Here is a 72,089-nt window from a genome sequence, read left to right on the forward strand (position 1 = left end):
ATAATTTATTCTTAATTTCATGCTCAAATTCGTGGTCAAAATCTAAAAATATCAATTTTCTAGGTTTGCTACCAAAACCCCAAATTTTCACTAATATTTATATTAAAATCTATATATAATCCAAGTATTTAACTCAAAATGAGAAGAAGTCACTTACCCCATAATAGAGTATGAAGATGGCACTCCAAACTTGCTCTAAAATTGGCTCCCATGGACGAAATGAAGTGGAATTGAGCCAAAACTCCACTTTAATAGACCACACTACCTAGCCATCCTTCGCACCTGCAGTCACTGGACCACTTCTGCGGTTCTGCAGGTGAGGCAAAAATTCTGCTTCTATAGAGATGCCCCAGCTGCCCAGCCCACTTCTGCGCTCAATCACTCACAGGTGCGCATCCGCTTCTGCGGCAAATCTTCCGCATATGCGGACTGCTAGTCCCTCACTCCCTTTCCACTTCTACGACCTCTGGGCTGCTTCTGCAGGGACGCACCTGCGGCCCTCTTCACGCAGGTGCAATCGCACTAGACTCCCAATTGTTTCATCTCTTCCTCCAAATCCAAATTTGATCCATTGACCATCCAGAATTCACCCGAGGCCTCCGGGACCATATCCAATCACACTAACAAGTCCCACAACATAACATAAACTTGCTCGATGTCTCAAATCACATCAAACAACGTCAAAACCATGAATTGCACCCTAATTCAAGCTTAATGAACTTTAGAACTTCAAACTTCTACATTAGATGTCGAAACCTATCAAATCACGTCCGATTTACCTCAAATTTTGCACACAAGTCACATTTGACATTATGGACCTTCTTGTGATGACCCGGCCCATCGTCAAGTGAGTTAATGCCCCGTTTCCCCCATTTTATGCTTCTTTATATTTCGTTATTGGTATTTGGTGTGTTAGAGTTGAATCGGATTGGTTTTGAGAGGAAATGAGACACTTAGTCTCTTTAAGGAAGGCTTGTTTTGGAAAAGTCAACTGGATGTTAACTATTGAGTTAGAGGGCTCGTATGTGATTTCCGGTGATTCAGTTAGCTTTGGGGGTTCATTTGTGGCTTCGAAGTGTGATCAGAATTAATTTTGGAGGTCCGGAGTGGAATTAGGCTCGAATTGGCGAAGTTAGTATTTTGGCGAATTCCGGTTGGAAGGTGAGATTTTGATACGGGGGTCGGAATGGAATTCTGAGAGTTGCAGTAGCTTTGCTAGATGATTTTGGATGTGTGTGCAAAAATTCAGATTATTCGGAAGTGTGTTGGTCGGGTTTTTGATCAAATGCATATTTCGGAAGTTTTTAAGAAATTTAGGCTTGAATCCGATGTAATTTGATGGTTTTAGGGTTGTTTGATGTGTTTTGATGATTGGAACGAGTTTGAGTGATGTTTTAGGATAGGTTGGCACTTTTGGTTGAGATCCCGGGGGCCTCGGGGTGATTTCGGATGGCTAACGGGAATTTTTGAAGTTGGAAAATGCTGCAGAAATGCAGCAGTCAGCGCAGAGCAATTTTGCTCTATGCGATCGCATAGCAAGGGCTGCGATCGCATAGAAGGATTTTCGGGGCTGTTTGGTTGTGCTATGAAATTGCATAGCAGGTGTTGCGATCGCACAGTGTAAAGCTAATTCGGGATTTTTGTGAAAATTTGTTCAATGCGATCGCAGAAGCAGGTGTGCGATCGCATAGGCTAAAGTCATTGTGCTATGCGATCGCAGAGGATAGGATGCGATCGCATAGGGTTAATTCTGGAGCTGCAGATTTTGGTCTATGCGATCGCAGGGGCTTGAATACGATCGCATAGAGTTAGCTACAGTAATCCAGGCAGAATGTTAAAAATATTTCATCCGCGAACCCAAACCCATTTTCCTCCATTTTTGAGTAACCTTGAGAGCTTTTGACGAGGATTAAAGAGGGTTTTGACTGGGAATCAATTGGAGGTGAGTCCTATGGCCTAGAAACATCATTTAATTGTGGATTCAATACTTAAATTCATGGAATTTTCGGGGTGAGATAAGGAATCCTGTGATGTGAATTTTCTGATTTTTCGAGAAGTGAGCCCGGGGCTCGGGTTTTGCCAACTTCGTGATTTTCGATATTTTTCGAGTCTTTTCGATTGGGTTGTATTCCCTTAGCCTATTGTAACATATTACTTGTGGTTTTGACCAGATTCGATGCTCGAGGAGGTTGATTTGCGAGGCAAGGGAGTAGCGAGCTAGGATTTCGGTCTGCTTGAGGTGAGTAATGGTTATAAATGATGTTCTGAGGGTTTGAAACCCCGAATTTGCACAACGTGGTGCTATGTTGAGATGAGACACACATTGTATAATGAGTGTGGGGTCTATTACTACTGGGGATTTGGACTCGGTCCATCCCGTTTGATGACTCTACGGTAGTTTTGACCGAGACTTAATTAATATCATTATATTATGGGCTAGTTGCCATGTTTGGGGCCTTGTGCCGATCTGTAGAACCCTTAGGATCATTTGTATTGGTTGACCTCACTTTTCTTGTCGAAATCATACCCTCAGTCATGTTCTTAACTGATAAACATAATATGAACCAGCTTTAGAAATTGTTAAATCCTAATGAGAGTAACGTGTAGGTTGAGAGCCCCGTCTTATCTTAGGGTGCCCGAGAGGCCAAGTCTATGTTGACTGAGAGGGGTCGAAAACCCCATTGTGAGGGTATTTGATATGCTATGGATCGGACTGCACGCCGCAGTAGTATATTATATGGATCGGACTGCACGCCGCAGTAGTATGTTATATGGGCCGGACTCCACGCCGCAGTAGTATATTATATGGATTGGACTGCACACCGCAGTAGTATATTATATGGATTGGACTGCACGCCGCAGTAGTATGTTATATGGGTCGGACTGCACGCCGCAGTAGTATAGCGCTTGGGCTGAAGGAGCCTATCCGGAGCATGCACATCCCCAGTGAGCGCAGTCGACTATTCTTCGATCGGGCTGCACGCCGCAGTAGTATATATGGATCGGGCTGCACGTCGCAGTAGTACAAATATAAATTCGGTTATCGTGAGGAGTAAATGAAATGAATACTGGCTTAAAGGATTTTTAAATGACTTCTTCATTCAGTTACTGTTTTTGATATTCTCACTGTTTTAATATAGAACTGCGTAGTGTTTTACGAGTTTTCTTTCCGTCAGTTATTATTTATTGCTATTACTTACTGAGTTGGAGTACTCACTTTACTCCCTGCACCATGTGTGCAGATACAGGTATCCCGAAGGCATAGTTTGAGCCTTCTGCTGCTGTTTAGCTTATTCCGGAGTCATCAAAGTAGCTGCATGGCGTCCACAGGACCCGATTTCTCCCCTTACCCCCTTTATTTTCCGCATTCTAGACAACTCTATGTATAGGTTGCTACACAGACTTGTATTAGAGGCTCTTGGCTCGTGACACCAGATCGGTGGGATTTATAGTGATATTTTATGGATTTTTCGTATTGTTTATCTATTGCTACAGAGTTATAATCACGTTAATTTGGCAATAAATCCTATTAATTGGTAATGAATTCTACATAAGGGATTGTGAGTGACGAATTGGTCGGGCTTACCTAGCATCGTGTTGGGCGCCATCACGACCAGAGATTGGGGTCGTGACAAGTTGGTATCAGAGCCTAGGTTACTAGGTCTCGCGAGTCTTGAGCCGGTTTAGTAGAGTCTCGCAGATCGGTACAGAGACGTCTGTACTTGTCCTCGGGAGGCTACAGAACCTGTTAGGAAAATTCCACGTTCTTGAAATTCTTGTCGTGCGAACTTGTCGATCCAAATACTAAATTTCCCTTTATTCCATTCTCTCACAGATGGTGAGGACTCGAGCTACCGGACGTGGAGGACGACCACCAGTACCACCTATTGAGGCTACTAGAGGCTGTGGACGCGGTCGTGGTCGTGGTAGAGGCAGAGCAGCAGGGGCAGCACCTGTGGATCCTTTAGTTGCCCCAGTTCAGGACCAGGCTCCAGCAGCACCAGTGCAGGCACCAGCTATGCCCATTGTGATACCGGGTCTCCCGGAGACATTGGCTCAAATATTGATAGTTTGTACGGGCCTAGCTCAGGTGGTTTCAGCCACCACAATAGCAGCAGCTACTTCGCAGGCCGGGGGAGGCAATCAGACCCCCGCTGCTCGCACACCTGAGCAGGTAGTGCAGGGATTACAGACTCCAGAGGCACCTCCAGCTCAGCCAGTGGTACTCGTTCAAGAGTACAGGGTTCCAGTTATGCCAGACGATGAGCAGCGTCGTCTCGAGAGGTTCAATAGACTTCAGCCTCCTTCTTTCAGTGGTGCTCAGGGCAAGGATGCCCAGGGTTTTCTCGACAAGTGTCAGCATATGCTTCGGACAGCAGGGATTCTTGAGTCCAGCGGTGTGGCTTTTACTACATTTCAGTTTACTGGAGTGGCCTTCACTTGGTGGGAGGCGTATGAGCGGCGTAGGCTGGCAAGTTCAACACCTTTGACTTGGTAGGTCTTCTCCACTCTCTTCTTGGAGAAGTGGATACTGCAGTCTCAGAGGGAGGAGCTGCATAGACAGTTTGAGTGGCTTCGCCAGGGAGATATGACTGTGTCTCAGTATGAGGCGAGATTTTCTGAGTTGGCTCGTTATGCCTCATGGATAGTTCCGACTGATCGGGAGATGATTAAGAGGTTTGTGGATGGTCTTAATTATGACCTTCGTATTCTGATGACTTGAGAGAGAGTTCTGGGTATTTCCTTCAAGGATGCAGTTGATATTGCTCATGATATTGAGACGACTCGCCGTCAGGAGAGGGAGGCCGAGAGGCCTCGAGGTTCTGGCAGTTTCAGTGGCGCTCCTTCGAGGGGCCAGTTACAGCAGGGTCAGGGTCGTTCTTTCAGGCCCGCTCAGTCAGCTCGACCCGAGTACCGAGGTAGATCTTCTGGTCGTGGTTATCAGGGTTCTCAGCAGAGTCAGCCATCTCTCAGCGCTCTTCCAGCACAGAGTTCGTCTCGTGCTCCATCTGCTCAGGGTTCTTCCAGGCCGAGTGCATCAGCTAGCCACTCTAGCACGAGGGGCTCCCTTCAGTCCCAGTTCCCAGCACCCAGGAGTTGCTATGAGTGTGGAGAGTTCGGGTATATGCGGAGGAAGTGTCCTCGCCGTACTGCTAGCTCATCTCAGCAGAGGGGTCAGCCCTCGACTTCTGCTCCAGTTACTTCACCACCCGCCCAGCCAGCTAGGGGTGGAGGTCAGGCAACCAGGGGTCGCCCTAGAGGGGGAGATCGATCAGGGGTCGGCCAGGCCCATTTCTATGCACTCCCAGGCAGACCCGATTCCATTGTTTCGGATGCTGTCATTACAGGTATTGTTTCAGTCTGCCACAGAGATGTCTTTGCATTATTTGATCCCGGTTCCACCTATTCCTATGTGTCTTCATATTTTGCTCAGCATTTGGGTACGATCCGAGGATGTCTTGCCTTACCTGTTCATGTATCTACCCCGGTGGGTGATACCATTGTTGTAGACCATGTATATCGGTCGTGTTTGGTGACTATTGGGGGTCTGGAGACCCGAGTTGATTTATTGCTGTTGAGCATGGTGGACTTTGATGTTATTTTGGACATGGATTGGCTATCTCCGTGTCATGCTATTCTTGACTGTCATGCTAAGACAGTCACTTTGGCTATACCGGGTGTTCCAAGGATCGAGTGGCGTGGCGTGACTGACTATGTGCCTAACAGGGTGATTTCTTTTCTAAAGGCCCATCGTATGGTTGGGAAAGGTTGTCTATCATATTTGGCTCTTGTGAGGGATGTTGGAGCTGAGACTCCTAGCATTGATTCGGTTCCAGTTGTGAGGGAGTTTCCCGATGTGTTTCCTGCAGACTTGTCGGGCATGCCACCGGACAGGGACATTGATTTTGGTATTGACCTGATGCCGGGCACTCAGCCCATTTCCATTCCTCCATATCATATGGCACCGGCAGAGTTGAAAGATCTAAAAGATTAGCTTCAGGAACTCCTGGATAAGGGGTTCATTCGGCCTAGTGTGTCCCCGTGGGGTGCACCGGTTCTATTTGTGAAAAAGAAGGATGGCACAATGAGAATGTGCATTAACTACAGGCAATTGAACAACGTAACAGTGAAGAACAAGTATCCCCAGCCCCGTATCGATGATTTATTTTACCAACTTCAGGGGGCAAGGGTATTCTCCAAGATTGATCTTCGTTCAGGCTATCACTAGTTGAAAATCAGGGATTCAGATATTATGAAGACTGCTTTCAGGACTAGATATGGGCACTATGGGTTTCTTGTTATGTCTTTTGGGCTGACTAATGCCCCAGCCGCGTTCATGCATTTGATGAACAGCGTATTTCGGCCATATCTGGATTCGTTCTTGATCGGGTTTATTGATGATATATTGGTGTACTTACGTAGCCAAGAGGAGCATGCACAACATTTGCGAGTGGTATTACAGAGATTGAGGGAGGAGAAACTTTATGCAAAGTTCTCCAAGTATGAGTTTTGGCTTGGGTCAGTGGCTTTCTTGGGGCACGTGGTGTCCAGCGAGGGTATTCAGGTTGATCCAAAGAAGATAGAGGCGGTTCAGAGTTGGCCTAGACCGTACTCAGCCACAGAGATTCGTAGCTTTCTTAGGTTAGTAGGCTATTATCACCGGTTTGTTCAGGGATTTTCATCCATTGCATCGCCCTTGACCAAGTTGACGTAGAAGGGTGCTCCGTTTTTATGGTTGGATGAGTGCGAGAAGAGCTTTCAGAAGCTCAAGACAGCTTTGACCACAACTCCGATATTGGTGTTACCATCAGCTTCAGGTTCTTATACCGTCTATTGTGATGCTTCGAGAGTTGGGATTGGCTGTGTGTTGATGCAGGAGGGTAGAGTGATTGCATATGTTTCTCGTCAATTGAAGCCCCACGAGAAGAACTACCCTGTTCATGACTTAGAGTTGGCTGCCATAGTTCATACTTTGAAGATTTGGAGGCACTATTTATATGGCGTATCTTGTGAGGTATTCACCGATCATCGCAGTCTTCAACATTTGTTCAAGCAAAAGGATCTTAATTTGAGACAGCAGAGGTGGCTTGAGTTGCTCACAAATTATGATATTACCATTTTGTATCACCCCGGGAAGGCCAATGTGGTGGCTGATGCGTTGAGCCGGAAGGCATTTAACATGGGGAGTTTGGCGTACATTCCAGTTGGGGAGAGGCCCTTTGCAGTTGATGTTCAGGCTTTGGCCAATCGGATGGTGAGATTAGACATTTCAGAGCCTAGTCGGGTATTGGCTTGTGTAGTTTCTCGGTCTTCCTTGTATGACCGCATCAGAGAGCACCAGTATGATGATCCACATTTGCTTGTCCTTAAGGACAAAGTTCAACATGATGATGCCAGGAATGTGACCATTGATGATGATGGCGTGTTGAGGATGCATGGCCGGATTTGCGTGCCCAATGTGGATGGGCTTCGGGAGTTGATATTGGAGAAGGCCCACATCACGCGGTATTCCATCCATCCAGGTTCCGCGAAGATGTATCAGGATTTGAGGCATCACTACTGGTGGAGAAGGATGAAAAAGGATATAGTAGGGTATGTGGCTCGGTGTCTCAACTGTCAGTAGGTAAAGTATGAGCATCAGAGACCGGGTGGCGTACTTCAGCGGATGATTATTCCTGAGTGGAAGTGGGAGAGAGTTACTATGGATTTTATGAGTGGTCTTCCTCGGACTTTGAAGAAGTTTGATTTGATTTGGGTGATTGTGGACAGGCTGACCAAGTCTGCGCACTTCATTCCTGTGTGTACTACCTATTCTTCAGAGCGGTTGGCAGGGATTTATATCCGGGAAATTGTTTGGTAGCACGGTGTTCCGGTTTCCATCATCTTAGATAGAGGTACTTAGTTTACTTCGCAGTTTTGGAGAGCCGTGCAGAGAGAGTTGGGTACTCAGGTAGAGTTGAGCACAGCATTTCATCATCAAACGGACGGACAATCCGAGCGCACTATTCAGATACTGGAGGACATGTTGCGCGCCTGTGTTATTGATTTCGGAGGTTCTTGGGATGAGTTTCTGCCGCTTGCAGAGTTTGCCTACAACAACAACTACCAGTCGAGTATTCAGATGGCTCCGTATGAGGCCTTGTATGGGAGACGATGTAGATCTCCAGTTGGTTGGTTCGAGCCTGGTGAGGCTAGGATGTTGGGAACAGACTTGATTCAGGATGCCTTAGAGAAAGTGAAGGTGATTTAGGAAAGACTTCATACAGCTCAGTCACGTCAGAAGAGTTATGCGGACCAGAAGGTTCGAGATGTGTCCTATATGGTTGGTGAGAAGGTCTTGCTGAAGGTTTCGCCCATAAAGGGTGTTATAAGGTTTGGGAAGAAAGGCAAGTTGATTCCGCGGTTCATTGGGCCTTTTGAGGTACTTAGGAGGATTGGGGAGGTGGCTTATGAGCTTGCTTTGCCACCCATCCTGTCGAGTGTGCATCCGGTATTCCATGTTTCTATGCTCCGGAAGTATGTTGGGGACCCGTATCATGTTTTAGACTTCATCATGGTCCAGTTGGATGATGATTTGACCTACGATGTGGAGCCAGTGGCTATTTTGGGTCGTCAGGTTCGGAGATTGAGATCAAAGGATATCGCTTCGGTGAAGGTGCAGTGGAGAGGTCGGCTCGTGGAGGAAGCTACTTAGGAGACCGAGCGGGAGATGCGGAGCAGATATCCTCACCTGTTTGAGGCTCCAGGTATGTTTGTTGACCCACTCGAGGTTGAGCGTTTGTTTTAGTTGGGAAGGATGTGACGACCCGGCCCGTCGTCACGTGAGTAAATGCCCCGTTTCCCCCATTTTATACTTCTTCATGTTTCGTTATCGGTATTCGGTGTGTTAGAGTTGAATCGGATTGGTTTTGAGAGGAAATGAGACACTTAGTCTCTTTAAGGAAGGCTTATTTTGGAAAAGTCAACTGGATGTTGACTATTGAGTTAGAGGGCTCGGGTGTGATTTCCGGTGATTCGGTTAGCTTTGGGGGTTGATATGTGGCTTAGGAGTGTGATCAGAATTGATTTTGGAGGTCCGGAGTGGAATTAGGCTCGAATTGGCGAAGTTAGTATTTTGGCGAATTCCGGTTGGAAGGTGAGATTTTGATACGGGGGTCGGAATGGAATTCCGAGAGTTGCAGTAGCTTCGCTAGATGATTTTGGATGTGTGTGCAAAAATTCAGCTCATTCGGAAGTGTGTTGGTCGAGTTTTTGATCAAATGCGTATTTCGGAAGTTTTTAAGAAATTTAGGCTTGAATCCGATGTAATTTGATGGTTTTAGGGTTGTTTGATGTGTTTTGATAATTGGAACGAGTTTGGGTGATGTTTTAGGATGGGTTGTCACTTTTGATTGAGGTCCCGGGGGCCTTGGGGTGATTTCGAATGGCTAACGGGAATTTTTGAAGTTGGAAAAGGCTGCAGAAATGCAGCAGTCAGTGTAGAGCAATTTTGCTCTATGCGATCGCATAGCAAGGGCTGTGATCACATAGAAGGATTTTCGGGGCTGTTTGGTTGTGCTATGCGATCGCATAGCAGGTGTTGCAATCGCACAGTGTAAAGCTAATCCGGGATTTTCGTGAAAATTTGTTCAATGCGATCGCAGGAGCAGGTGTGCGATCGCATAGGCCAAAGTCATTGTGCTATGCGATCGCATAGGGTTAATTCTAGAGCTGCATATTTTGGTCTATGCGATCGCAGGGGCTTGAATGCGATCGCATAGAGTTAGCTACAGTGATCCGGGCAGAATGTTAAAAATATTTCATCCGCGAACCCAAACCCATTTTCCTCCATTTTTGAGTAACCTTGAGAGCTTTTGACGAGGATTAAAGAGGGTTTTGACTAGGAATCAATTGGAGGTGAGTCCTATGGCCTAGAAACATTATTTAATTGTGGATTCAACACTTAAATTCATGGAAAATTTGATTAAAAAGGGATGAATTAGGGCTTGACTTTTTGAATATAAATTTGGGGTTTGAGGGAGCAATTGAGCTCGGATTTTGGTAAATTTGATATGTATAGACTCGGGGTGAGATAAGGAATCCTGTGATGTGAATTTTCTAATTTTTCGAGAAGTGGGCCCGGGGCTCGGGTTTTGCCAACTTCGTGATTTTCGATATTTTTCGAGTCTTTTCGATTGGGTTGTATTCCCTTAGCCTATTGTAACGTATTACTTGTGGTTTTGACCAGATTCGATGCTCGAGGAGGTTGATTTGCGAGGCAAGGGAGTAGCGAGCTAGGATTTCGGCCTGCTTGAGGTGAGTAATGGTTATAAATGATGTTCTAAGGGTTTGAAACCCCGGATTTGCACAACGTGGTGCTATGTTGAGATGAGACACACGATGTATGATGAGCGTGGGGTCTGTTACTACTGGGGATTTGGACTCCGTCCATCCCGTTTGATAACTTTACGACACTTTTGACTGAGACTTAATTAATATCATTATATTATGGGCTAGTTGCCATGTTTGGGGGCATTTGTATTGGTTGACCTCACTTTTCTTGTCGAAATCATACCCTCAGTCATGTTCTTAACAGATAAACATAATATGAACCAGCTTTAGAAATTGTTAAATCCTAATGAGAGTAACGTGTGGGTTGAGAACCTCATCTTATCTTAGGGTGCCCGAGAGGCCAAGTCTTTGTTGACTGAGAGGGGTCGAGAACCCCATTGTGAGGGTATTTGATATGCTATGGATCGGACTGCACGCCGCAGTAGTATATTATATGGATCGGACTGCACGCCGCAGTAGTATATTATATGGATCGGACTGCACGCCGCAGTAGTATGTTATATGGGTTAGACTGCACGCCGCAGTAGTTTATTATATGGATCGGACTGCACGCCGCAGTAGTATGTTATATGGGTCGGACTGCACGTCGCAGTAGTATAGTGCTTGGGCTGAAGGAGCCCCTCCGGAGTCTGCACACCCCTAGTGAGTGCAGTCGACTATTCTTGGATCGGGCTGCACGCCGCAGCAGTATATATATGGATCGAACTGCGTGCAGCAGCAGTATACTATATGGATCAGGCTACACGCCGCAGCAGTACAAATATGAATTCGGTTATCGTGAGGAGTAAATGAAATGAATACTGGCTTAAAAGATTTTTAACTGACTTCTTCATTCAGTTGCTGTTTTTGATATTCTCACTATTTTAATATAGAACTGCGTAGTGTTTTATGAGTTTTCTTTCCGTCAGTCATTATTTATTGCTATTACTCACTGAGTTGGAGTACTCACTTTACTCCCTGCACCATGTGTGCAGATACAGGTATCCCGGAGGCATAGTTTGAGCCTTCTGCTGCTGTTCAGCTTATTCCGGAGTCATCGAGGTAGCTGCATGGCGTCCGCAGGACCCGATTTCTCCCCTTATCCCCTTTATTTTCCGCATTCTAGACAACTCTATGTATAGGTTGCTACACAGACTTGTATTAGAGGCTCTTGGCTCGTGACACCAGATCGGTGGGATTTATAGTGATATTTTATGGATTTTCCGTACTGTTTATCTATTGCTACAGAGTTATAATCACGTTAATTTGGCAATAAATCCTATTAATTGGTAATGAATTCTACATAAGGGATTGTGAGTGAAGAATTGGTCGGGCTTGCCTAGCATCGTCACAAACGATGCGCTAGAGCTCAAAATTACCGGTCGGATCGTCACAATTATACTTGCGTCTAGAACTTGCCCGATATGTGAGTTGAAGCGAAATTTTAGGTGATGTTTGGTTTGAAAAGTGATTTTAAACTTTCTTTGATCTTTTAGAGCTGAATTGATTATCACAAATAAAATCTATCTCTAGTTAACCCTTTTGAGCCTATAGACCTTTTATTTGGCACCAACATTACGAGCATATATCTTTTTGTTTTTAATTGAAACTTTTGATCCTTTTACCTATGAAAGCAGTTTAATTTTGAAATGCGCGCTAAAAGAAGTAAGGAGAGGATTTGGGTGGCTTTTGAGTGGAACCAATGAAAAGGAGAAAGATACACTTATTTTGTAAAATAATACACCACTATTAAAAATTGAAAAAAAATAAGAGAAAAATCTGGAAAAAAAAAGAAGAAAAAATATAGATGAATAAAACTTTTTGTATTGTTCTGCTAGTGGGATGTAAATTAAGGTAGCGCTTAAAGAAAGAGGGAATATTTTGGGGTGTGATCTTGTTTGTGAAATTGAATTGGTATTGAAGAAAATGAGCTTAAAGTTTATCATGTGATTTGTTAAAATACTTAGGAGGGTTAACCACTATTCTTAAAATATATCCTATCCGTCCCTTAGCCCACATTACAACCATGAAGAAGCGATCCTACATTAGTAGAGATTTACATTAACGACAAGCCTATGGTACCAAATGCATGCATGTGACTTCTTTGTGAGAGTGTGAGATTTCTTTGATATATGTAAGATCCTTAAATTATATTTGATCATGAGATTCGAATGTGTGAATTCAACTTACTCTCCTTGATTTTGTTGTGAGGGTACATGGTTGCACGAGGGATAGGTTACGTTATTAGACTTCTCTATGATGGTTGGGTGCTCAAGCCATGAGTGCATTATGACATTGAATTGGGTTTTGAGGCTAGGATTGTTAAGAGCATGTTGCTTTTGTTTAGAATATTTTTGAAATATGGCATAAGTTAAAGGAAAGTGTGTGTTGAATACATATGCTAGAGCTTAATTGTTGCAATCAACCATGGTCATAGGTGTGGTATGCTTTGAATGATAGGAGCTTAATTTTGTTTCGTCTACTATACTGATGGTTTGTTGGAGGACAAACAAAAGTTTAAGTGTGGGGTGGTGATGTTGGGCATATTTTTATATGTTTTAATGTTAATTTACCCATGTTTTAACCGCTTTTAGTGCCATTTGATGTTAAAATTCCCAACTTGTGTTAATTATTTAATTTATGACTAATTAAGTTATTTGTGATGGTTTAGGATATTTGGAGTGCAAAAATATGAAAAAAAGATGCTCCAATTATAGAAGAAGAGGGTGGATGCATCACATCCAACCTTGGAAAAAAAGCTATTTAGAGCACCTTTAGCAGTGAAGTCGGGAGAAGGCATCCACCTTAGCATTTGCACCTGAGCACAACAAGGATGAGGGAGCAGAGGGTGGATGCTCCAGCATCCGATGCTAAATTGTTTAATATAGCCTATGTTTTAGCTCAACTTAAGGATGGTTTACTATTGTAAATGTTTAAATAATGCAAAAATTGGCTCTAATCATGACTTTAATGTCTCACAGGAGTTCAATAAACAAATGAGGATTTATGATGGTAATCAAGTGAAAAATGGAGTCAAATGACGAAAAGTTGAGCAGCAACATCTTAACAAGAGAAAACTCCACTAGCGTGGGTCATGCGCTCCCGCGCTAGTCCAGTCCGGAAAATCAATTATTTGGGGGCAAAATGGGAAATCTGGGAGGATCCACTCAACTTACATAAAGTAAAGCTTCATTATTGAGAGATAGATCAGATTTAAAAAAAAGCCATAGAAGAAGGAGGAGCTTCATCTTGGAGCTAAGAAAGGAGAAGAAGAACAACATCTTGGAGCAAGGATTCAAAGAGTTCTTCTAAACTTTCTTCTATTTGTTTGTTTATATTATGTTTAAAACTTTTATTGTTGATTTTTGTATGATTATGAGTAGCTAAAAACTCTAGTATTCTTGGGTCATGGATGTTAGATAATTATGTTATTTGAAGCTTAGATTGAAGATATTGAATTTATTGTTATGGGTTATTTATTTGATTCTGCTTCTAATTATTTTACTGCGTAGCTAACAGTGAAATATTATTTACGAATCTTGAGTTAAACTTGAAAAAGGAAATTCTTGGTTGCATATAGAATCAAATAGAACAAGTTTTGAATCTCGGGCATCGGGTGAAGAATTCGCAATTAAGATAGACATATACTTAATTGCCTTGTTTGGTTGAAAAATAGGAGTTGTAAATGCATTCTTGCTAATATTAATACCATAGACATATAGGTATTAGTTTAACTTGAATAGATGCATAAGAACTCGAAAGATTCTTATGAATATTATTAACCCTATAATCAATAACCCGGATAATTCAATAAATCCATTTTAAGCTAAAATAGTAGCATAATTTCTAGCAAGTCCATGACCGGGAATATATTTATCCAAATTGTTATAAGCATATTGTGAAATTGGTGTAATAATTTTGTGTTGAATTATTGTGCAATTATTAAGTAAGTTGTAAATTGGTTCTTTATATATTTTGTGATAATTTAGCTTGAATTGATAATTGTTTGATTCTACATCAGTCGATAAGTTGATCACAATTCCTCCAGGGAACGATACTTTACTTACTACTATATTACTTGTCGATCGCGTACACTTGCGTGAGTGTTTTGGTCGCAACAATCCACCCCAGCATCAATCCCTAAATCTTATTCGGAATAGGAAAAGAAAAACTTTGTCCCATGAGTTTTGTACGCAATATATAAGCCAAAAATGCATCTTTTATTGAATATAACATACTTTTGAAGGGAATTCGACCTAGGAAGAGCAAGGAGCTGCCGTGGAGGCTGGATTTCATCTTCTTCCACCAAACTTAGTAATTTGTATGTTTCTTTGTATTATTTGTTGTTTGGCTACCATGTCAATATGGAACTAACCTTCATGTTACTGTTATTCGAATATTGACTTTGATTTCTTGATTTATCATATTAGTTTATTTATTCAATCCTGCATTTAATTATTTGATTGCTTGATCACCAATTGAATACTATCTATGAATCTAGAATTGAACTCGAAAGTGGGAGTTCTAGATTGCATATATGATTGAGTAGAGCAAGTTCTTGAAACTAGGAATCGCGGAATGGATTCGCGGTTAGGATAGACATATACCTAATTGCCTTGCTTGGTTGATGTACATGAATTATAAATGCTTTCTTTCTAGTTCTAATTCCATAAACATATAGGTGTTAGGTTAGCTAGAATAGGCGAGTAAGAACTCGACATATTCTTATGATCAATATTAACCCTGTCAACCAATAAGCTAGATTGTTAGGTAGTCCATAACCCTAGATCGTTTTCATCATATTGATAACATAAAAATCTGCTCTTCCTTTGTTCAAAGTTTATTATTTGTTTTCTTTTTATTTTAATTAGATTAGAGTCATATACTTCTAGGTTTAATTCTTTTTTAGATAATTAGGATAGTCTAATTCAATTAATAGTTAACCACAAGTCCTCATGGGTTCGACATCTGACTTTTAGTCACTTTATTACTTGACGATGACATATACTTGCATGTGCGTTTGGCCACAACACGGGCCATGGGATAAGCATGCGGTTGAAATTTGCCTTACTTGTACCCTATTATTTCGTGAAATATGTTTTCCATGCTTAGATAGATTGTTAGTTCCTTGATTTTCCGCTTCTATGTTATTTCTTATATTGAGATTGTTGTGACATTGGGTGATGAGAATGTGCATATGCGATTCTTTGATTATTGTTCCGATTGTTGATCCTTTTATATGTTCTCACCCCGTTATTACTTTTGATGCTTCAATCATTATTTCCATTGCTTCATATATCTATTTGCACAGGTTTTTACTAGGTGTCTTGTCTTAGCCTCATCACTACCTCATTCGGGTAAGGCTTGACAGTTACTGAGTACACTAGGTTGGTTGTACTCATACTATACTTCTACATTTCATGTGCAGATTTTGACGTTGGTACAAGTGGAGTTCCGAAAGCTACTTAGGTGATACCAAACAATGATTCGAGTTAGAGCTGCATCCCGTTCGCAGGCCTTAGAGTCATTTTCCTATTCCTTGTATTGTTTCCATTTTATTCCAAACATTGTTGTATTTCTTTCAAACCTTGTATTTAGCTAGATCTACACGCTCACGTACTTTGACACCAAATCTTGGGGTTATATATGTTATATTAATGATAAGATATTAATAATCCTTTCTGGCACTGCCAATGACTTATTTGCTAGCTGTAAAGGGATCGCAGTTGGCCGCTTAGGTGCTCCCAATTTGAGTTGCTTGTAAACAGATAAAGGAATCAAATTATTACTTGCCCCTAAATCACATAGAGCTCTACCAATCTCATGTTTCCTAATGGCCAATGGGATTGTAAAACATCCAGGATCCTTCAGCTTTGGGGAAGCTTACTTTGCACTCTAGCATTGCACTCCTCAATAAGTGCAACTATTTCAAACTCTGGATGTCTTCTATGGTTAGCCACAATATCTCTAAGATACTTGGAATATTTGGGCATTTCTTGCAATATTCCACCAAAGGTAGATTCACACGTACCTGACTCAAGATATGTAAAAACTTTGTATACTTAGAATCATCTTTTAGTTTATGTAGCCTTTAAGGAAAAGGCGGCGGTGGCCTTACATCTATATCTTGCCTGTCCTCATCATCTTTCTTTTCAGCTTCTCTCGAATGGCTTAGGCACCAATCTTGCAAAAACTTCTTCAGGCACAAACTATTTAGGCGACACCTCCTCCAATGTTTCCCAATTCTCAGATTAATTGCTTGCACTTGTTCTATGGGATTCTTTTCAATATCACTTGGGAGAGCTTCCACAAGTCGGTTATTTTGGTACGCTTCCAACTGCCCAATTTGCCTCTCTAGATTTCAAAAATTAGTCTTAAGCTACTGGTTATCATTTCTAATCTGTTGGTTATCAATTTTAAGCTGTTGGTTATCAAGTAATAACTTTTTCAATAAATCGTTAGTGTCTCTTCTGCTTGCTATGGCAGGTTTTGGGGTTGATTATAGTTTTCTTGGGGTCTATATTGATTTTGATTTTTATGATTTCTTCCCCATGAGAAGTTCGGGTGATTCCTCTAATTGGGATTATAATATAGCACATTCTAATTTATTAGACCTCGACTTTACTAGCCCATATAGTAAATAGATTCGGGATTCACTGGGCATTGGTCACTAGTGTGACCATCTCCACAAATTTCACAACATGTAGCCATTTGTTGAACATGATGCATCTGATGTGCCTGGCCTATTGCTATCTTAGTCATCTGATTAGCTAATTTAGCTATATTTACGCGCATTGCTGAAATCTCATCCAACTCGAGTATACTTGCTGCTCTTTGTTTTATCATTCTCCTTGGTTCACCCTCACCATGCAAGTTATGATCATTTGTGGTAAAGTAGTTCAAAAGTGTCTGAATTTCACTAAATGGTTTTTGCATGCAACTCCTCCATAAGCTGAGTCAAGATTTAATTTAGTTGTCTCATCTAACCCATCCATAGAAGTATGGCCCAACACCTCATCAGTCTGATAATAATGTGGGAAATTTCTAATTAGCTTCTTGTATCTTTTCCAAGCTTGACGAAGAGTCTCTCCATATCTTTGTTGAAACCCAAGAATTTGGCTTCTAAGTGACTTAGTTTTCTTTGTGGGGGAAGATTTGATAAAAAATATTCCATGCTAGATCATCCCACATACTGATTAAATTTGCTGGATCTTTTTGCAACCATTCTTGTGCTTCCCCATTTCTCCTTCTTTATGTATTGTTCAACTATATTTCATCGTATCGTGTTGGTTGGTTTGGGTTTGGAGTAGTGTTGGAGTGATATGAGACACTTAGTCTCTTAAGTTGGCCATTTAGATGGAAAAGTCAACCGGAAGTTGACTTGTGGGTTGATCTTGAAATTTGGTTTTTATGGTTTTGATAGCTTCGTTAGGTGATTTGGGACTTAGGAGCGTGATTGGAATGTAATTTGAATGTCCGTGGTAGATTTAGGCTTGGATTGACGAAATTGAAATTTTGGCGTTTTCCGGTTGGTAGTGAAAAATGATATTCTGAAAATTGGAGTAGGTCCGCTATGTCATTTATGATGTGTGTGCAAAATTTCAAGTCTTTCGGATGAGGTTTGATAGGCTTTTTGATCATTTGCTGAATTCGAAAGTTTTGGAATCCTTAGGCTTGAATCCGAGGTTTCTTTGATGTGTCAATGTTGTTTTGAGTGTTCTGAGGGTTGGTATAAGTTTGAATGATGATATGTGACTTGTTTGAATTTTTGGTTGAGGTCCTGGGGGCCTCGGGATGAATTCGAAAGATTTTCGGAAAGTTTGGTTTTGAAATTGAGCAGCTTGAGCTGCTGCTCCAGTCATAACCACACCTGCGGATTGGGGACCGCAGGTGCGAGACCGCAGAAATGCTAGAGCAGCTGCAGATACGGCCATAAGAGAGAAGGCCAGAAGTTACAGGTGCGGAAGATGGAACGCACTTGCGGGACCGCAGGTGTGGGTAGGGAGGTGCAGGTGCGGTTTAAGGGAAATAAGTGAAAACCACATATGCGGTTGGTTAGACCGCAGACGCGGTACCGCAGGTGCGAAATCCCTAGTCCAGAAAGTATATAAGCTTCCTTTCGCGAATTTTTTCCTATTTCCACCTTTTTTAGACGGGCTTGGAGCTTTTTGAGAGGATATGAAGAAGAATTTGAGGGGTAAAGCTTGGATGTAAGGTTTTTGAACTCAATAGTCAATTCTATGGTGATTTATAACTTATTAGACATGAAATAAATGAAATTTTAAGGGTTAAAATTGGAGAATTAGAGCTTGAAATTAGAGATTTTAAATTGGGGACTTGAGGGGCCATTTGAGGTCCGATTGTGATATTCTTGGTATGTATGGACTCGTGGAAGGATAAGGATTCTAGTGATGTGAGTTTTATCAAATTCAGAGATGTGGGCCTGGGGGCCGGGTTTGACCAATTTCGGGATTTTTGATGTAATTTGATTATTTTCGTGTGGGCTTTTTTTCCTTAGCATATATTGATGTTATGATTCCGATTTTGGATAGAATCGGGATGATTTAAGGCCGAGTCGAGTGGCAAAGGCATCGCGAAGTAGATTTTCATCTGATTAGAGGTAAGTAATGATAGTAAATCTGGATCTGAGGGTATGAAATACCGAAATTTTGTACTGTTTTGGTAAATGAGGTGACACACATGCTAGGTGAGGGGCGTGTGGGCGTGCACCCGTAGGGATTGTGACTTGGTCTGTTCTGTGACAACTGTAGAATTGTCTAATTTGATATACTCTATGTGATATCTATGTGTTTTAGAAATGAACCTATTAATTAGGGTTGAATGCCATATTTGGGGCCTTGTGCCTAACTGTTTGGACCCTCAGGGTATTGTTTTTACAACCTTCCTTACACTATTTTGATTCGAAGGCATATCCTCAGTCATGTTTTTTACCTGTTTATTTTGATTCAGTTTCATTACTCTACTTTTAAATATATGGAACTGTTTGGGATGAGTTCCCTGATTTTTACTAAAATTTCCGAGTGGCTGTGAGGTTAATGCCTGAGATAGGTCGAGGACCTCATTGTGAGGATTATATATAATTATGGATCAGGCTACACGCCGCAGGGATATTTATACATATATGGATCGCACTGCACGCCGCAGCGATATGTTGGATCGGGTTGTACACTGCAACGATATAGCGCTTGGGCTAAAGGAGCCCCTCCGGAGTTTGCATACCCCCAGTGAGCGCAGTCGACTATATATTACGGATCGGGCTGCATTTGAGCGGGAGTGCTGAGTGAGAGAGCTGATTGATGAGAGTTGAGTCACGAGTGACTGAGAGGCTGCCCGAGAGGCTATATATATAGGAGCAATGCTTAGCCCGAGGGGCTTGTTTATGAAATTACCGTTTTCACTCTCCTTTATACTGAGCCTCTATTGAAAATGTATTGAACAAATGTTTTAAATAACTTTCATTGAAACTGAAGTTTTACGAGTTGTTTGGAAATTGAACTACGGATTTGACTTTGATTTTTCCATTGAGATTTTATGTTAGATTATGTATATGATTTAAATTCTCGTCACTGCATTCAGACTTTATTTACTTTGGTTACTTACTGAATTGGTGTACTCACGTTACTTCGTTCACCTTGTGTGTAGATCCAAGTGCCAGAGCATCAGAGTGAGAGCTTTCAGCAGCTTCTGAATATTTCCGGAGATAACAAGGTAGTTGCACGGCGTTCGCAACCCTGCCTTTCTCCTTCCTATCCTTAGTATTATTTATTTCAGTCTTTTCTTCTTGTATTGAGTAGACAGTACTGGATAGTATCTTAGTGGCTCATGACTAGTGATACCAGGACCAGACGATGTGGATGTATTTGCGTACCTATTTTATTTCGCGTATTTTATTAAATTAAATACAAGATTCGTGTTCATAACTGATTTGGATATGCATTTACAAAAGACCTTTATGTTATTTGTGTTGATTTGGCTTGCCTAGTACTGTGATAGGCGCCATCATGACCGGGGTAGTTTGGGGTCATGACAAGTTGGTATCAGAGCCTAGGTTGCATAGGTCTCGCGGGTCATGAGCCAATTTAGTAGAGTCTCGCGGATCGGTACGGAGACGTCTGTACTTATCCTCAAAAGGCTGTAGAACCTTTAAGAAAACTTCATATTCTTGAAATTTTTATCGTGCGAATCTACTAATTCTAGTACCAAACTTCTGTTATTTTATTCTTTCACAGATAGTGAGGACACGTGCTACCAGTCAGGATAGACGACCACCAGTTGGGGCCACTAGAGGCCGAGGCTACGATCGAGGCCGTGGCAGGGGCAGTGGTGTAGCCCGTACAGTAGACGAGGAAGCACCTACAGATTCACCAACCATCCTAGTTTATGATCAGATTCTAGTAGGGGATGCTCCAGCGGGGCCAGCTCGACCTTGGCTCAGATCTGGACCATGTGCACTAGTCTTGCTCAGACAGTCGCAGTTTCTACTACAACAGCCACCTTTTAGGCCGGGGGAGGCACTTAGACTCCCGCTGTTCGCACACCTGAGTAGGTTATTCACGGATTGCAGACACCGAAGGCACCACCAGCCCAGCCGGTTGCACCTGCTTAGGATTTTATAGTACCAGTTATGCTTGAGGACGAGCAACGTCGATTGGAGAGGTTTGGTAGACTTCAGCCTCTGACTTTTAGTGGTGCAGAGGGCGAGGATGCCTAGGGTTTCTTAGATAAGTGTTAGAGGATTCTTCATAAAACGGGTATTCTAGAGACCAACGGGGTAGAATTTACTACTTTTCGGTTTTCTGGAGCTGCCTTCACTTGGTGGGAGGCTTATGAGAGGCGTAAGACCGTTGGTGCAACGCCCCTTACCTGGCAGCAGTTCTTCGTTCTCTTTTTGGAGAAGTATGTGCCACAATCTCACAGAGAGGAGCTACATAGGCAGTTCGAGCAGTTGCATTAGGGTGATATGACTATGACGCAGTATGAGATGAGGTTCTTGGAATTAGCTCATCATGCTGTTTGGTTGGTTCCTATGGATAGAGAGAGGATCAGGAGGTTCGTTGATAGCCTCACATATCAGTTTCGGATTCTCATAACCAGAGAGAGTGTCATGTGCTACTTTTGAGGAGGTTGTTGATATTGCTCGAGAGATTGAGTCAGTTTGTCGCCATGAGTGAGATGAGAGGGAGGCCAAGAGGCCTCGGGGATCTGGTAGTTTTGGTGGTGTTCCTTTGAGAGGTCAGTTTCAACACGGTAGAGGCCGCCCATTCAGGCATGCTCAGTCAGCCCGCCCAGTTCATCCTGGGGCATCATCGGGCCATGGTTCTCACAGTTCTCATTAGAGCCATTCATCAGTTGGTGCCCTTCCAACCTAGAGTTCGTCCCGTGCTCCATCAGTTCAGGGCTCTTCCATGCCAGGTCCTTCTACTGGTCATTCTGGTGCGAAGGGTTCCCTTCAGTCCCCATTCCCTGCACCAGGTAGTTGTTAAAAGTGCAGAGAGTTTGGACATATGAGGAGGCAGTTTCCTCGTCTTCTTGAGGGTCCATCTCAGTAGAGGAGTCAGCCCTCGACTTCAGCTCCAGTTTCTTCACCACCCACCCAAGCAGCTAGGGGTGGGGGTCAGTCAGCTAGGGGTCTCCCTAGAGGGGGAGGCTGATTAGGTAGCGGTCAAGCCTATTTCTATGCCCTCCCAGCCAGGCTAGACGCCATTGCTTCAGATGTGGTGATTACAAGTATTGTCTCAGTTTGCCACAGAGATACCTCTATGTTATTTGATTATGGTTCCACCTTTTCACATGTGTCATCATATTTTGCTCGTTATTTAGATACGCCCCGTGAGTCTGTTGTTTTCTCTATTCGTGTATCTACTCTGGTGGGCGATACTATTATTGTAGACCACGTATATCAGTCGTGTGTGGTGACTTTTGGGAGTCTGGAGACCCGAGTGGACCTTTTGTTGCTGAGTATGGTGGACTTCGATGTGATATTAGGCATGAATTAGCTATCTCCGTGTTGGGATATATTGGACTGTCATAATAAGACAGTGACATTGGCTATGTCAGGTGTGCCACGGATTGATTGGCGAGGTTCGACTGATTTTGTCCCTAGTAGGTGATTTCATTTTTGAAGGCCCAACGGATAGTTGGGAAAGGTTGTCTTTCACACTTAGCATTTGTGAGAGATGTCAGTGTAGAGATGCCTAGTATTGATTCTATTTCAGTGGTGAGGGACTTTCACGATGTGTTTCCTGCAGACCTGCCGGGCATGCCCCCGGATAGGGATATTGATTTTGGTATTGATCTAGTGCCAGACACGTAGCCCATTTCTATTCCACCGTATCGTATGGCATCAGTAGAGTTGAATGAGTTGAAGGAGCAGCTTTAGGAACTCCTTATAAGGGGTTTATTCGGCCTAGTGTGTTACCTTGGGGTGCACCTGTTCTGTTTGTGAAGCCGAAGGATGGCACGATGAGGATGTGCATTGATTACAGGCAGTTGAACAAAGTTGCAATCAAGAACAAGTATCATTTGTCTCATATTGATGATTTATTTGACCAGCTTCAGAGAGCGAGGGTGTTCTCCAAGATTGATCTCCGGTCAGGGTACCACCAGTTGAAGATCAGGGACTCGGATATTCTTAAAATGACTTTCACGACCCGATATGGTCATTATGAGTTCCGTGTGATGTCTTTCGGGCTGACCAATGCCCCAACATCGTTCATGTATTTGATGAACAACATGTTTTGGCCTTATCTCGACTCGTTTGTCATTGTATTCATTGATGATATTCTGGTGTACTTGTGTAGTCAGAAGGAGCACGCGGAGCATTTGAGAGTGGTATTGCAACGGTTGAGGGAGGAGAAGCTTTATGCAAAGTTCTCCAAGTGTGAGTTTTGGCTCAGTTCAGTGGCTTTCTTGGGGCATGTGGTGACCAGCGAGGGTATTCAGGTTGATCCGAAGAAGATAGAGGCGGTTCAGAGTTGGCCCAGATCGTCCTCAGCCACAGAGATTCGCAACTTTCTTGGGTTGGCAGGTTATTACCGTCGGTTCGTTCAGGGATTTTCATCTATTGCATCATTTTTGACCAAATTGACTCAAAAGGGTGCTTTATTTAGGTGGTCGGACGAGTATGAGGCGAGCTTTTAGAGCTCAAGACTGCCTTGACCACATCTCCAGTGTTAGTCTTACCTTCGGCTTCAGGTTCATATATAGTGTATTGTGATGCTTTGAAAGTTGGTATTGGGTGCATGTTGATGTAGGAGGGTAGAGTGATTTCTTATGCTTCTCGTGAGTTGAAGCCCCATGAGAAGAACTACTCTGTTCATGATCTAGAGTTGGCTGCCATTGTTCATGCATTGAAGATTTGGAGGCATTACCTGTATGGTGTGTCTTGTGAAGTGTTTACTGATCATCGTAGCCTCCAGCAATTGTTCAAGTAGAAAGATCTCAATTTGAGGCTGCGGAGATGGCTGGAGCTGCTAAAGGACTATGATATCACTATCTTGTATCATCCGGGGAAGGGTAATGTAATGGCTGATGCTTTGAGTAGGAAGGAGGTGAGCATGGGTAGTTTGGCATATATTCCTGTTGGGGAGAGACCTCTTGAAGTTGATGATCAGGCCTTGGCCAATCGGTTCGTGAGGTTGGATATTTCGGAGCCCAGTCGGGTCTTAGCCTGTGTGGTTTCTCAGTCTTCCTTGTTTAATCACATTAGAGAGCGCCCGCATGACGATCCTCATTTGCTTGTCCTCAAGGATAGAATTCAGCACGACGATGCCAGAGATGTGACTATTGGTGATGATGGAGTATTGAGGATGCAGGGGCAGATATGTGTGCCCAATATAGATGGACTTCGTTAGTTGATTCTAAAGGAGGCTCATAGCTCGCGGTATTCCATCTATCTGGGTACCACGAAGATGCATCAGGATTTGAGACAATATTATTGGTGGAGCAGAATGAAGAAGGATATTGCAGGATTTGTAGTTCGGTATCTCAATTGTCAGCAGGTAAAATATGAGCATCAAAGAACGGGTGGCTTAGTTCAGCAGTTAGATATTCCAGAGTAGAAGTGGGAGCGGATCACCATGGACTTTGTCGTTGGGCTCCCACGGGCTTTGAGGAAGTTCGATGCTATTTGGGTGATTGTGGATCGGCTGACCAAGTTCGCGCACATCATTCCTGTGTGTACTACCTATTCTTTAGAGCGGTTAGCAGAGATTTACATCTGAGAGATTGTTCACCTGCATGACATTCCAGTTTCCATCATTTCAGATAGAGGTACTCAGTTTACTTCGTAGTTTTGGAGAGTTGGGTACTCAGGTTGAGTTGAGCATAGCTTTTCACCCTCAGATGGATAGGCAGTCCGAGCGCACTATTCAGATATTGGAGGACATGTTGCGTGCTTGTGTTATTGACTTTGGGGGTTCATGGGATCAGTTTCTACCGCTCGCGAAGTTTGCATATAATAACAGCTATCAATCGAGTATTAAGATGGCTCTATATGAGGCTTTATATGGGAGACAGTGTAGATCTCCAGTCGGTTGGTTTGAGCCGGGCGAGGCTAGGCTTTTGGGTATAGACTTGGTGCTGGATGCCTTGGACAAGGTGAAAGTGATTCAGGAGCGGCTTCGTACAGTGCAATCGAGACAGAAGAGTTATGCTGATAGGAAGGTTCGTTATGTGTCCTACTTGGTTGGGGAAAAGGTTCTACTGAAGGTTTCACCCATGAAGGGTGTTATGACATTTGGGAAGAAGGGTAAATTGAGTTCCCGGTTCATTGGGCCTTTTGAGGTACTTTGGAGGATTGGGGAGATGGCTTATGAGCTGGCTTTGCCACCTAGCTTGTCGAGTGTGCATCCGGTATTCCATGTTTCTATGCTCCGGAAGTATATTGGCGATCCGTCTCATGTTTTGGATTTCAGCACGGTTCAGTTAGACGATAATTTTACTTATGATGTGGAGCTAGTGGCTATTTTGGGGCATCAGGTTCGAAAGTTGAGATCAAAGGATATAGCTTCAGTGAAAGTGCAGTGGAGAGGCCGGCCCGTGGAGGAGGCAACCTGGGAGACTGAGCGGGAGATGCGAAGCAGATATCCTCACCTATTTGAGGCTTCAAGTATGTTTCTTGACTCGTTCGAGGACGAACGTTTGTTTAAGAGGAGGAGGATATAATGACCCGGCCGGTCATTTCATGAGTTACAGCCTCGTTTTCCCTATTTCTACTTCTTTATGTGTTATTCAACTACATTTCATCGTATCATGTTGGTTGGTTCGGGTTTGGAGTAGTATTGGAGTAATATGAGACACTTAGGGTATGTTTGGTATGAAGGAAAACATTTTTCGGAAAATATTTTCCAATTTTTCCATGTTCGGTTGGCTTAAATGTTTTGGAAAATATTTTCCTTATGAACTCATTTTCCTCCAATTGAAGGAAAATATTTTACTTATCAAGATAAGGGAAAACATTTTCCAAAACTCCTTCTCAACCTTCCCCACCCCACCCCTCTCTCCAAAAAAGGCTTTTTTTTTCAAATTTCAATTTTTTCGTTAGCACCCACCCTACTATCCCTCCACCCCACCCCACCCCACCCCATATTGTCCCTGCCCCCCCCCCCCACACAATTTTTTGTTTACTTTATTTTTTGTAATTTCAAATTTCTATTTTTTTCGTTTTTCTGCCCCCCCCCCCCCAAAAAAAATATTTTTTAAATATATTTTTCAGTTTTAGCTTTTTTCTTTATCGATTTAAAGGTTCAAAATTTTACAAGTTCACAAGTTCATGTGATTGGAAGTTTACGGGTTTAGAAATTATAAAGTTTACGGGTTCGAAATTCCGCAGTTTCGAAAGTTTAGCGGTTCAAAAGTTTATGAAATTTGTGGGTTCGGAAGGTGGTTGGTTTGAAATTTTATGGCTTCATGTTTATTATATCTAAATTATTTATGAATACTCTTGAGAAGTCATTTTCCTTATTTTGCGTACCAAACACCGAAAATGAATAAGATTACTACTTGTTTTCCAAGATTTTCCACGGAAAACATTTTCCATTATACCAAACACACCCTTAGTCTCTTAAGTTGGCCATTTAGTTGGAAAAGTCAATCGGAAGTTGAATTGTGGGTAAATGATCTCGGAATTTGGTTTTTATGGTACGGATAGCTTCATTAGGTGATTGGGGACTTAGGAGCATGATCGGAATGTAATTTGGAGGTCCGTGGTAGATTTATGCTTGAATTGGCGAAATTGGATTTTGGCGTTTTCCGGTTGGTAGTGGAAATTTTGATATCAGGGTCAGAATGGAATTCCAATTTGAGTAGGTCCGCTATGTCATTTGTGATGTGTGTGCAAAATTTCAGGTCTTTCGGATAAGGTTTGATAGGCTTTTTGATCGTTTGCGGAATTCGGAAGTTTTAGAATTCTTTGGCTTGAATCCGAGGGTGTTTTGATGTTTCGATATTGTTTTGAGTGTTCCGAGGGTTGGTTTGAGTTTGAATGATGATATGTGACTTGTTCGTATTTTTGATTGAGGTCCCGGGGGCCTCGGGATGAATCTGGAAGATTTTCGAAAAGTTTGGTTTTGAAATTGAGCAGCTTCAGCTGCTGCTCGTGTCATAACCGCACCTGCGGATTAGGGACCGCAGGTGCGAGACCGCAGAAGAGTTAGAGCAGCCACAGATGCGACCATAAGCGAGAGGGCCAGAAGTCGCAGGTGCGGAAGATGGAACGCACATGCGAGACTGCATGTGCGGGTAGGGAGGCACAAGTGCGGTTTAAGGGAAATAAGTGAAAACCGCATATGTGGTTGGTTAGACCGCAGAAGCAGTATCGCAGGTGCAGAATCTCTGGGCCAGAAAGTATATAAGCTTCCCATTGCCAATTTTTTCCCATTTCCACCATTTTTTAGACGGGCTTGAAGCTTTTTGAGAGAATATGAAGAGGGATTCGAGGGGTAAAGCTTGGAGGTAAGGTTTTTGAACTCAATACTCAATTCTACGGTGATTTCTAACTTATTAGACATGAAATTAGTGGAAGTTTAAGGGTTAAAATTGGAGAATTAGGGCTTTAAATTGGAGTGTTTAAATTGGGGATTTGAGGGGTTATTTGAGGTCCGATTTTGATGTTCTTGGTATGTATGGACTCGTGGGAGGATAAGAATTCTAGTGATGTGATTTTTATTAGATTACAAGACGTGGGCCCGGGGGTCGGGTTTGACCAATTTCGGGATTTTTTATGTAATTTGATTATTTTCGCGTGGGCTTTATTTCCTTAGCATATATTGATGTTATGATTATTTTTTTTTGGATAGAATCGGGAGATTTGAGGCAGAGTCGACTGGCAAAGGCATCGCGAAGTAGATTTTCATCCGATTCGAGGTAAGTAACGATTGTAAATCTGGACCTGAGGGTATGAAACCCCGAAATTTTGTACTGTTTTGGTAAATGAGGTGACACACATGCTAGGTGACGAACGTGTGGGGGTGAACCCGTAGGGATTGTGACTTGGTCCGTCCCGTGACAACTATAGAATTGTCTATTTTGATAAACTCTATGTGATATCTATGTGTTTTAGAAATGAACTTGTCAATTTGGGCTGAATGCCATGTTTGGGGCCTTGTGTCGAACTGTTTGGACCCTCAGGGGTATTTTTCTTTACAACCTTCCTCACACTATTTTGATTCGAAAGTGTATCCTCATTCATGCTTTTTACATGTTTATTTTGATTTAGTTTCATTACTCTACTTTTAAATATATGGAAACTGTTTGGGTTGAGTTCCCTGATTTTCACTAAAATACCCGAGTGACTGTGAGGTTAATAACTAAGAAAGGTCGAGGACTTGATGGTGAGGATTATATATATTTATGGATCGGGCTGCAAGCCGCAACGATATTTATACATATATGGATTGGGCTGCACACCGCAACGATATGTTGGATCGGGATGCACGCCGCAGCGATATAGCGCTTGGGCTGAAGGAGCCCCTTCGGAGTTTGCATACCCCTAGTGAGCGTAGTCGAATATATATTACAGATCGGGCTGCACACCACAACGGTTATTATTATAAGATATCTATTGAGCGGGAGTGCTGAGTGAGAGAGTTGGTTGACGAGAGTTGAGTCACGAGTGACTGAGAGGCTGCCCGAGGGGCTATATATATAGGAGCGATGCTTAGCCCAAGGGGCTTGTTTATGAAATTACTGTTTTCACTCTCCTTTATACTGAGCCTCTATTGAAAATGTATTGAACAAATGTTTTAAATAACTTTCATTGAAACTGAAGTTTTACGAGTTGTTTGGAAATTGAACTACAGATTTGACTTTGATTTTTCCATTGAGATTTTATGTTAGATTATGTATATGATTTAAATGTTCGCCACTGCACTTAGACTTTATTTACTTTGGTTACTTACTGAGTTGGCGTACTCACATTACTCCCTGCACCCTGTATGCAGATCTAGGTACCAGAGCATCAGAGTGAGAGCTTTTAGCAGCTTTTGTGTATTTTCGAATATAGCAAGATAGTTGCACGATGTTCGGAGCCCTGCCTTTCTCCTTCCTATCCTTAGTGTTATTTATTTCAGTCTTTTCTTCTTGTATTGAGTAGATAGTACTGAACAATATCTTAGTGGCTCATGACTAGTGACACCAGGACTGGGCGGTGTGGATGTATTTGCGTACATGTTTTATTCCGCGTATTTTGTTAAATTAAATGCAAGATTCGTGTTCATAACTGATTTGGAAATGAATTTACAAAAGACATTTATGTTATTTGTGTTGATTCGGCTTGCCTAGTACTGTGATAGGTACCATCATGACCGGGGTAGTTTGGGGTCATGACAGTTTCATAATTGCTTGAGTCATATTTGCGAGATTAGGTCTTGCGACCTCTATCACTGGTCTTTCATCATTTTCTACTATCTTTTTTGGTTGTGGTTGGACTATGATGCCTAACTCTGCAGTTCTAGCTCTTGCTTCGGCCTTCCTCCTTAAATTATGAAAGAGTTTTTCAAGTTCAGATTCGTAGGGAGGAAGATCGTTTAGGTTGTTACTTCTTTTAGCATTCAATGTAAACACATGTAGAAGGAAAAACAACAGACAAATTAAAACTCGACCAAATAACGATTAAAACATTATTTCAGACAAGTAGTTAATTTCTAAATCCCCAATAACAACGTCAAAAACTTGTTGAGGTCAAACGGACATGCAAGTATACGTGGTGGACAAATAATAAATTAATGAGAAAGTATCGTTCCCACAAGGATTTATAGTCAACTATTGTCTAAACTAAACTACTTACGAGTTAATTGTTCAAGCGGTTTTGAAGAAGATGATTGTGATTTTTATTGTCTAAAATTACAACGAAAACTAGAAGCAGTCAAGAGAACAAAAATGCAAGAAGAGCAAACAAATACTTAGGAGCAAACTCAATAAGGATGGAGATATTCCAGGGTTATGGGATTAACGTCTCTCCTATTGCATATTTTTGGTTAATTCAACTACTTGATCTATCTGATTTGTTGATTAACATGGTTTGTTATGCTCGCAAAGTACTTTCAACGCTTTGCTCGCCTATAATTAGCTAACTGTACGTACTTTTTTTTTTTCTTCCTTTTCCTCATGCGTCAGGTTAAACATTGTTTCATAGTAAAAAAAAAACTTATAGTTACATGTGCAGCGAATTGATTATGATAGTCATTTTCTAATTAATGTTGTAGGGATCTGTGGATATAAAATGACTGATTTTGTTGAGAGTAGCTTGAAATTTGTAGAAAAGGCAAAACGCCAAATTAAAGCCCATAGATATTTGTCCACATAAGCCCAGATTTGCAGTAAACCCAAAACTTTATCTTGCCATGAGCAGCATTAGCCTTTTGAAACAGAGTGGCCGAAAAGAGCGACGTAAGACCATTTTCTTTTTTCTAAACAAATTAAAAGGCCAAACAAAGAGCTCCTGCTGTACTTGCTATGCTTTTCAGACTCTTCCACGTACACCCTTTGACACGTAGAAATGGTTACACGTGTTCAATTTCTGAGCAACTAAGATATGATCAAGGCTAGGAAATCTCCCTACTTGTACGTGTCTTTGTCGCAATTTCTTCCTCTCTCCAGCTGCTGTAAGTTTTGTTTCATTATCTTTCTTTGTACGTAGTATATTCAAGCTTCAGCACATCCCTTTTTTCCTTTCTATCTTTTTTGTTTAATCCAGTACTCCTTAATTGTAATGGCTATATTTGTTATTTTCTTTTGTAATTTTTATGATTTGATTATAGATTCAGAATTGGAATATGCTCTGTCACTGCGATGTTTAATTTCGTCTTTGTTGTCTTTAATTGAAGCACTAAGTAGAAATATATATCATTGCAGGAAACAAAAGTAACATAGTACATCTTTTTTATCATAGCAAAAGAGGAAATTACAGAAGTCTTCGTGCAAAAAGAGACTCTTGTTTGCCAGTGTTTAATTATCCATCAATAGATTCTGAACTAATATACACCAAAGCACTTGGGACGTATAGTGACTCATCTGCTGCATCAATTCATGTCGTACCAATTTATTTTGTTCCACATGATTTTCTCCTAAGAAGTAAGAAGTATACATAATATCTCAAACATGTTGAAGTGTGATCATCTAATGGTTTAACTAGTGTACTCCTTATTATAAGTAATTACTTGATTATGTTTTATTTGAATTTTTTTCACGATCCATGCAAAAACTTCGTTTTGATCGTACGTGATAGTGAGACTTGAACCCAACTCTGTTACAATAATAAAGTGTGTGATGTGACCATCTTCTAAAAAACATTAAACGGTTATAGATAATATAGTTTTTATTATTTCATCATGTCTCCCGAGAGGAACCTACCCGTAAAGTTAGCTCTAACGGGTTTGAGCCGTGGTCACGGGTTTGAGCAGAAATACAAGGCAAGACTGCGTACGATAGACAAAATCGGACCCCGCGCATAGCGAGAGCTTAGAACCCGTCCTGGTGACATGGGAGCAACTACTTTATCATAGGCCAAGGTCCCCTAGAGAAATGTAGGGTAAGGCTACATAGTACGATATGTTAGGTGTTTGCCATAATTTTCTTACCATATTTGGTTTTCCTATTTGTTGAAGGAAAGTGCAATATAATTACCTTAATTGAGTTTTTCTTTTTGTAGAAGGAAATTATAATTCTCCTATACTTGGCTAGTACTTTTTCTTGTAGGAAAATGTTTGGAGTTCTATAAATTGGAGATCCGTCCTTCTCATTTAGCAGCATCCACAATGTAGCCATAGGGGCTTGAGAGTAGTGTTTAGGGGGAGAACTTTATGGGACAAGTGTTAGTGTGTCACTTGTGTTTGCCTCTTCGTGAGGTTATTCTCTCGATATTTTGTACTTTTTTTTTATATAGTGGATTGCTCATTTTCGCGGTGGACGTAGGTCAGTTGACCAAACCACGTTAAATGTTTGTGTCTCTTTTGATATATTTCTCCTTTGTTGTATGATTTATCGTCGCTCAAGGTTTGCTTTGCTAGCTTCCGTATGACACTTGATTATTTCGGTCCTAACGCGATAGACCCTCGTGGTCCGGCTCTTTCCCGGACCCTGCGAACCCTGCACATAGCGATAGATCTTTCTAAAAAAAGAGTTGAGTGCTGATTTCTGGTTTTTTTTTCAGGAGGACAGGTACATTTGATAACAACTTCGTTTTCCATAGGCGGAACTAGAATCTCACAAGGCAATTAAAGGCATAGAGAAATTAAAAATGTCAGGGGTATCATTAGCTGTGGCTCCTCGTTCAGAGCCAGATCATGAGACAACATCTTCCTCAACAAAACCTCAGCAAATTAAGGAACGAAATCCGCAGCAACAAGCTGTGGGTGTAATGGGATCACTTCGAGTAATTGAGCTGCAATTAGTCGCTTTCATTATGGTTTTCTCTGCCAGTGGTTTTGTACCTTTACTTGATCTTATTTTCCCAGCTCTTGCATCTGCATATCTTTTACTTCTTTCACGATTCGCCTTTCCATCTCTAGGCAGAACTTCAACTTCTCAAGAAATATTTCAGGGCACTAAATTTTTTCGTCTTTATATGGTTGCTGGCACTACTGTTGGATTGTTCTTGCCATTGGCATATGTTTTGGGTGGATTTGCGAGGGGAGATGAGCATGCGGTCCACTCTGCCACGCCTCATTTGTTCTTGCTCTCTTTTCAAATTCTAACTGAGAATATTATTAGTGGATTGTCCCTCTTTTCTCCTCCAGTTAGAGCGCTTGTTCCACTTCTTTATACAGTTCGGAGGATCTTTGTCTTAATTGATTGGATACAACATGTGTGGATCAACAAGACTTTGCCCGCCAACGCACATTTCAAGGTAATTCATGCACATTGATTGATTTTATCACCCCGATGTAAGCAGTGGCGGAGCCATGATTCTCGTTCAACATCAACATATATTAGTATATATACGTAATTTAAAAAAAATTAACATTTTAGAGGAGGCTAATTACAAGTAACTTACCCGTTGGAATTTTTCTTTTGCTTTCAGGATGTGGCATGGTATTGGTTTGCGAAGGGGCTGGCAGTGGGTAATCTGGTGTACTTTTCAATCAATCTGTTTGGTTTCTTGATTCCGCAGTTTCTGCCACGGGCTTTCGAGAAGTACTTCAGGGACAGGAATGAGGTTCATGCTAAGTTAGCTGAAGATAAGCAATCCCAAGTTATGAACAGAGCAAAACATACAGATAAAAAGGCAGATTAGCCAAAACGTGCAATGTTTTTGATTTCATTATTATCTGGGTAATAGACTATTTTTATTTCTGTTTTGTGTTGTGTTATATTTTAGTCATGCACGGAAAACGTTTTTGTTTGATGCTCATATGATGTTAATATCGTGATCCGAAGAGAATGTATGAATAATGTTCCAGAGTACTGGAATAAGAGGAACGAAAGAAAAAGGAACTCGCTGTATTTCTTAATGTTAATTTGACAACCACCTTAAAAAGATTCTTGTAAGGTGAAATCGGTTCATATTAAATGCTCGAATGATAGAGCGAATGGAAATCAAGATCGAGGACAACACGGTTGACACCGGGTAGATTCCAAATGGAATATTATCAACAAGAGAAAACGAATACTCTTCATCAATGAAGAATATTTTTCAGTATTAAATAATACGTAGTTGTTAGAGCGAATGGAAATCAAGATCGAGGACAACACGGTTGACACCGGGTAGATCCCAAATGGAATATTATCAACAAGAGAAAACGAATACTCTTCATCAATGAAGAATATTTTTCAGTATTAAATAATACGTAGTTGTTACATAGAATTTTGGTATTTATGACCTGCTGTTATATATTCACCAATAGTTCTCTCATTATTGTCATTTAAGAGGGGTTTGATCCTAGAACCTTATTCCCTATAGCTCCCTATGTATAGCTATAAATAGTGGCTTTAACAATCATTGTAATACACGAAAATTCTGACAAACTTATGTTACACGCTATTTTCAAATTAAAGAATATTTTATTTTTTGTCTAACATTATTTTTATTGCTGCCTTCAGAAGCCTTACTTCCGGAATTAAGCTATCTGCTATTTTATCTCGATTTGAACGTTGTCTTGCATTTTATTTAATTCATTTATCATTTTTGGGATCAAATCGATTCGCTTGTTTATAAACCACACTATAAATTCAATTGTACTGTTTTACGCGTAAACAGTTTGGCACCCACCGGGGACTTAGATAGCTGCGTAATTGAAGTGATTCTTGCATCTATTACTAACGTGTTTGATTCTTTGTTTTATTGCAAAAATCGAAAAAATGGCAGCTAATGATATCACATCAGAATAATGTTGAGGCGCAAGAGAATCTGCTCAACATAAGGATTCGATTGGTAACACTCGCAAAGAGGAGGACGTAGTAACTCTGATCCATGGCGGGCGTTATCCCAATATTTGCGGGAGATAACTCCTGATGACGTTGAGGACGAGCACGTTGCGGAAACAGTTAGGATCTTGAGGGAGCAATAAAAGGCCATCATGGGCCATCTCTCAATGCAAGACCATGCCATGGCGAAACTGAAGCAGACATTGTCAGGCCCCTCCAACAATGCGAATGTAAAAGGCCCTATTCCTCCGGACGCTCCCGTAAATCAAATAGCTCAAAGGGTTGATAACAACACCCTGACGGGAGAAGTTGGCTTCAACGGAATCGGGGGAGGGTCGGCAACAGATCCGATAACAACAACGTCAATGATTCCTTCCAAATCGAGATCATGAAATTCATGAGGGAAACAAACAAGCGGATGGATCAGAACGCGAAAGAATTCCACGTCCGAATGGACCAAATTCCTGACGTACCACCAGTATTGAAGGGGCCAAACTCAAAGAAGTACACACAATTGCCGTTCAAAACGAGCGCAACACCAGAATTGATTACAAAGTTCAAAATGTCCAACGTACCGAAATATGATGAGACTTCAGACAAGCACATCACAACTTATATAACGGCGGTGAAAGGAAACAGCTTGGCTCAACATGAAATTGAGTCTGTCCTGTTGAAGAATTCGGAGAAACCTTCACGAGGGGGGCCTTGACATGGTATTCATTCCTACCCGAGCACTCGTTCGATTCCTTTGAAATGCGCACATATTCTTTCATCAAGGCTCATCTAGGGGCCAGGAAGGTCCATGCCAAGAAGGCGAATATATTCAGAATTTTGCTAGGAGAGTCTGAAATAATGCGCGAGTCAGAATATCTAAGCAGTGACATGATTATCTCTTGAATTAGAAAAATATGCTTCATATCTTTCGACTGTTTGATATCCGTTGTTCATGAGGATCTTTACTGTTGCACTTCCAAGTTTTGTTATTATGTCTGTGTTGTGAGTATCTTGATGCTTATAGCCTAGCCACTAGTTCTTCGAGGTTAGACTTGACACTTACTAGGTACTATCTGTGGTGTACTCATACTATGCGTTTGCACATCTTTTTGTGCAGATCCTCAGGCGGGTTCCAGCGGAACCACTTGTTGAGCCTAGGGGATTACTTAGAGACTTAAGGCGAGCTGCACCTCATGGATTCGTATTGCAGTGCCCATGTCCATATCCTTATTTATCTCCTGTCGATTTTCTTTCTCTCAGACAATTTCGATTATGTATTCAAACTTGTACTTATTCAATAGTTGCTCGTGTACTTGTGTCATGTAATTTTTGGGGTTGTACTGTTTTGGTCATGTTTGGACCATATTATGCTTTTTAAGATTATTCCTGTCTTTATTTATGATATGACTTTGTTAACTAAAGGAATTTGGTTTATATTTTGTTGATTGTAAGTTGGCTTGCCATGTACGACTAGGCGCCATCACGGTCTGAGCTGGAATTTTGGATCGTGACACATTCCATCCCCCTAGTCCAGGCCCGTTAGTCTCGCCCATCCCAATTCCCCACCTTTCCCCGCCCCCATCCCATCCCATCCCATCCTATCTCGTCCCCTCTAACACCCTTAGTTGGGACTGAAGAAGGAGAGTCCGGAACCTAAATATTATTTTTTTGGACTCAAATTACCTTAATAGGTGTTTAAAAAAAATACATTTCTATATATAGCGTGCAAATACAAGACGTTATACATTAACGGTAACGTCTGCCGTTAAGTTATAGCGTCTTGTATTCATACACTATACATATAGCACCAAAAAAAAAATGCTATACCCTGAATATGGACTCACCAATAAGTGAACTGGCAAACACAATAATTTAAATGTGTATAGCGTATATTTAAAGAACGCTATACGGCAAAAAATTTCCATATCCCGGGCTAGCCATTTCTTATATAAATTGGTTAGGATTTTAGGAAAATTCGTTCACATAAAATTCTAAGTCCCGTTCAATTTTTTCTTGTTGTTAAATTCTGAAGCATTTTTTTCGTAATGTCTGAAGAGCGTAAAATAAGAGTTTCACTATATTGGGAGGGGGGTGAGGTTGTGATGGAGAATAACTCTGTGAGGTATAGTTTATCTCCACAGGGTCATGTTAAATTACCACTTACAATAGAGTACGATAAATTGATGTCGTTGTTATGCAAAAAAATGGGTGTGAGGAAACGTTCAGTGATACTTAAAGTAACCGAAAGATATCCGTATTCCGTCACTCCGCAAGGGGCTGCTTTTTACTCGGAGTTAAACATCTACGATGATGAAACTTTGAGGGATTTTCTGAGGACTCCGAATGAATAGCGGGAATATCTTGTAATAAATATGTTGGATATGTACGTCAAGGTCGAAGACGTTCCAAACAATGAGGTTGTCGGACAGGTTCCGGATAACCCCCAGTCATCGGGTGGCTATAATGGTATATATAACAACCTACCATTATAAAAAATACTTAAACTACAAGGATTCTACGCTAAAATACTATACAGTTTACTACGCTAAAAGTTTCTACATTTTACTACGCTAATAAATAAACTAAATATAAACAACAAATACATTTTAATCACATAACATTAACAAAAATACATATAACATACTAGTTTCGCAAATAAAACACAAAACGACATGGAAACACTAATATCTAAATTCGGATATTAACATAAAAAATTAAATCTTAATTTTACATTTTTTTAGAACACTAATATCTAAGTCCGGATAAATATAACATACTAGTTTCGCAAATAAAACACAAAACGACATGGAAACACATTCAATAGGTAGTGATATACATTATTATACAAGTTTGGAGATAAAATAAATCGAAATACCTTGATGTAGTAAGTGTTTTGTGTGAAAATTTGAAGACGAAGGACTTAAACCACAATAATACAATGCTCTACTACGATGTGGGATCTACGTTCTTAACCTTTTGTGTGACGGGAGTGGCCCAATTTTTTTTTTTAAGAACGGGCACTGGGGGGGACCAGAAACAGTGGGATTTAAAAAAAAATGGGGAAAAGGGTGGTCGGGGAAGACGACGAAGGGCAGTATTTAAATGGGGGTATAGCGTATGAAAAGAAAACGCTATATATAACGTACAATAACAAGACACTATATATGACAGTCAAATTGTCAGGCCATATAGCGTGCAATTACAACACGCTATACCTTAACGGCAAAAGTTACCGTTAAGGTATAGCGTATTGTAATTGCACGCTATATATAGATATATTTTTTTTACTATTAACGTAATTTGAGTAAAAAATATAATATTTAGGTTCCGGACTCCGAAGAAGAAGATAAAAGCTTGCATAAGTAAAACCAGTGAACCACTTATTTGGAACAAACATAATGATCTATGGAGTTCTTTCAAGTATTAATGATAATATGACCTATGAAGTATACAAATATTTTGACTCCAACAGTTTTGCTAGCAACATCCAAGTAGTTGTGATCTGCCATAAGAGAAGTAAAACATAATCTTCAGCAACTTCCACAAAGCTATTCGCCAACCCACATCTTGAATTAGTGGTCCAAAATCATACTAGCATAACTACTGAATTCCAGAAAATATATTTAGAACAAAGAGAATATTTAGTCGCATAAGTTCATGTATTTTGCCAAGTTTTTCCCTATGAACGAGTAGACACTAGTACTAAGACGTTCGGTGCAGTTTTAATTCAAGTGCAAACCAAAATATAGCAAAGTCCACCGTCTAGATTAAGAAAAGCTTGATATGAAGACAGATGTAAATGCCACTTCAAAAGGGGGTAAATGATTAGTCACCCAGCAAGAATAAACAGAAAGCAGGGAAAATTGCAATTAAAGAGTAACCGAATACTAGAAAGTAGGCAAGTCCTACCTAGTGGCTAGCGACTCCATAGTTGATCAGAAAAGTTTATTCTACTGTCACACTCAGCATTATAGATAGCAGAAATTCATGTGTCACATTTCATATGATTTGCCCCTTTTTAAGCAAAATAGTTTCACCAACTCACTATACTTAATCACTAAGCAAAAACTACAAATATAGGAATTGAACTTTTAGAGTAATAGTACCAATAAATCTACGTACCTTACACGGGAAAGATTGATTTAATAATAACATTCAGACCATCTAACTGGAAAATAACTTCTGGTGCTGGCCAATAAAAATGTCAAAAATAACAAAACTAATGGAATAAATGGCCAATACAAAGACCTAACATACAGGTAGTAGACACATATATTCCTCCTCTTTTCTCTAACTTTTAAAGAAAATGGTAAAGAGAAAAATCCCATTTTCCTCTTTTCTTGAAATTCGAGAAACAAAATAGTGGAACTTTTCTTTCACACTTTCGGACTCCAAAGATTCCACAAACGCGAATTAAATAACCCTAACACGTCCGGCAACACCTTTCTAGCTAAACCCTTATGGCCGCCATTCGCCGCCGTTCCACGCGTCAGTACTGTAGTTTCCGGCAACGGCACCGCCACATCCTTCACCTGCGACTCCTTCTCCTCCTCCTCATTTCCACCATTTCCCGGCGAAAAATCAGTAACTTCTGGCAAAACATGAACAAAGTCATCTTCAACCTCATGAGGCAAGATTATTTCTTCTTCAATATAAGAATGTAACCCAGATGAAGGCGACTTTACAATCCCATTGCTACGGCGAGAAATTTTGTCCCTTTTCTTGTTGTTACGGTTCTTCTTGGAGTAGTGTTCATTACTGCTCAAATGCTCCTCAAAAGCTTCAATGGCTTGATGAATTAACTCACGATTAGGAGACGAGTCCCACTTAAACCAATAGCTAGTGTAACAATCAAAACATTCGCAGTCAAAAACAGGGGATTTGTGGGTAATGAATTTCTTCTTGGAAAATTTGGGAGAAGGAGTAGTGGGTTTGAGGGACCTAGTGACCATATAAGCCAAGACTTCACGGTCTTCAAGAGAGAGGACTGAAGCTATAGCGAGAATAGCAGCAGGTAAGAGATTTAGTACAGAGAGAGTGTCTCTGTTTGATGTAGAAGAAGGGGAAGGATGAACTTTACCTTTGTTTCTCATTTTCATGGTTTCTGGGTGGGGGAGAGTGGGTGGGTAGATGAGGTTTGATAATGATGAAAGAAGGGTTGCGAATGTTTGGTTGTAGTAATTTTGGGGGGGGGGGGGGGGCGTTTGAGAGAGAGAAAAGGAAAATTGGTAGGGTTTGATTTTCTTGATGGGCACGGCAGAGCGGAAGGAGGTCACATTACCTTAAGGGCTCGTTTGGTAATAGCCAAATGATTAATCTAAATTATGTATAACATAATAGAGTATTTGATTGGTTCAATAAGAAAAATAATAGAATAACTTATGTAGTATTTTTTTAATATTATATAATACTAGTTTCTCGACACGTGCTGCACGTATATGTCAAGTCATATAGTATACTATTTTGTAAAATAATATGAGTATTAGTAAAATAAAATTTTGAATAAATAATTTTAAATAAGAACAACGTACAACTTTTTTGTAAATGATTAATGGGGATCGTCTAATAGTGACATGTTTATCGAGGTCAAAATGATTGGATATTATTTGAATCTACTAAAATAAATATTCAAAGGTTAATTAGGTGCATGAAATTTTTATTTATCTATTTTAATTTTATGCGGTACAAATATGTAATCAAGCATAGCTCATCTAATATTTGTAGATAATATTTTTGGTGTAGGTTCTTTTCATCCTTTTTGATGGTTTTGTCATGACCAAGGCTATTGTTGTTGGAAAAAAAATACTTTATTAAATTAAAAAAAAATACTCTAATGAGACAACAGGAGAAAGTATATAAATTAAGAAGCAAGACTCCTAAATTGTCAAGCTAAACAAAAGATATTAACAAATGTAGGATACACTTAAGGTAAAAATTAGATGAGGTGGTTGAACTCCTACAACAAATGAAGTAACCAAACAAATGTAGGACACACTTAAGGTAAAAATTAGATGAGGTGATTGAACTCCTACAACAAATGAAGTAACCAATACAACACCAACAATCCTAGATTCTATTTTTGAATTAAGTGTTGCATACAAATATGAATAACGGACACAGGGATCAACTTCGAGAAAAAAAAATTATGCTCTCTACTACTAACTCCCCATCGCCTTCCTTCATCCCTCCAAAGTCACCGAATATCCTGTCTTCCACCTCAATCAATGTCTTTACCATCCCCTATCACTATTCCTACCACTTTGGACACTACCATGATGATTGGTTCCATAGAGCCTCCAGAAAATACTACCTTTCCTACTAAAAAATCTTATCTCAATACCCTAATCTCTTCAAATGATACTACTGCACCAACTGCATCACATGAATTATCAAAATTTGGCTTGGTGCTAAATGATGAAGTGGATGCCCCAACCGATCCATCAAATTTCATTCCTATTTCTCTTGAGGAGAAAAATAGGATATATCAACCATGGCAACATGCAGTAATTGTAAAGGTATATGGTCGAAAGGTAGCACATCAAATACTTAGGCAAAAAATCTATACGTTATGGCAACCTACTGAAAATCTACCTCTAATTGATTTAGGATTGGATTTTTTCTTCTTAAATTCCAAAAAGAAGAAAATAAAAATCATGCGCTAGATGATGGACCTTGGTTCATTTTAAATCACTTTCTATCGGTTCGTTAATGGGAACCTAAATTTATGGCCTTTGAAACAAAAATCAATTACTCTGCTATATGGTTGCGATTACCTGAATTATCTATGGAATTTTATAATTTTCAAATTCTTCAGAAAGTAGGTAACAAAATTGGAAAATTGTTAACAGTTGATACATGTACTTCCTCCACAACTCGAGGAAGATATGCCAGGTTATGTGTTGAAATACCGGTAGACCAACCTTTACGTACACATATTTGCCTTGGAACTCATAAGCAAAATATCCTTTACGAAGGCCTAAACTTATTATATACTAAGTGTGGTCAGATGGGACATAATCAAAGGGTTTGTACCTATATACAAGATCAAAATATTAATTCTTCAACCAATCCCACCCCTAGTTTATCACCTAATCATGTTAAGCCCACTGAGGAATGGAAGACAGTGCAATTTCCCAAACGGAAAAGCTCCATACCAACTAATCCTCCCAAGGTAAATCAAATGCAAGCAGTAACACAGTTGGATGCTACTCCTACAAATGCTTCAGGTAAGTATGTCTCTACTACCCCTAATAATCTATCATTTACAAAATTATCTCTTAATAGTACTAATCCTATACTTAATCCTTCTAATACTTCTCAACCACCTATAACCCATATACTAACGAATAATAAATTTGCTACATTAATACACATGGATTTGAATCAGCCCAATCAAAGTAATGCAATAACTAATAATAATCTACTCCCTCCCTTAATCTCCAATCAAGTGGCTTTCCAGTCGGCCCAATCACAAAAGGAGCCAATGCCAAGCCATGCAAATAGACACGATAGGCTCTCCCACATGCAAACCATATTCCTTGTTCCAAACACTCATTACTCCTCACCCCAAGAAAACCTAATACATTCTCTACCCAATCACCCCACCGCTGGTTTACCAACACTAATGACTAACCCTATACCTTCCATGCAACTAGGGTATGATGAGCTCTCCACCCCTTCAAACCACTTCAACACACAACCAAAAAATCAGTCATTCAAACCGCCCAAACCTACCATACAATCAACTCAATCTATAGTTCACTCAGATTTGGACCTTCTTCATACCACTAATTCCAACACTACAATTACACCACCATCTCAATCCATCAATATAGAAAATATTTTCACCAAATCTAACTTACCTTCGCAGATCACAAAATACACCCAGACAAACGCCTCATCGTCTCCACCACAACCTTTTACTAACTCCATTCTCCCACCCTCCACCACAACTGATAATGGAACCCAAAACTATCATTTACTGATGTTCTAAACGTCAATACCACACAAGAGGGGGGGATGATTTGTGTGGTACCCAATTTTCGCTCTAGAAGAACCTGGTTCTTCTAGGTGTTCTAACAATTACTGTTTGCGGAATAAAAAGTACATAAAGTAAAGAACATAGAGATTTTTACGTGGAAAATACCTGGCTCAAAAGATGAAAAAACCATGACCTACTACTCAGTAGGATTTTCCCAAACTTCCACTAAAATCACTGAGCCAAAACAACATTTACAAAACTCTTTGTAAACCTAAGGATTACCTCTAATCACGTTGTAGCACACATCCTCAACTGTTGCGACAACTTCAAGTTAGCTTATAACTTGAACACTCAAAGTACCTAATACAATTGCTTCTATGAAAGCTGAAAGGTACAACTTTAAACCACCTACTACAATTGAACTAGAATAAGAAAAAATACAATGGAACTGGTTCTTCTATCTCGTTCAAGTAGCTTCAGGAGTGCACACTCAAATCTCACACAAATTGCTTGCAAAATTGCCTTGCTCTTTTGCTTTCAATTTTGTTTAACTTCTGCGTTTGTGCAATATCTGTAAAAGAGAACAATCACTGTCATTTAATAGGTTAGAAGTCAGATTTTGTTTGGGACTCAATTTCTGATCTTCTATCGTAGTTGAGTCCTTGAAGATATCAAACTCTAACACTCTCTTTATCCAGATTATGTTCTCTTCATATAAGGAGACTTTCTCCCCTTATCCAATATGCAACCTTTTCGATCAGATAATGAGATATTGCTGCTTGATCAGTAGGACTTATCTCTTTCATGTGCATCTCATATGTGTAGGTTGATCATGACAGTGCTTCACAAGATGGACTTGGTCCATGACTAAGTTCATTTGTCATTCTTCAAAACTTTACATGTTCTTTGGCCAACAAATTCCCCCTTTTTGACAATGACAAACTCTGTGCTTTTTACTGATCAAAAAACCTGTAAGAACTCAGCTTAACCATCAACACTAAACTTTAGAAAATTTTCTTTTCATCAAGGACCAGGTTAATTAGGTTATAAATATCACTTATTCCAGAATAATATGTAAAGCACAATATCTCTTTCCCCTTTTGGCATCATCGAAAAGTTGCATACACAATGTGAATTCCAGATTTTAATAAGTACTCATGGCCACTAGGGCAATTGCAAGTGCAATCATGGTGCAATCATCAGTAATCAAACAAACATATTTAAACTATCAAGATCAGAATAATCATTGAACAAGAGAAAACAGCAGTTGTCATTGAGAGAGATATATTGCCATTAATAATCCACAAAAAGAAAGAAAAACATCCAAACCATGAGCAAAAAACAGAAAAATCCCTAATCTGGGTCACTGGGGTTACTAAAACTAGTTCAGGAGACAGAAACTAGGAGTCCTAAGGCTTGGAGGAACTGGAGGGTTGAGTTTGGAGAAAATTCAGCATGTTCTGAAGAATTCCATCATTCTTCTCCTTTTCTTTTGCAAGCTCAATTCTGAGACCATCCCTCTCAGCTTCCACTTCAACCACACGAGCCTTGAGCCTAGCAATTTCAGCATCCTTAGCTGCACATTCCTGAAATAAAGTCCTAACCTTGCTGTTGATGGGTGTCCTCAAGGATGAAACGGGTTCAACTGGGATGACATTGACTCGATAGTCACAAGTAAGAAGAGTTTTGATGCTAAAGTGTTCTTTGCTCGAGGCCATTTCCCATTTCTTTAGAGGCACATTGAGCCTGTCCGGAACTGTGGTTAGTATGAAGCCATATGGGGTAGCATGAGCCTTGGAATCATTTATGACCCTGTCTAGCAGTTGACTATGAGTGTAAGCCAGTTGATTTGCTTTCCTCTCTCCAAGCATTCCATAAGAACCAGATCCATGTAGTTGGCAGTGTGCCTTCTCTCATGTCTTGGCAATAAGAACATTTTGACAAATTCAAACACCACCTTGTGCTGAGGCCTCATCTCACTTTTCTGCACAGCTCTGGCTTCATTCACATTCTCTAAATCGCAGAACCTTTTGGTGATTTCAAGGGCAGTGGGGAGGGAGTCCAGGCATGGCCACCTTTGCCTAGTATATCATCAAACCCTTCAGAGGGTATGTCCAGAACCTCTCCCAGTTTTACAACATCAAACTGCACTTGAACTCCCTTCACATGGCTACTGACAACTCCATCCTTAACAGCAACATTTTCCATAAATTCAATCAACTCATTTCTAGCTAGCCTACCTTCCATCTAAAGGACCATGTCCTTCCATCCCTGAGCAGCCAAGGAGTCTACCAATCTCATCATCCCTGGTTCCACCAGGTCCTTCAACAATCTACCTTTTAAGATTTTTCTTCTGCCAAAAATGGCAAGCTTATCCTATTCCTTCTCAGATTCATCATCATCATCATCATCATCATCATCATCATCATCTTCTTCTTCTTCTTCTTCTTCTTCTTCTTCTTCTTCTTCTTCTTCTTCTTCTTCTTCTTCTTCTTCTTCTTCTTCTTCTTCTTCTTCTTCTTCTTCTTCTTCTTCTTCTTCTTCTTCTTCTTCTTCTTCTTCTTCTTCTTCTTCTTCTTCTTCTTCTTCTTCTCCACTCCAATCATCATCATCAGAAACTTTGGTTTGTTTATCTTTCACTGCAGATCTTGTCCTCTTGGCTAGTGTGGTTCCACCAGGTCCTTCAACAATCTACCTTTTAAGATTTTTCTTCTGCCAAAAATGGCAAGCTTATCCTATTCCTTCTCAGATTCATCATCATCATCATCATCATCATCATCATCATCTTCTTCTTCTTCTTCTTCTTCTTCTTCTTCTTCTTCTTCTTCTTCTTCTTCTTCTTCTTCTTCTTCTTCTTCTTCTTCTTCTTCTTCTTCTTCTTCTTCTTCTTCTTCTTCTTCTTCTTCTTCTTCTTCTTCTTCTTCTTCTTCTTCTTCTTCTTCTTCTTCTTCTTCTTCTTCTTCTTCTTCTTCTTCTTCTTCTTCTTCTCCACTCCAATCATCATCATCAGAAACTTTGGTTTGTTTATCTTTCACTGCAGATCTTGTCCTCTTGGCTAGTGTGGGTTCAGCAGCTACAGGCACAAAGGACGACTTCTTAGAGGAAGTCTTGGATTTCTTAGGCTTGAGTGTAGGAACCTCCACTGTTGTACCCCTCTCTTGATGGACCAGTTCCATCTCTTCTTCCTCAACAGCCTCTGAGGATTCTGCAACCTTTCCCTTTCCCTTATCTTTTTTCTTTTCTTGCTTTCTTCTAAAGCCTTTTGTAGATCAGCTTCACTCTGTTTTACCCTACTTCTTATGGCTCTACCCCTAGGCACTGAAGAGGCAGTAGGTGTTGGGGATGTGGCTTTTTCTTTTCTTGGATAGATTGGGAACATTTGGGGCTTTAGGTGTAGTAACTTTGCATTTCTTTGGGTCATAACTTGCCCCAACCTTTTTTAGTAGGTCAGCCAATGTTTCTTCAGTAGATAAAACGAGTTCATCTCTTTGTTTGCTTAGATGAACCAACCCCTCAGCTGCTTCCCCATAACCACTTCCCTCTGACTTCATGCCACTCTCATCTAACCTATCTTGTGCAACCCCACATATAGCAAGAACTGCTCCCTTCCCTTTTCCCTTCTCTTCACCACATGCACCCTCTATCTCTTTTTCTTTTTCAAACTTCTTTTTACCTCCACTCCTACTCATCTCAGGCAACTCAACATCCCTAATGGGTCCAACCAGAACAAATCTAGTTTCTAAGTTTTCAACCATAGAAGAACTTACCTCAGAAGGAGATTCTTAAGTCTTTTCAGAGCCAGAAGACCCATGTCCATCTCCCTCAGTCGCGGATTGAAAGGATTTAGACTCAGAGCTAGATCAGACTTTGGAGCTGGGCTTTCTTTCACTTGGATAGCTTTCAACCTTTCATTTAAAACCTTCCTCAAAGCCCCAAATGCTACAGTCTTTCGAGCAAGCATTTTCTGCCTTCAAAACCTAGGTTTTGGAGATGCACTTGGTGGAGTAGATGAGGATGAATTTGAGGGAGATGGTGGTGGAGGACTGCCAGGATGATCTTGTGGGTTAAACATGATTTTTTGTTTCTTGAGAGAATTTGGGAATTTTGGAGAAGAGGGCAATTAGAATTGAAGAGGAATTTTTGACGGTTTTAGAATTATGAAGAAGACTGGAGATGTGGTGTGTATTTAAAGTGAATTAGACATTAAGTAAGTAATGACAGCTTCAAGGGTCAAATAGAAGTCTAATCAAACTGAAATTCCAGAATTTTAATGATAGATTTGGCTTCCCTAGATATTAGGCAAAAATCACGGTTTAGAGTTCTAGATGGACGAAACTGTTTCAATGCTCAACGGATAGAATTTTCTAGGAATTTAACAAGTATAGGACTTCTGCTCATAATTGAATTATTAATCTTTCTAATTGTACAGAGTATAGAAAACATACCTGAGCTTTCATATGAACCCATACTGATGAACCAGGTTCTTCATATAGAACTCTCTTGAACATGCTTCAAATGCCATAATAGAGAAAATGTTGTAAGAGATCAGTGAGTTATATATACACATGTCACAGGAGTATACTAATTAAAGTATGAAGCTGAGTAAGAATTAATCTAGATATTTACACAGGTTCAGAATTCCTAGCCAAAAAAATATTTTTGTTTTCAATTTATATATATTTTCATTGTGTGTTCTGAGCTGGACCTATTAGGTGATCTTAATCATCCCTAATTCCAACCTGTTCCTTTCAAAGTTTTCTCTACTCAGTGCTTTAGTGAAGATGTCAGCAATTTGCTTATCAGTAGCACAAAATTCTATGGAGATCAATCCTTTCTCATAGTTATCTATTAAGAAATGGTGTCTAATATCTATGTGCTTAGTCTCTTATGATGAACAAGGTTCTTTGTCATACTTATAGCACTAGTGGTATCAAAGAATATGGGAATGCAACCAACTTCAATGCCAAAATCTACCAGCTGTTTTTTGATCCATAACAATTGAGCACAACAAGATGCAACAACAACATATTCAGCTTCAGCAGTGGATAAGGCCACTGAATTTTGCTTTTTAGTGGCCCAAGATACAAGACATGAACCAAGAAAGTGAGCCATACCTGAGGTGCTCTTCCTATCCACTAGGAAACCTGCATAATCAGTATCAACATATCCTACTAGATTGAAATTACTATCTTTCGGGTACCAAAGACATAGATCAGTGGTGCCTTTCAGATATCTTAGTATCCTCTTGACAACAGTCAAGTGAGACTCTTTTGGATTTGCCTGAAAACGAGCACAAAGCCCTACACTGAAAATAATGTCAGGTCTGCTAGCAGTAAGATACAAGAGTGAACCAATCATACCCCTATACAACTTTTGATCAACTGATGAATCAGGTTCATCAATATCTAATTTAGTGGGAGTTGCAATGAGTGTGTCTATTTCTTTTGATTCTTTCATTTTAAACTTTTTGATAAGCTCTTTTGCATACTTTTGCTGATGGATCATGGTTCCATTAGGACTTTGTTTGATCTGCAAGCCTAAGAAGAAGTTAAGCTCACCCATCATACTCATTTCAAACTCACTCCCCATTAATTTTGCAAAGTCCTTACTTACCTTATCAGTGGTGGACCCAAAGATTATGTCATCAACATATATTTGTACCACAACGAGATCCTTACCTTTTTCCCTTAAGAATAAGGTACTGTCAATTTTGCCTTTTTTGTAACCATGCTCCAGTAGGAATTTAGACAGTCATTCATACCATGCTCTTGGAGCCTACTTGAGTCCATAGAGAGCCTTATCTAATTTGTACACATGCTCAGGACATTCTTTGCTCTCAAACCCTGGAGGTTGTTTTACAAACACTTCTTCTTTCAGGTAGCCATTCAGGAAGGCACTTTTGACATCCATCTGACGAAGAGTAAATTCCATGTGTGCTGCAAAGGCTATGAGGAGTCTGATTGCCTCTAGTCTTACAACTAGAGCAAAAGTCTCATCATAATTTATGCCCTCCTCTTGGATGTAACCTTGGACCACCAGTCTTGCCTTGTTTCTTGTAACTGTTCCATCTTTATCAAGTTTGTTTCTGAAGACCCATTTTGTACCAAGAACTAATCTGTCCTTAGGTCTTGGAACTAGATGCAAAACTTGACTTCTCTCGAACTAATTGAGTTCATCTTGCATTGCATTCACCCAATCTGCATCATGCAAATCCTCAACAATATTTTTAGGTTCAATAAGAGATAAAAAGGCATCAAAAGCATACAGATTCTTTGATTGTGATCTAGTTTTGACTCCAGAAGTTGGATCAGTGATAATGTTCTCAATAGGATGAGAACTTTGATACTTGTGAGGTTTCACAACCAACTGGTTTCTACTAGATGTTTCTCCGATGTTCAGTTGCTGAGGAACAGGGTCATAAACAGGTTCTTTTAGGGGATTTATTTCAATTCCTCTTTGATCAATTCCCATTGTCAGATTGCCCTGGATGGAAGAACATGTTCCATCACCTTTTCCTTCTTTTGGTGCCACTTTGACTTGTGCTGAGGCTTCAGTCAAATCCTTTACCAATTCAATGGCTTTATCTTCATGTTCCTGTCTCTCAGAAAGAATGTTAGTTTCATCAAATACTACATGTACACTTTCTTCTACACACAAAGTTCTTTTATTGAACACTTTATATGCTTTGCTATGTGAAGAATATCCCAAGAATACTCCCTCATCACTTCTGGGATCAAACTTACCTAGGGAGTCTTTTCCATTATTATGCACAAAGCACTTGCATCCAAATTCCCTAAGATGAGATATATTTGGTTTTCTCCCTTTAAGTAACTCATAGGGAGTCTTCTCTACAAGAGGTCTAGTCATGCATCTATTGATAATGTAACATGTAGTGTTTACAGTTTCTGCCCAGAAGCTATGAGGCAGTTTACTAGAAAGAAGCATAGTCCTAACCATGTCTTCACGAGTCCTGTTATTTCTTTCAACTACTCCATTTTGTTGAGAGGTCCTAGGAGCAGAGAAGTTATGAACTATACCATTTTCATCACAAATTCAGCAAACATAGCATTTTCAAATTCAGTTCCATGATCAGACCTGATTGATGCAAGTTGATTTCCTAATTGTTTCTGAGTTTTTCTAACAAAGGCAGTGAACATGTCAAATGCTTCATTTTTAGATGTTAGAAATAGTACCCAGGTAAATCTAGAATAATCATCAACAAGTATCAATACATATTTCTTTCCTCCTCTACTCACGGTTCTCATTGGACCACAAAGATCCATATGGACCAGTTCCAATGACTTGGTTGTGCTTACTATTTTCTTGCTTTTGAAAGATGATCTTACCTGCTTCCCCCTTGCACAGGCCTCACAAACTTTGTCTTCTTTGAACTTGATGTTGGGTAAACCTATCACCAAGTCCTTAGAAACTAGTTTGTTTAGCTGATTCAGACTGGCATGACCAAGACTTTTGTGCCACAGGAGGGGATCACTATCCAGCACACTTAGGCAGGTTAGTTTATTTTCTGAGAGAGTAGACAAATCTACAATGTAAATATTGTTAACTCTTTTTTCCTGCAAAATAATCTTGTCAGTGGTAAGGTTAATCATAAAGCATTTAGTAGAGGTGAATGCTACACGGTTACCTCTGTCACATAGTTGTGACACATTGATCAGGCTGTATTTCAAGCCATCTATCAAGTAGATATTTTTAATGGAGTGAGAGTCTGTCTTACCTACCTTTCCAACCCCAATGATCTCACTTTTCTTCCCATTTCCAAAGGAGACATTGCCTCCCCTTAAGTCTCAAGTGAAAGGAACTGGTTCTTGCTTCCAGTCATATGTTTTGAGCAGCCACAATCCATGTACCATATTTGGCTGCTTCCCTTCACTTGGACCTGCAAAAAGAAATCAGGGGTTAGTCTTAGGAACCCAAACTAGTTTGGGTCCCTTTCTATGGGCAAAGGGATAAATCAGATTCCTTCTATCCCACCCAGGCAGCCTATTTGTTTCTTGAACAAAAGTTTTGTTCTTTTGACTGGCCTTTCTTTTGCATTACATTCATTTTTGTAATGGCCAGTCTTGCCACAGTGTGTGCAAATTTTGTTCTCAGGAAGAGTGAGGTACTTGCTTTTAGGATCTCACTTAGGCGCTTGAGTCCTATAACCAAGTCATCTTTTGTTGCTACTGTGATGTTCTTGTAGCCAGGAGAGTGCATCAGAAGCCTTTTTCCATTTGCAAGTTCTGTCTAGTTCATGTTTTACCTTCCCTAGATCTTCTTTTAATACTCTTATCTGCTCATCTTTCCTATACAGCTCATCCTTCCTTTTTCCTAAGTTTTCTTCTAGGGTGAGATGTGTGTGATCAGTTTTCTTCTTTCCTGTTCCTAGTTTCAGTTTTAAGTTCTTAGACCTAAGTTCTAAGACACTAGTGTCAAGTTCAAGAACCTGGTTCTTCAACTCAGTATTTTCACTTTCACTCTCATTAGCCCTAGACTCTAGATTTTTGCACTTGATTTTTAGGATCATACATTCCCTAGACAACTATTCCTTCTCATTGTTAATTATCTCAGACTCATCAATGAAGTCTAGCAGTAGCTCAGACAACCTTTCTTTAGACATGAATTTAATCTTGTCTTTGTGATGAAGAATACTTACCTCTTGTTAATCATCTGATTCTCCGATGGCCATAAGTGCTTGTTCATATCCAGTTTCATCTTCTGAGTCCTCATCTGATATTTCTCCCCAGGAAGCAACCATAGCCTTTGTTAATCCTTTGTTCCTTTTTGGTTGAACCTATTCCTTCTTCCTATTCCTTCGTTCAGCCCTTTCCTTCTTCCACTCAATTTCCCATTGAGGGCAATTCTTGATTATGTGATCAGTCTTACCACACTTGTAGCAACCCTCATTGGTCTGTTTCTCAAGAGCCCTTGGTTTGTTGAAGGTTGTACCTCTTGAAGAATCCTTTCCTCTCATCATGTAGTTTTTGAAATCTCTTGTGATCATAGCCATTTCTTCATCCTCCAGATCTGAACCTTCAGAAATTCTGAGAGCCAGACTTCTTTCCTTCTTTGGTGCATCCATTTTCTTAGTTTGCCTTCTCAGTTCATAGGCTGTAAGGTTTCCAATTAGTTTATCCAGCTTGAGGGTAGAAATGTTCTTTGATTCCTGAATAGCAGTGATTTTGCTTTCCCAAGAGACTGACAGAATCCTTGTCAAAATCTTCTCAATTTTGTCTTCTTCAAGAATAATCCTTCCAAGAGACTTAAGTTCATTTATCAGTGTGGTGAACCTTGTATACATCTTTTGAATAGTTTCTCCTTCCTTTATGGTAAAATTCTCATACTAAGAATACAACAGTGTTCCTCTGGACCTCTTCACCTGAGGCGTTCCTTCATGATCCACCTGCAAAGTGTCCCAAATTTCCTTAGCAGTGGTACAACTTTGAATTCTACTATACTCATCTGGACCTAGTTCACATACAAGCCATTTCTTCGCCTTGACATTCTTCTCCCACTTCTTCAGGTATTCAGCAGTTTAGTCAGCTCTTGTCTTTGGCATATCCACTCCTTCAGCATTCTTCTTAGTAGTTGCTAGAGGACCATCAGTGACTATATCCCAGAGTTCATAGTCTTCTCCTATGATGTGATCCCTCATTCTGTTCCTCCACCACGAATAGTACTGACCATTGAAGAGTGGAGGCCTAGCAGTAGATTGCCCTTCCCAATTCCCAGGTGGTACACTCATGTTGATCTTTCCTAAGGTGTTACCCTCTTCAAGGATAACCCGCTCTGATACCAATTGATTTTTTAAACGTCAATACCACATAAGAGGGGGGTGATTTGTATGGTACCCAATTTTTGCTCTAGAAGAACCTGGTTCTTCTAGGTGTTCTAACAATTACTTGCGGAATAAAAAGTACATAAAGTAAAGAACATAGAGATTTTTACGTGGAAAACACCTGGCTCAAAAGGTAAAAAAACCACGACCTACTACTTAGTAGAATTTTCCCAAACTTCCACTAAAATCACTAAGCCAAAACAACATTTACAAAACTCTTTGTAAACCTAAGGATTACCTCTAATCCCGTTGTAGCACACAATCTCAACTATTGCGACAACTTCAACTTAGCTTATAACTTGAACACTCAAAATACCTAATACAATTGCTTCTATGAAAGCTGAAAGGTACAACTTTAAACCACCTACTACAATTGAACTAGAATAAGAAAAAACACAATGGAACTGGTTCTTCTATCTCGTTCAAGTAGCTTCAAGAGTGCACACTCAAATCTCACACAAATTGCTTGCAAAATTGCCTTGCTCTTTTGCTTTCAATTTTGTTTAACTTCTGTGTTTGTGCAATATCTGTAAAAGAGAACAATCACTGTCATTTAATAGGTTAGATGTCAGAGTTTGATTGAGACTCAATTTCTGATCTTCTATCGTAGTTGAGTCCTTGAAGATATCAAACTCTAACACTCTCTTAATCCGGATTGTGTTCTCTTCATATAAGGAGACTTTCTCCCCTTATCCAATATGCAACCTTTTCGATCAGATCAAGAGATATTGCTGCTTGATCAATAGGACTTATCTCCTTCACGTGCATCTCATATGTGTAGGTTGATCATGACAGTACTTCACAAGATGGACCTGGTCCATGACTGAGTTCATTTGTCATTCTTCAAAACTTCACCTGTTCTTGGGCCAACATTTACACAGCACAAACCCCACATGCACCAACACAGCTCACTTCGTGGCTAGCGAAAGGCTTACAGAATCATGCCTTAACCTTTACGATGGAGGTGAATCACCAAGAAGTGACAATTCTAATAAACCATCCAAGGGACCTAGCACAGATCGTAGTGGAAGGCATGCAGTTAGGAACAGAGATTTATACAAGATACTATTGGTCAATGATGCAAGCACCATACCTTGCTCCTTATCAACCAATTCCTCTACCAACACCATACTGGGATCCCTTACATCTCCACCCACATCTTCTCCACATGCCATTTTATCCACCACCCACTCCTGCCACACCATGGATCCAACCCTATACGACTCCACCAACAAATATTCCACTGGAACCACTAACACCTCCAACTCCAACTCCATCACCAACGAACTCACCACCCCATGTTCCCAATCTAGTAGAACAAGACATCAACTTTCAGGCAGAACTAGAAGTAGCAATCGTTTACAATAGAGAAACACGACCAATTCACTCATGTCTTGACGGAATCAGGGTCTTTTGTATAGAAGGAGGAGTACAAAAGAAAGATATACATAATGTGCCCTCCGAATCTACTTAAAGCATCATTTAGACTAAGGCCAACTACAAATCCATACGTGGGGAAGTATGCCATGCTTCTACTTCCCACGTTTCTAATTCGCCCGGGGCAATCAAGCAGCCACACGAATCACACGACCAGTCCAGAACCTGACACCCTTAGCTATATGAATTTTATTATTTGGAATTGTGGGGGTGCTCAGTCAGATGATTTTAGAAGAAATTTTCGTTCCTTACTGGACTACAATAGACCCTCATTGGTTGTTTTGTTGGAAACTCACCGTCAAAGCCATCAAACGGTTAAGGAGGATTTTAATTTTAATGGCTTAATTGAAGTTTCTGCCATTGGACAGTCAGGAGGATTGCTCTTTTATGGCTTTCAGATGCGATTCATGTGGAACAAGTGGCCATTACCTCAGGAAATCCATTGTCATATTCATGTGCTTCCCTTTCCATTTACTTTTTTGTTTACTGCCATCTATGCTAGTACTGACTTAGCAACTAGACAATCGTTATGGCAAAATATAATGCATGTATATGATCATTATAAGAGTCCTTGGTTACTAGGTGGTGATTTTAATAAGATATTGCATGCAAATGATAAATTTGGTGGTTTATCTATTAATAATTCTAGAGCTAACAAACTATTAGACTGCCTAAATTATTCACGATTAACGGATTTAGGATACAAAGGCAGTCGTTATACCTGCACAAATGGTAGGCATAATAGTTATAATATACTTGAACGTATTGATCGTATTACGACTAATTATGATTGGCTTAAATAATACCCTGATGCACTGGTTACACATCTTCCTCGCACACATTCAGACCATTGTCCTATAAAATTTGAACTTCAACACTGTCCTTTACCTCATAAAAATATCTTTAGGTTTGAAACTATTTGGACTACACACCCTACGTTTACAACTGTAGTTCAACAAGCATGGCTTGAAAATGTATATTTGCTACCTGCCATTAATAATTTTACTACTATAGTACAAGAGTGGAATAAATCTACTTTTGGTAATTTATTTCACCGTAAAAAGAATTTAATGGCTCGTTTGAACGGTATTCAATCCTCTATACATTACCCAACTAATATTTTTCTTCATAATCTGGAATATACTTTAAATATGGAATTTAATAAAATCCTTAGACTTGAGGAGGATTTTTGGAAATTATAGTCACGTATTGATTGGTTAAATGATGGAGACGCAAATACAAAGTTTTTCCACCTTAGCACTTTAAATCGTAGAAGACATAATCGTATTACTGCCCTTCAAGGCCAAGGGAGAAATTTGATTACAAATCCTTATTATATTAGGGATCATATTATTTATTATTATCAACATTTTTTTACTACACAACAAGTCAGTTCTACCCCCAGTAATCATTTACAACCTTGCAATATTTTAACAATCACTGATCAAGCAGCTTTAACTAATCCTTTGCAAGACTGTGAAATTATCAATGCTATTAATTCCATTAAACCTCTAAAAGCACCAGGACCAGATGGACTTCATCCACTATTTTATCAAAAATATTGGCACATAATTGGTAACTCTGCTAAACACTTTTGTCACAAAGTTTTTTACGAACACAAGATTGATCCTGCTATCAACACAACCTTCATTTATTTAATACCTAAGCATAAAACAGCTTCTACAATATCACATTTCCGACCTATTAGCCTTTGTAATACGATCTATAAAATTATTATAAAGATTATTGTAAACAGACTAAAACCTATTTTGGAGAATATTATTCATCCAACTCAATCCAGTTTTCAGAAAAATAAAAGAGCAGCTGATAATGCTATCATTGTATAAGAATTGATTACCAATTTTAAAAAGATGAAGGGTAATAACCTAAACATGCTCTTGAAACTGGACCTGGAAAAAGCTTTTGATAAATTAGCGTGGTCGTTTATTTATAATATCTTACTCACCCTTAATTTCCCACCCTCTTTTATCCAACTCATTATATCTTGTATAACAACTAGTACAAACTCTACTTTACTAAATGGTAACCCTACTAAATACTTCACACCAACGAGAGGTATCCAACAAGGAGATCCTTTATCACCTTAATTATTTATTCTATGCTTGGAAATACTTTCAAGAAAAATAAATGCATTAGTGGATTATCATAATTGGATTCCAATCTCAACGGGGAATAAATGGCCTCAGTTATCCCATTTATTCTTTGCCAATGATATTATTCTCACTTCTAAAATAACTAATAAGTCATGTCAATCCATTGTTAATACTATTGATCACTTTACATATCACTCAGGACAAACTATAAATTTTGAAAAATTTAAAATTTTCTTCTCCAATAATTGTTCTCCTAATATAAAAGATACTGTTCTACAACTTTTCCAGATGAATGAAGGGAAAAGCTTTGAAAAATACTTAGGCTTTCCCATTTTTACTAAGAAGCCTACTAAGTAAGATTATCAATTTCTTCTTGATAATTTTAAGAATAAATTAGCAGGATGGAAAACCAGTTTCTTATTAAAAGCAGGCAAGACTACTCTAATTCGTTCCACTTTAAACCATCTTCCTAATCATCTTATGCAATACATTAAAATTCCTTCGTAAATAATTTCCTATCTCAACCGTTATCAACATAATTTCCTTTGGGGAACAACTCCACAAATGAAAAAACTCCATTTAATAAAGTGGGCTACCATTACACAACCTCTAGCTCAAGGAGGACCATACATAACCTCTCTATTAAAAATCAGACTTTACATGCAAGCCTTGCTTGATGGCTATTTCAGAACCCTAATCAACTATGGGCACAGGTTTTCCTGCATAACTAATAAGACCTTCTCATTCCATTAAAAAACATGTTTCAATGACTTGGCTTAATATTCTACAAAGCTGGTCATACTGTAGTTTAGGATATAAATGGAACCTAACCTCGGGACATCATGTCAAATTCTTGAATAATCCTTGGATTAGTCAGAATACTTTAATTCGTAATTGCATATATGGACCCCTTCCACAATATGAGGATACCAAAACAGTTTCACATTACTATTATCATCAATGGCATTTCAATATGTTACCTATTTGTTTACCTCCTCACTTACAAAATGCCATCACTGATATTTATATGCCCTTTGCCTCTATAGCCTGAGATCAAATATTTTGGGCTCTCACACATAATGACATATTTTCAGTCAAATCAATATATAATGCTATCATCAATAATAAAACTCCTACAACTACTGATCCTACTTATGATTTTAAATGGATCTGGCACTTGCATGTTCCTTTGAAAATTTCTTTCTTTTTATGGTTACTTTGTCATGATCGCCTTCCAACAAATGCATATCTCACACGACTAGGTATTCTTAATTCCTCCATTTGTTCACAGTGTCATATGGCTCCTGAAACATTACAACATCTCTTCCTAGAATGCCCTGTTGCTGTACAACTGTGGGCTAAGCTTAAGAGGTCAACCATTAATGCAAACTCGCTTCTATTTCACAATGCTACTATAACTTGGTTACACCATTTTATACATCAGCAATCAACATACAAACATCATACACTCTCCAACACCACCCTTATACCTTTTGCTTTATGGGAGCTTTGGCTTATTCGTAATAAAAATACATTAGAGCATAAGAAAATTCTTTTAAATATAGCTATTATTCTAAAAAACGTTGCGGAATTTTATTAACTCACAAACCCAACATCAAAAACTCACACTCTAATACCTCTTTATATCAAATGACACCCCCAAACAAATCCTTTTACAAGCTTAACATTGATGATTTTTGCTCATTCCAATAGAATACCTATGGTATTGGTGGTATTTTCCGTAATCACCTAGGAGATTGGATCATAGGATTTGCAGGGAAAGTAATACATGGGACACCTACCCAGACATAACTTCTTGCTTTGCTCATGGGCTTGAAAATTGCTGTGCAAAAGAAACACACACCACTCGTCAGTGAGACAGATGCACAAGCCTTACTAGGTATGTTTACTAGCACTACAATACAATACACTAATATCCTTAATGATTGCAGGTTATTACTCCTACAGCTGGATAGCCCCCTTCTCCACAACATCTACAGGGAGCAAAATAGTGTGGCAGACTGTTTGGCCAACTATGGAGCTCTGCATGCAAAGGAGATCTGTCTCGTTTTTGAAAGTCCACCACCTTTTGCTTGCTTTACATGAACAAGATCAAGCATGGATGCTTAGACGAAGAATGATTAAACGTCAGTCAATTTTGTGTAATACTAACTCTTCTACTAGTACTGTACTAGGTAACTATAGTAAAGTGTGCCCTAGTTCTAGTTTAGTTTCTAGTATTGGTTCCTATACAGGGACCTTAGTACCAACTACTACTAATGTAAATATGATGTCTTTGATGCATCTTGTAAACGGCTCTCTTTTACGAGCTTAGCTATAATATATATAACTATCTTTTTCACCAAAAAAAATGAATAACGGACACAGTCTACATCCGTTTTCATTAACAATTTAACAAATAAATGAGCAGAAAACCATATGTCTCACTTTCCTTAAGGATTATGTTTGAACCATTTGAATATTCAAAGCAAAAGCACAGAGGTCCTGGATTTTCAGCTAAAATCTTTGTAACTTGATAAATAGATTTTTAAAGCTTTTCCAAATATGCGGCTGCATAATTCAAGAAACCTGTTAGAAGAAATCAAATTAACATTGGATAAAAATATGTTCTTTCCAAATGAAAGTTCATTCCAAACAAACATTAAACTCCGAAAGTTCGTTCCAAAAAAATAATAATAATAACATACCAAACTCTGCAAACAGACGATTTACTCAAACCAAATTATACTCCATTACAGAGTAAAAATGTCCCCATGTATAAGATGTTGACTAAAGGAGCCAAGTCTTATTAAAAAAATAATGTCAAACATCTCACTATGAGACGATCTATTACTCATGTACTCATATTAAACAATAAATATTTTACTTAATTGTAAATAAAAAATTAATATCTTCTATCTATTGATTAAATTAGGCTTTATTTTTGAATCGTATATGTAAAATTGTTGTCTTTCTTTTAACATTGCCTTTCTTCACTAAAGTTAGCGCTTCATTTGTGCCTTGTGCTATCTATCAACAAAATTTACATGTTAATAGTAGCAAAAGAGTAAGTATTTAAATAAAATAACTTCTCAAAATATATATCTACAAGAAGAGAAAATAGAGCACCCATTGTTATTAGTACCTCGTTAGTATATATTAGCATAGATTGCAAATATGCACAAAATAGACACCCAGTAATCCTTCATATATAGAAAAATTATGCCTTCGACTAAAATTTCTTAAACCAGTGCCCTATATGTAACAGTCTTCCCTTTCAATTTTTTTGCAGTAGATGTCTTGTGCCGAATAAGTGAATTGCATCTTCGATGCAGTTGTTATCAAGGTTTTTATTGCTTTCATTCTGTCTGCTATGAATATTAGCTAGGAGAAATACAATCTAATTGTTATTGAGGATGTATATGGATGAAGTTACGAAGGAGACTAATTACTTCTCTAATTATTGTTAATAGTTATGAATAATGTATGCATAAGACTAAATACAGTTTGAGGCCTTATCCAGCAATCTTCCTTGTAAGATTGCACAATATTTTGTGCCAAGACAAAACTCTCTCTGAAACTATTCCTCTCCCGCAAATACCACACCAAAGGCAAAGCTATTTCCACCTTAAGCAAATCAAACTTTAACCCAGAAACGTTTCTCTTTTTGCCAATTATTAAGAATTAAACAGAATAATTTTACCACTGCTAGATCCTAGAGAAGATAGTGAGTAAAGAAAATTATATACAAAGGATTACTGAATAAGGACAAATAGACAAAGCGAAGTGGTTCAAAATACAATGTTAACATTCAACTAAAATAAAATTCCCGAACTTGTTTGTAAAAAAACATAAAAGAGAAAGAAAACCCAAAATATTGAATCAACGTATAAATAATATATATGATATACGTTTTAACTCCCACACATAACACCGATAGATAATGTATATGCTATACGTTTTAACACCCGCACATAACACCTTGGGAAACTTTCAATGTTGACAACATAGATACGAAAACTAAACCACTTATAACACAAGAGTTATCTACAGATTTTTTTGGAGAACTAGATAAGAACTGATTCAATGGATTCACTATGACAATATTGCTATATATTTATATTATCGGTATAGGTAGCAAATATGAATAGAGACTAATGAATACTTGGAAAAGGAGTAGATGTCACGACCCAATTTCTCCCTCCGTGAACTGTCGTGACGGCACCTAGTCTCTACGACTAGGTAAGTCTAATATTGCAGAAATGAAATGAAAACACAAAGATAATAGCTAACAGATATAATTAATAAGCGGAAACAGTGCCACTCGGCATATACAATAATCATCTTTCCAAAAACTCAGAATGTCGCAATGGCACAAGCTTCTAAGAGTTTCTACTACTCTATACATCAATGACTAAAGAAAACAACGGGGAAATTAACACAAGGGGATAGAAGGGGACTCCGAGGTCTGCGGACGTGGGAAGATAGATGTACCTTGAAGTCTCTTGAGGCAGCAACCACACAACTAGACTCGAGGCTGATAACTATTACCTGGATCTGCGCACAGAAAAATATGTGCAGGGAAGGGCATGAGTACACTACAACGGTACCCAATAAGTGCCAAGCCTAATCTCGGTCGAGTAGTGACGAGATCAGGTCAGAGTCCTACTGGTATAAATATGATGAAATAAGAGAGAAAGAAATATTACAGTAAAATAAATACGGGAATCTAACAGGAATATAATCCAATGAAAGCCAACAACTCAGAACACAGTAATAGCAACATGGGATATCCCGGAATACCGTCCCGTAGACCCAAATGTAAATGTGCATGGGGATCTCTCGGAATACCGTCCCATGGTCCCAAAGTAAATATGCAGTGCTGGAAAATCTCCCGGAATATAGTTCCGTAGTCCCAAAGTAAAGATGCAGCTCAACCAATATAAATAACAGTCACAACGAGAAAATCTACAGCTTAGGTTAAGTTCAAATCAAAGAAAAACCAAGTAATTTCACTAAACATACTGCACAGAGTTCAAATAGGCAGTTAAAACACGTAGGCATGTTTTTCTGGTTTAAACAGGATAGTACATATACTAATGTAAATCAAACAAGGAGAAAACAGGTTATGGCTTAGCGAAAAATGGAGTTTTACAACAAATAGCCCATGTACATACTTGTCACCTCACATACACGGAGCTCATAAATCAATCAGTACCAAATCCTAAGGGGAGTTCCTCCACACAAGGTTAGGCAAGCCACTTACCTCGAACCAAGCTAAATCAATCCGTCACAATACTCTTTCCATGAATACCGACTCCAAATGGCCCAAATATAGCCAAAACCACTTACATAACATAAATACAACCACAAGAAACTAATCTAGCTATTGAAATTAAGCTAAGGCAAGAAATTGGAAAAATCGCTCAAAAAGCCTCCCCGGGACCACATCTCGGAATCAGGTAAAAGTCACCAAATACGAACACCTATTCACTCACAAGTTCACTCATACAAATCATCCAAAACCAATGCCTAAATCCCACTCAAAACTCAGATTCTTGGTTGTGAAACTTTTCTCCCATTTTCCCAACTTCCTCACTCAAATCCCCTAATTAAATGAAGAATACAACAATAGATTAATGAAATATGATCAAATAGAGTTAGAAATAGTTACCCAGTAGCTCTCCTTTAAAATCTCTCAAAAATTCTCCTTCCACCGAGCTCCAAATTGAATTTTGTGATATGAATTTCAAACCATCGAAAATCCCCTTTTCTGCCCAGCGATTCCAGCTTTTGCGTTCCCAGGACCACATCTGTGGTCCTGCTTATGTGACAGGGACTCCGCATCTGCAAGTTTTCATTAAACTCCAGATTCCACACTTGCGCGCCTTCGTCCGCATTGGCGGATGCGCTTCTGCGGCTAATCATCTGCTTTTGCGGAGCCTTGGGTCCCTCTCACCTCCGCATCTGCGACTACCCTTCCGCAGATGCGGCTCCCTCGTCGCGTTTGCGACCCCTGGCCTTTATAACTTAACTCGCACCTGCTACCTCGGTCTCTCTTCTGTAGGTCTGCACCTACGAACCTCCCACTGCAGGTGCGAAAACACCAGAACCAACAACTCAGCAAATTCTCCTAAGTCCATTTTCCATCTGTCGAGCATCCGAAACACACCTGAGGCCCTTTGGACCTCAACAAAATATACCAACCAATCCTAAAATACCATATGAACTTATTCTAGAACTCAAATCAGATCAAACAATGCTAACAACGCAAATCATCTTCCGGTTCAAACTTAAAGAACTTGAAACTTCCAAATTCGACAACCGATGCCGAAACCAACCAAACCATATCCGATTGACCCCAAATTTTGTACACAAGTCATAATCAACGTTACGGAGCTACTTTAACTTCCGGAATCAGATTCCAACCCCGATATCAAAAATTCCACTACCGATCCAAATCTTCAAAAATTCGGCTTTCGCCATTTCAAGCCTAAATAAACTACGGACCTCCAAAATATAATTCGGATACGCCCCTGAGCCCAAAATACCCAACAGAGCTAATGGAATCGACATAACTCCATTCCAAAGTCATCTTCATACAGTTTTGACTACGATCCAAATTCTAAGACTTAAGCCTCTGTTTAGGGACTAAGTATCCCAAACACTTCTAAAAACTAAAATGAAACCTCCCGGCAAGTCACAATAGCAGAAATAGATACAGGGGAAGCAGTTAAGAGAGGATCAGGGCTCTAACTCTCAAAACGACCGGCCGAGTTGTTACAGTAGACCTTGCATAACCAGAAAAAGAACATCATACTAGTAAAAAAGTCATTGTCTGGCAGTTGATGAAAAATATTTGTAGACATGTTTATTTTTGGCCGAGATAAACATTAGAAGCAGGGTGCAAAATCTGTCTATGAAATGTTGTTTTTTTTTCTTAGAAGCGTTGGCGTTTAGGCCTTTTTTCACTAAGTAGATTAATTAGGTTTTAAGAAGGTTATTTTGATAATTTAGTTTTTAAATTTAGGGAGTCCTACTGTAATTATATTTTTAAAAAGGGTAAAAAAGTAATTTAACTTTTAACTTAAGGGTTTCCCACTTTTAGTATAGTATAGATAGAGATTTATATATGAAAATTGTATAGGGTAAAATATGTTCATATTAAATGATCATGTGAGAAAGTGACACGTGGAACCGAGGACAGAAGACAGTCAGGACCAAAGGCGACGATCTCATTTGTTACCGGAGAGAACGATATTCATATAGGCAAAATAAATGTCTGCCATCCGATAGCATTCAATGAAGAATATTCTATAGCATTAAGTGCACAGTTCCATTACAGAGAATATGAAATTCATTGCTTACCATTACACACTCTTCAATGACCCTCATAATAGTCATTTAAGAGGGATTTAATCATAAAACTTTTTTTCCTAGGTGCAACTATAAATGGTTAATAGAGGACACAAATTTTCTAACATGCATACATTTTACTTTTTACAAAGCTCAATACATTTTTACTTTCTTGCTTATTTACATTGCTCTTACTACCTCCGGGAGCTCTGCTCTCGGGACCAAGATATCTACTGTTTTATATCAATTTCAAGATTAAGTCTTATATTTTTGCCAAATTTATTTATCATTTTAGGATCAAATCGATTCACTTGTCTATAAATCACGTATAAATTCAACTGTATTATTTTACGGGTACATAGTTTGGCGCCAACCGTGGGGCTTAGACAGTCGTGTACTTGAATTGATCCTTGCATCTACTACTATCTTGTTTGTTTTTTTGTTCTTAGCAAAAATGTCACCGCCCAAAATTCAACTAGTCATGATGGAACCTATCCCAACCCGCTAGGTAAGCCAATTAACAATAAACCACAATATAATTATAATGGTAAGAGTCAAATATAAAATAACTGAATTTTATACAACTCCCCAAGGACTGGTAGTACAAATCATGAGCTTCTAAGGCTTAGTGTTTACAAAACTGGTATGAAATAAGTCGATCATCTGTTTGAAATGTACATAAACAAATTTTTATACATCTAAAAATACCATGAACAAGAGGCAGCTACAACCGGAATGCAGGTACATCTTCAACGTCAGCTCTCGCCATCACAACAATATCAACTCCAAGATCTGCACGCAAGGTGCAGAAGTGTAGTATGAGTATAACCGACCCTATGTACTCAATAAGTAACAAACCTAACCTTAGGTTGAAAGTAGTGACGAGCTTGGACAACGGTTAGAGTCCAACACCAACAGGCAAGAACAACTCGTAACAATATAATAAAAATAGTACAAGTAATACTCAAATATATGAAGCTCATCTCGTTCTTAGTTGCGGAAGTTAGACTCTGTTGCTAGCTTTCACTTATCGAACTGCCTTATTGTTAATTATTTCTTCATTCTATATTATTTAACTGTATCATATCTTGTTCATTTTCTTTTATTCTATTAGGTGTCTTGATCTAGCCTCATCACTACTCTACCGAATTTAGGCGTGATACTTACTAGGTACTGTTGTGGTGTACTCATACTATGTTTCTGCACATTTTTGTGTAGATCCAGATACATCTTCTCGTATCGGGCGCTAGTGATCATTCAGCTGTGACATGGGACTTCAAGGTTGTGATGACCCAAAAGGTCATCTTTCATTTTAGAATCCGATTCCGTGTTCCGAGGCATTAAAAACCTCATTTTCTTTCTCCTCGATTTGTGTGCACAGTCCAGGCGAGCTTCTGGAAAGCCTTATATGAAAATTTGAGAAAAATATTGAGTTTGACCTTTAAAATTGATTTAAGTTAATTTCGGTCAACATTTTATGTAAACGCACCCGGACCCATGATTTTACAGTCCCTGAAGGTCCATAGTAAAATATGGGACTTGCGCGTATGCACGGAATCAAATTACGAGGTCTCTAGTCTGAGAAATAAATTTTTTAAGCAAATGCGATACCTGCAACTGTTCAAAAGAGTTTTGGACGAGATTTTCAACTCATTTCTCAAAGTTTCAAACCATAAACTTCAAGAGGCGATTTTTTAAAGAGTAGTTCTTCCCCAAATCATAGGTAAACAATTTCTAACTCATTTCTTTTAATCTACTTCATCTTTTTACAAGATTTCATCACAAAATATAGGGATTTTCATGGGAAATTGGGTGTTTTTGGGTGAAATTTAGGAATTTCAAAATTTGGGGATTAAAACCTCAAATTGAGGTCGGATTCCAAAACCAAATGCATATCCAGGCTCGGGAGTGAATGGGTAATCGAGTTTTGGTCCGAACTTCGAGTTTTGACTAGGCAGGCTCAGGGTTAGTTTTTGACTTTTTGGGGAAAATATTGGGAAACCTATAATTAAACATTGGAATTGAGTTCTTTAGCATTTATTGATGTTATTGAGTTAATTATGACTAGATACAAGTGAATTGGAGGTGGAGTAGAGAGGTAAAATGGTAATTGAGGTTTGATTGTGGTCGTGGAATCGAGGTAAATGTTGTGGCTAACCTTAGCTTGAGGGATTAGGTGTTGTTGCCTTAGTTTCTACATGTTTAGTTGTTGAGTATGATGTATAGGTGTGGTGACGGGTATCTATATGTTATTTTTGGGTAATTGCATGCAAGTGAGTCTTATACTTGTGGCCATTGTGCCTCTTATTACATATTGTTCATGCTTAAACTGGTTATTCTTGATGTTAAACAAGTCTTGTTATATTGTTCTTGGTATTGGATAATTGATGAGTATTGACTCAAGTAGAGACTTAAATTATGAATTTAACTATTGAAACGAGATTGGTTATTGCTGATTCCCTTGTCGAGATGTTATTGTTTCCATTGTTTGGGTGAGGAAGAGTGTAAAGCATGAAGGGTGATGCCACGCATGATATTTTAAGTGAGTGTTAATGCACGAAGGGTGATGTCGTTCCATATTCCGTGAGTGTTAATGCACGAAGGGTGATGCCGTGCCATATTATGTGAGTGTTAATGCACGAAGGGTGATGTCGTGCCATGATTATGAGAGAGTTAATGCACAAAGGGTGATGCCGTGCCGTGTCTGATGTTTCATATGGTGAGGACGAGAGTAAAAGCACGAAGGGTGATGCCGTGAACATGTTACTATGTTGTCACTTCTGTTGGTTCAAAGCATGATATTCATTTTGCTTCTTTACTGTATTACTGTCAGAATTTGATATTCCCCTCAGCATGTTTCCCTTTCCATTATGTTTGTTAAATTTATGATTATTACTTTCTCCCATATGCTTTAACTGCACAGGTTTATATGGTTGTCGTGTCCTAGCCTCGTCACAACTTCTCCGAGGTTAGGCTCAACACTTACCAGTACATGGGATCGGTTGTACTAATACTGTACTCTGCACTTTTTGTGCAGATTTTTGTGCTGGACCTCGTGAGTAGAGTTTGGGTTCCTCCTTCAGTCCACAGGAGACCTAAGGTAGATCTGCCGTTGTTCGCAGACCCTGGAGTCCCCTTCCCTCTATTTTTAGTTCGTGTTTTCTTTCATTCCGAAAGACAGATGTATTTTCCTTTAAACTAGTATTTGTAGAAATTCTTAGACGTTCATGGATTGTGACACCAGATTATTAGGGTACTCGTGTTTTAGAGTTTTGAACTGTTATAGAAATTTTTGCACTTATCTGTTTAGCTTTAATTATTATTTATTGCTTTTTGGGTTAATGGTTAATATGTTAGAACCATAGCTGTTATCTTGCCTAGCATTCTAGAGTTAGGTGCCATCACGACCCCAACGGTAGGAAATCCAGGTCGTGACAAGTTGGTATCAGAGCGCTAGGTTGCCTAGGTCTCACAATTCACAAACAAGCTAGGTAGAGTCTGAGGGATACGTACAGAGACATCTGTGCTTATCCCTAGAGGCTACAGAGTTTAGGAATAACTTCACATCTATTATTCTCTGCCGTGCGATTTGACTTCTCATTGCTAATTGAACTTCTACCCTGTTCTTTCGTAGATGGCGAGAACACGTACCACTTTATCATTTGATTAGTAGCCCGAACCCTACTAGCAACTCCTATGTGGAGTAGAGGACGAGGCCGAGGCCGTTGTAGAGGCCGAGGCAGGGGCAGGGCTCAGCCTAGAGCTCGAGTAGTAGCACCAACAACAGAGCCTTAGGTGGAGTTCGATGATGAGGTTCCGACTCAGACCGTTCCGGCAGGCCAGCTCAGGTTCCCGAGGGATTCATCTCTACCCCGGTACTTCAGGATGCTTTGTTTTGTCTAGTGGGCCTTATGGAGAGCGTAGCTTAGACTGGCATGTTCCTTGTAGAACCATCCATCTCTTAGGTTGGGAAGGATCCCAGACTCCCGCTACCCACGCTTGGGAGCAGATGGCTCCTCAGTTCCAGACTATAGCAGCTCAGCTAGTGAGAGTAGCTCAGCCAGTTGTTGTGGCTCAGGCCTTTAGTGGATCATCTATGTCTTCTGAGGCTTTGTTGAGGTTGGATAAGTTCACCAAGCCTTTCTCGGTTCATTACAGTGGGGCAGCTTCTGAGGACCTCCAGAATTATTTGAACCACTACCACATATGGGGATAGTAGAGACCAATAGGATCGACTTTGCTGTATTCCAGATGATAGGGTCCTCCAAGAGATGGTGGAATGATTTTGTGTTGAATAGACCAGCCGGGTTGCTTATTTTGACTTGGGACCAGTTCTCTCAGCTGTTTCTCGAGAAATTTCTTCCCGTTACTTAAAGAGAGGACTACAATATGCGATTTAAGCATCTTCAGTAGGGTTCTATAACTGTCACCTAGTACGAGACTAGGTTTGTTGATTTGCCTCATCATGCTCTTCTTATACTCCCCACCAAGAAAGAGAGAGAGAGAGAGTGAGGAGGTTCATTGAGGGACTCACTCAGCCTATCATATTGCAGATGGCTAACGAGACGGGTAGCGAGATTTATTTTTAGGATGCGGCCAATGTGGCCTGGTGAGTTGAGGTAGTTCTAGCTTAGGGGAGTGGTCAGGGGTCTGACAAGAGGCCTCGTCATTCTGGTAGGTTCAGTGGTGCCTCATCTGGAGGAAGAGATTCTTTTGGTAGGGGCCATCCTCCCAGGCCATTTCATTCAGTACTTCAGGCTTCTCACGGTGCTTCAGGTGGCCAGTGGTTCTCATATGCAATATTTTGATCAGCAACCCTATAGTGCATCACCAACTCCTATTAGTGCACCTCTAATCCAGAGTTTTCAGGGTGGTTACTCAGGCAGTCAAGGTCAGTTTTAGGGTCAACAGTCCTAGAACCCGAGGACTTGTTATACTTGTGGCGATCCGAGGCAATTGCTAGATTTTGCCCTCGAGCATCGAGCAATTCTCAGAATCCGGGTTCTTATTCCGGGGTTCCGGCACCGGGGGTTCCACCGCCCGCTTAGCCAGCTAGAGGTACGGGTCAAGCAGTTAGAGGTGGAAGTCGAGGTATTAGAGGTAGAGGTCAGACCGCTATAGGTGGAGGCCAACCAATAAGAGGTTGTCCTAGGGATGTAGTTCAGAGTGGTAGGGTCCAGCCCCGATGTTATGCTTTCCTAGCCAGGACTGAGACTGAGGCATCCGATGCCATTATCATAAGTATGGTTTCAGTTTGCAGTAGAGATGCTTTAGTTCTATTTGATACAGGGTATACATACTCTTATGTGTCATCTTATTTTGCTACGTATTTGGTTATGCCTCGTGATTCTTTGAGTGCTCCTGTATATGTATCCATACCAGTGGATGATTCTATTGTCGTAGATCGTGTCTATTGCTCGTATGTGGTTATTATTGTGGGTCTTGAGACCCGTGGGGATCTCCTACTTCTTGATATGGTCGATTTTGATGTCATCTTGGGGATGGATTGGCTATCACCTCCATGCCATATTAGACTGTCATGCCAAGACCGTGACCTTAGTCTTGCTGGGGTTGCCTTGATTGGAGTGGAGATGGATTCCTGGTCATTCTACTAGTAGGGCCATTTCTTATATGAAGGTTCGACGTATGGTTGAGAAGGGGTGCTTGGCTTATTTGGATTATGTTCGCAATTCCAGTGTAGAGGTTTCTTCCATGGATTCTGTGCCAGTTGTTCGAGAGTTTCCAAATGTATTTCCTGCAGACCTGCTGTGGATGCCACCCGATAGGGATATTGACTTTTGCATTGATGTAGCCCCGGGCACTCAGCCCATTTCCATTCCACCATACCGCATGGCCTCACCACAGTTGAAAGAATTGAGGAAACAATTGCAAGATTTGCTTGATAAGGGCTTTATTAGACCTAGTGTCTCGCCCTGGGGTGCGCCATCATTGTTTTTTAAGAAGAAGGATGGGTCGATAAGGATGTGCATAGAATATTGGCAGTTGAACAAAGTCACCATCAAGAAAAAGTATCCATTGCCAATGATTGATGATTTATTTGATTAGCTTAAGGGTGCCAAGATGTTTTCGAAGATTGATTTGAGGTCTGGCTACCATCAGTTGAGGATTAGGGCATTTGATATCACTAAGATACCTTTTCGTACTCAATACAGACATTATGAATTTCTAGTGATGTCATTTGGTTTGACAAATGCCCCAACAACGTTCATGGATTTGATGAACCGAGTTTTCAAGCCCTATCTGGATTCCTTTGTGATTGTTTTCATTGATGATATCTTGATCTACTCCAGCAGCCGAGATGAGCATGAGCAATATCTTCGAGTTGTTCTTCAGACTCTGAGAGACAGCCAATTATATGCTAAGTTTTCAAAGTGTGAATTTTGGTTGAGTTCAGTTGCATTCTTTGGTCACGTTGTATCAATAGAGGGTATTAAAGTGGATCCTAAGAAGATTGAGGCAGTCAAGGACTGACCTAGAACCACATAAGCTACAGAGATCCGGAGTTTCTTGGGTTTGGTAGGCTACTACCGTCAGTTTATGGAGGGGTTTTCATCCATAGAAGCCCCGATGACCAGACTGACCTAGAAGGGTGCCCCGTTCAGGTGGTCGGACGAGTATGTGGCAAACTTTCAGAAGCTTAAGATAGTTTTAACTATGGCACTGGTGTTGGTATTACCCACAGGTTTAGGGCCATGTACAGTATATTGTGATGCATCTTGTATTGGACTTGGTGCAGTGTTAATGCAAAATGGCAAGGTTATTGCATATGCTTCGCGACAGTTGAAGATTCACGAGAATATTTATCCAGTTTATGATTTGGAGCTAGCAGCCATTGTTCATGCGCTGAAGATTTGGAAACATTATTTATATAGCGTGTCATGTGAGGTGTTCACAGATCATAAGAGTTTGCAATACTTGTTCAAGAAGAAGGAGCTAAATTTGAGGCAGATGAGGTGGTTGGAGCTACTGAAAGACTATGATATCACCATCTTGTATCATCCCGGGAAGGCCAATGTGGTGGCCGATGCTTTGAGTAGGAAGTCAGCTAGTATGGGCAGCCTTGCGTATATTCCAGTCAATGAGAGATCGCTTGCCTTCGATGTTCAGTTTTTGGCCAATCAGTTCGTGAGGTTGGATGTTTCTGAGCCCAGTCGTATTTTCGATTGTATAGTTGCTCAGTCTTCATTATTTGAGCGTATTAGAGATCGGCAGCATAATGATCCTCATTTTCTTGTCCTTAGGGACACAGTGCGGCAAGGTGGTGCCAAGAAGCTTACAGTTGGAGATGACGGAGTTTTGAGGATGAAGGGTCGAGTTTGTGTGCCTAATGCGGATGGACTTCATGAGTTGATTCTAGAGGAGTCCTATTGTTCCCGGTACTCTATTCATCCGGGCGCCGCCAAGATGTATCAGGACTTGCGACAACATTATTGGTGAAGGAGGATGAAGAAGGATATCGTTGCATATGTAGCTCGGTGTTTGAATTGTCTACACGTAAAGTACGAGCATCAGAGACATGGTGGTTTTCTTCAGCATGTTGAGATTCTTGAGTGGAAGTGGGAGTGCATTACTATGGATTTTGTTGTTGGACTCCCACAGATTTAGAGGAAGTTCGGTGCAGTATGGGTTATTGTGGATATGCTAACTAAGTCAGCGCATTTCATTCCTGTGGTAGTCTCTTATTCTTTTGAGCGATTGGCAGAGATTTATATTCGTGAGATTGTTCATCTTCATGGTGTGCCCGTGTCTATCATTTCTGACTGAGGTACACAGTTTACCTCGCATTTCTGGAGGGCAGTACATTGTGAGTTGGGTACGCGGGTCAAGTTGAGCACATCATTTCATCCTCAAACGGATGAATAGTCTGAGCGTACTATTCAGATTTTGGAGGATATGCTCCACACATGTGTTATTGACTTTGGAGATTCTTGGGATCAGTTCTTGCCGTTAGCGGAGTTTGCCTACAATAACAGTTATCAGTCGAGCATCCTGATGGCTCCCTTTGAGGTATTATATGGTAGACGGTGTCAGTCGCCGGTCGGATGGTTTGAGCTATGAGAGGCTCGGTTATTGGGTAGAGATTTAGTTTAGGATGCCTTGGATAAATTTAAGACCATTCAGGATAGACTTCGTACAACTCAGTCCAGGCAAAAGATTTATGCCAACTGTAAGGTTCATGATGTGGCATTCATGGTCGGAGAGCGAGTGTCACTACAGGTGTCGCCCTTGAAGGGCATGATGAGATTTGGGAAAAAGGGAAAGTTAAGCCCTAGGTTCATTGGACTTTTTGAGATCCTTGATCGAGTGGGAGAGGTGGCTTACAGACTTGCATTGCTGCCAAGTTTATCAGCTGTGCATCTAGTGTTTCATCTGTCCATGCTTAGGAAGTATCACAGCGATCCATCCCACGTATTAGACTTCAGCATTGTCCAGTTGGACAAGGATTTGACCTATGAGGAGGAGTCGGTAGCCATTCCAGATCGGCAGGTTCGTCAATTGAGATTGAAGAGTTTCCCTTCGGTTCGTGTGCAATGGAGAGGTCAGCCTGTTGAGGCAGCTACCTGGGAGTCCTAGTCCGATATGCAGAGCAGATATTCCCATATTTTCACCAACTCAGGTACTTTTCTATGTCCGTTCCAGGACGAATGATTGTTTTAGAGGTGGAGAATGTGATGACCAAAAGGGTCATCTTTCGTTTTAGAATCCGATTTTGTGTTTTGAGGCCTTAAAAACCTCATTTTCATTCTTCTCGATTTGCGTGCGCAGTCCAGGCGAGCTTCCAGAAAGCCTTATATGAAAATTTGAGAAAAATATTGAGTTTTGCCTTTAAAATTCATTTAAGTTGACTTCGGTCATTATTTTATGTAAACGAAACTGACCCATGATTTGACGGTCCCAGATGGTCCATAGTAAAATGTGGGACTTGGGCGTATGCCCGGAATCGAATTCCGAGGTCCCTAGCCCGAGAAATTAATTTTTAAAGAAAATTGTTAACTGAAAAATATAATGGTTTTTAGAAAGTGAATAATACTTGATCTTGTTGGTATCGGGCCTGTATTTTGGTTTCGGAGCTCGGTACAGGTCCGATATAATATTTAAACCTTATCTGTGAAATTTGGTAAACAACGGAAGTGATTTGACGTGATTCGGACGT

The 72,089-nt window shown here is 39.9% G+C and overlaps 3 protein-coding genes across 3 annotated transcripts; 2 read left to right on the forward strand and 1 right to left on the reverse strand.

The window, feature by feature from the left end:
* Positions 1–30,253: 30,253 nt before the first annotated feature.
* On the forward strand, positions 30,254–33,208 carry LOC104226642 (uncharacterized). Its single transcript, XM_009778673.2, has 3 exons — positions 30,254–30,434; positions 31,982–32,677; positions 32,852–33,208. Exons 2-3 carry the CDS (start codon positions 32,069–32,071, stop codon positions 33,062–33,064), a joined length of 822 nt encoding a protein of 273 aa, XP_009776975.1. The 5' UTR covers positions 30,254–30,434; positions 31,982–32,068; the 3' UTR covers positions 33,065–33,208.
* A 5,041-nt stretch (positions 33,209–38,249) lies between these two features.
* On the reverse strand, positions 38,250–39,369 carry LOC104226641 (uncharacterized). Its single transcript, XM_009778670.2, has one exon. It carries the CDS (start codon positions 39,285–39,287, stop codon positions 38,565–38,567), a length of 723 nt encoding a protein of 240 aa, XP_009776972.1. The 5' UTR covers positions 39,288–39,369; the 3' UTR covers positions 38,250–38,564.
* A 14,089-nt stretch (positions 39,370–53,458) lies between these two features.
* On the forward strand, positions 53,459–54,247 carry LOC138883093 (uncharacterized). Its single transcript, XM_070163752.1, has one exon. It carries the CDS (start codon positions 53,459–53,461, stop codon positions 54,245–54,247), a length of 789 nt encoding a protein of 262 aa, XP_070019853.1.
* The last annotated feature ends 17,842 nt before the right edge of the window (positions 54,248–72,089 follow it).

This window comes from Nicotiana sylvestris, chromosome 12 (assembly GCF_000393655.2).
Source record: "Nicotiana sylvestris chromosome 12, ASM39365v2, whole genome shotgun sequence".
Taxonomy (NCBI): domain Eukaryota; kingdom Viridiplantae; phylum Streptophyta; class Magnoliopsida; order Solanales; family Solanaceae; genus Nicotiana; species Nicotiana sylvestris.

What these genes read in the sequence shown, in the direction of transcription:
- LOC104226642 (XM_009778673.2), top strand. Translation starts at nt 32,069, where the DNA reads ATGTCAGGGGTATCATTAGCTGTGGCTCCTCGTTCAGAGCCAGATCAT. An exon ending in CCGCCAACGCACATTTCAAG is followed by an intron (nt 32,678 to 32,851) that starts GTAATTCATGCA and finishes TTTTGCTTTCAG; the next exon opens with GATGTGGCATGGTATTGGTT.
- LOC104226641 (XM_009778670.2), bottom strand. Translation starts at nt 39,287, where the DNA reads ATGAAAATGAGAAACAAAGGTAAAGTTCATCCTTCCCCTTCTTCTACA.
- LOC138883093 (XM_070163752.1), top strand. Translation starts at nt 53,459, where the DNA reads ATGTGCCCTCCGAATCTACTTAAAGCATCATTTAGACTAAGGCCAACT.